Source organism: Carya illinoinensis, chromosome 12, assembly GCF_018687715.1.
Source record: "Carya illinoinensis cultivar Pawnee chromosome 12, C.illinoinensisPawnee_v1, whole genome shotgun sequence".
Taxonomy (NCBI): Eukaryota; Viridiplantae; Streptophyta; class Magnoliopsida; order Fagales; family Juglandaceae; genus Carya; species Carya illinoinensis.
This window is the reverse complement of record NC_056763.1, coordinates 16,339,530-16,411,618: the sequence shown is the minus strand read 5'-3', so window position 1 is coordinate 16,411,618 and position 72,089 is coordinate 16,339,530. Positions and strand designations below refer to the sequence as shown.

The following is a 72,089-nucleotide window of genomic DNA, read 5'->3' as shown; positions in this document are numbered from 1 at the left end:
TTGAGTTAATATGGTGAATTTGTTTACCAAAACATTATCAACTGCATCATTTAAAGAGTTGGTACACAATATTGAGATGCATCAACACAAAAACCTTTCACTATAAAGTCTTGAAACACTTTTATATGGACAAAAGTCATCCCCTGAGTATTCCAATGGTTGCTCGATCATTTGATCAGCAAAAATATCTATTTCATCCTTGTGAAGACGATAAAAAAAATTTTGGTCCTGAAGTACCTTATCTCAGTGTAATTGAAGTCTTGAATATGTGAATATTTTATCAACATAGATCAAGTTTACAATTAGTTGAATATACAGATGCAGATTATCTTTCAGATCCATACAAGCAGATCATTGTAATTCATGAGAAGAAATATGAAATTAATGTCAAGCAGATACGGTCAAGTAATAATTTGGCAAATTTATTCACTAAAGCATTATCAACTGCAACATTTAAAAAGATTATGCAGAACATTGGAATGCAGATACTTGAAGACCTATTATCATGCACTTTTCAGGGGGAGTAATGTAACAGCTCGCTAGAAATTCAATTGTGAAATTTCTATTAACTTTAGGAACCTCGTGAAAATCCCATAAGTTTTCACGAATCCATTAATCGTATAGGTTTTTGTCTAACTACATAGTTAGTGTTATTATTTACTATAGTATCAGAAGTGTGTTTTTGATTATTGGAGATAGTTAGAAGTGTCAAAATGTATTATGGTTTGTGCCATTAGACTCGGAAGGTTATTTAAAGTCTTATGGCGCAATAACATTTTTTCATATTTTCGGACAAAACGTCTGTTCAAAACTGTAGATATTATTGGATAAAAAGAAATATCTTGAGGTAATTTTCATGAATATTATTGGGTAAAAATATTTTGAGTTGATTTTTATAGATATTATTAGATAAAAATATCTTAAGTTGATTTTTTGTAGATACTATTGGATAGAATATTATGAGATAATCTTTTATAGATATTTTGGGTAGGAGAAAACTACACTCAACTCTCAACTCCAGCCTCATCTCTTCCATATCTCATCCATAAGTATCTCCAGCCACCTCTCCCCACGAAATTATCTTCATTTACACTTTCCATTGAAAGAATATCAAACACTCTCTCTCGGACAGCTTTTAGGAGGTCTTTTGTACACCCATTTCGAAGTTTTTGTAAGTGTTTTATCATAAAGTCTCCTTCATATAAGTTGTTCCTTTTTTAGTCTAGTTTACATGGATATCTTATTTGCCCCATTTGAAGATCATTTGGTCAGTCAAATATTGTATAAACTATAAAAAGATCATTCTGGGAGATAAACTGGAGAATATGTTATAGTTTGGAGTTTTGGACCAAGCTAATAGATAGATATTGGTCCAAAATTTTTATGGAGTATTGTTAACATGTATATGTGACTATTTTTTGAGGATTTTTGCATGATTAAAGGTTTTGATGAAAGATTTTCTTAGATTTAGAAACTTAGAAACTGGAAGAAGAAAAACAGTTTTTGTTTTGAGAAAGTTTAACTCTTTGGTGGTCTAAACCTATTCTAATGACTTTAATAATTTTATTGGAGGATCCTAAGTATCTTATATACATGTTATATTATTATTTTGAAGATATTTGATGTTAGTTTCAAAGATATGAAATTTTATGCAAAGAGATATTCAAATAAGCCAAAGTGTGGATATTCTTGGCTAAAATTTATGTTTTGGTTAATTTCTAACCATTTGATCTTGAATTAGAAGCTTATATATGTTTTAGGACATCTTTTTAAACCATGTGATGGTTTGGTTTGAAGATCATATATTTATAAGTCATAGATCAAGAGATTTATCAAAACTAGTTGAAGAAAAAGTTTATGTTTTTGGACTAAGTGTAAAACCAAAAACTCCAAATGTTATTTTGTGATTTTGGTGACTTTAGTTTGATGATTTAAAGCATGGTTGATGTTCAGATGATATTATGAATATGTTAGAAGTAAGATTTGATTTTTGAAATTCTTGGAAATGTTTTGATTTAAGGTCAAAACTTGTGATTCAAGTGTTTAGATCTTTTTACAAAAAATTTTGGTGTTAATTATTAGCTTTTTCTAAGTGGATGTTTTAAGTATGGTTTTGAACTTAGGATTGGAAGATGTTTGTTGCAAAATTTTGGTTTAAGCATGAGTTTTGAAATTGGAAGGAATTGCAACAAAAATCAAGGGAAATGGCCTATGGATGTTTTGGCCTTAGTGTGTTTTTCATTGTTGTGTTTTGTTTTAAATTTTTCTGAGTTGATATTTAAGTTTAGGACAAAATTTACATGAGGAATGTAAATTTTGGAAACTTTTGGAGTTAGTATGCAAAATCCTTAAGTTATGGGTAAAACGGTCATTTTCCCACATGTAGAGAGTAAAATGAAAATTTTACTCTTTAAGTTAGTATTTTCCATATTTCAAATTATTAGTGATTTAGTTCTAACTTTTAGAATCACTAATTACAGTTCCTCGTGGTCGCACTTGAAGTTTTATAAGAAACGCGGAGATCGAGGTAAGTTAGTTTTTAACTTACTAGCAGTCTACTGTGTATGTGTGCTAAGTAAAGGAACTACAATGTATGTATGTGTGTTATCATATATGTCATGCCATGCCAAGTTATCACATAATTGTCTATTATACAGAATTTTCTGTCGTCAATTTTTATCTGTTACATAATATATTCTGTCATGTATTACTGTACCTTACAAGTACGTCATGCTAAGTATGTCATCTATTACATGTATGTCAAGTCATGTAATATTCACTGTTGCAAGTATGTCATGTTAAATATGTTGTCTATTATATGTTATGCAATGTTACGAAATATTTCTATCTCAAGTTGGTCATGTATTTCAAGTTATATTCAAGTCACGTTTTGTTACGTTAGGGCTTCAGTCATTTCGTATTCTAGTCATGTTTCATCTTGATTACTTATGTATGGGGTCACAGTAATTGTGACACATACACTACGTGAGACACAGCAATTGTGACACGTAGAATACATGGGGCGATAACAACTGTAGAGTATGTATTTAAGCAGTTAAAGAATAAGTTTTCGTAGAATACATGGGGCCACAACAACTGTAGAGTATGTATTTTTCATATTAAGTCAAGTTTGTGTAGAATACATGGAGCCACAATAACTGTAGAGTATGTATTTACACGTAGAATACATAGAGCCACAACAACTGTGGAGTATGTATTTTTCATGTTAAGTCAAGTTTGTATAGAATACATGGGGCCACAACAACTGTGGAGTATGTATTTACACGTAGAATACATGGGGTGACAACAACTGTGGAGTATGTATTTTTCATGTTAAGTCAAGTTTCAGATCAAGTTCATGTCAAGTCAAGTTCAGTTCATGTTTCAATTTAAGTTATGTCAATTATGCTATGTTGTACGTCAAGTTATGCTTTAATTACTTATGAATTTGATTATGCATTTATGCTTTTACTGTCATGCATGCATCATTAACTTTTGTGGAAGTTTTTTTGTTAACTTACTGAGATTTGTAATCAAATCTCACTTTGGTAGTCCCAACTACCATTCCCCCCGAATGGTTGATCTTGTTACAGGACCTGAAGGAGAATCAGGAGCTGATCAACTAGACACAATTGACTAAGCGACGGTGCGACGTCAATGTTAATATAGTAGTTAACGTAAATTACTACTTGTACAATAGAGTTGCATCTTTAGTACTTTTTGGATCATAACCATTTTAGACTAGTATTGTGATCTATTCAATAGGTCTTTATGTATGAAGTATGTTTTAAGCATTTAGGATATTTTCAATTTGGTGCATAGTATTGCTAAAAAAAAAATTATCCGCTGTGAATATTGCATAATGTTAGATGCATGTTAGGAACATTACATCTTATATGTCATGAACAGGGGCAAGTAACCTTGTGTTGCATGTCTCGATGCTTCAAATGTCCGTCCGATCCCAAACGGAATTTGGGGGCGTCACAAGTAATGTGTTGAAAACTTGTGCTGATTGTACTCTTTTTCACTCGCTAAGATTTTATCTCACTGGATTTTCCTTTGTAAAGTTTTAATGAGATAATCCTAAAGCGATTGGCGGTACACATGAATACTGTACTATTTTTTCTTCACCATTGGTTTTCCCTCATAGGATTTTTCCTTGACAAGATTTTAACGAGGCATATTTTTTAAATATGATCATCTAAAGAGAAAGTATTATAAACCAACTTATATTGTATGATCACATTTAGCAGTTATAATTGACCAAACTTTAACTATCAATTAAGATTTTTATACTCCTCTTTATATATATAGGTATATTTCTAGATTCATATTATATAATAACAAGAACCTTTTTCTCATTATCTCTCTTGGTTTTTCCTTTTTTCTCTCTTTCAATTAGTTTACACACGTCCTAATTTTTTTTTTTTTATTTAACAAAATTTTAGTACAGTGTGAAATTTTAAAAATAGAGTTTTTCTGTACTGCTACGTGTATCTCTGGACCTTTGTTTAAGATTCATGAAATTTATTTGAGAAATGCTACACATCATCCCACACCACACACTTTATATATTAAAATATTATTTTTTATTTTTTTTATTTTTTATTTCATTTTATTCTTATTAAACTAATTGAATTATTCTATTTATCATCCACACACTACATATTTATTATAGAAAAAATGAAAAAAAATTAAAATAAATGTGGTGTGTGAAGTGTGAGGATGACAAGAAGAATTTTCCAATTTATAAGGGATGTATCGGATTTCAAGTTTCTCGATTCCAAATTTTCCGAATCTGCTTATAAAACACGGCCAAAACAAATCCGTCGAAGGTTGTCTATCTCCGATTCCGTCCGGATAGGAAGACCCGAGCTTGGAATAAAGTACCAACTGGGTAACACGAAAAACACGTGCTCAGTTTTTGAGGAGGTGCCCTTTTCTACTGATTATCTCGTAGCAAAGCAACTCCAGTTCCAATTTTTTATATGCTCTCTTGTTTTTGTTGCGGTGTTGCAGAAGAACAAGCGACTCTCTAATGGGTGAAACAATTAAGGATGGTTTTCTAGTGGCTGTGCATTCCACGGTTTTCAAAGAATCGGAAAATCTGGAAGGGGCTAGTGTTAAGATTGAGGGTTACGATTTCAATAAAGGAGTAGACTACTCTCAGCTTCTCAGGTCCATGGTCTCCACCGGATTTCAAGCTTCCAATTTCGGAGATGCCATCGATGTCGTTAATCAAATGGTTAGTTTCTTTTTCGAAAGGCCCCTGATATTGCGTGATTGATGAAACCTACTCATGTATGTGTATGAGTGCATATAGATTGTTTTTAAAAGAGCTTTGGAAATGGTTTGAAGCTAGATTGGAGGCTTTCTGATGGGATTGTTACGGAGGATTGCAGTGAGGAGGAGAGGGATCTGATCTACAGGAAGTCTGTGAGATGCAAAGTTTTCCTGGGTTTTACTTCAAATCTTATATCTTCTGGTGTTAGGGATGTGGTTCGCTATGTTGTTGAGCATCATATGGTGGGTAGGGCTGTAATGCTCTTTATGTTTTAAATCAAAGTTTCATTTTTCTTGGTTGTAAGGTAGGAAAGGGAAATACACAAGTATGTCTTTTATCATTTGAAGTGTTTTCTCTTCTGAATGTAGGTTGATGTAGTGGTTACGACAACTGGCGGTATAGAAGAAGATCTTATAAAATGCCTTGCACCCACCTATAAAGGTGACTTTTCTCTACCTGGAGCCTATTTGCGTTCAAAAGGTCTGAACCGCATTGGTAACTTGTTGGTACCTAATGACAACTACTGTAAATTTGAGGACTGGATAATTCCTATTCTTGACCAGATGTTGAAGGAGCAAATTGAAGAGGTATATATCTTTGACGCTGTTCTACTACGAATTGAGGATTGCATACACAAAGTCATTTGCTACTCATGACTTTCTTTTGTGATTTCTTTTACGGCCACTCAGCTTGTTTCATGTGTGCAAATTCATCATCTTTGAATCTGGACTCTTGGGTTTGCTTCAAGTTCGGTGGAGTCATATATCTGGTGGGCTTATACTCTTGCGAAACTTATTTGTGCTGATACATAAGTTTTGGTCTTCCCACCCACATTTGCTTTATACAATGCATTGGGGAACTGTGAAGAGAAAATATTATTTTTAACATGTATTTATGCATTTTCTTTTCTTTTTGTCCCGTGGATGGAAAATTCATTTCTCTCCCTCTTTCTTCTTGCTTATGCACTGCCCTTCGTGAAAGTTGTCAGGATTTCCTCATCATTTTTCTTTTTGGTTTCACAGAATGTATTATGGACACCATCTAGATTGATTTCTCGCTTGGGCAAAGAAATTAATGACCAGAGTTCATACCTCTACTGGGCATACAAGGTGAGTGCTCATAGCTTAATGTATTGGGAGTGGGCCTTCTTTTTTCCCATCTTAGCGTGTTTCTGAATGTCATGGATGCTTATTTCATTTTTTTCTTCTTTTTTTATGTTCAAACATTGTTCAATGTTCTAGCCTTTTGTTGACAGGTAAAATGATGTCCTTTAAATAGTAGCTTCAGTGTTAGTTAAGGGATCTTGTATTATTTGGTAAGATTAGCAATGGTGCCATGATTCCAACCTCGTAATTAAGAAATTTTGTTTCTTAGATTTTCTAGCTACCCTATATACCAGGAAAAATGAGGGGCTAAGTTATAGAATTTTTGTTTCTGGTTCTCTCATAACCTATCTCTCTATTGCTGGCTCAAATTTGAGTTCTCAAGCAACTTAAAACTCTTTAGCGACACAGGAGGGGAGAGAGAGAGAGAGAGAGAGTTGCAATATGAAAATCCAGAAGAGAGTTCTAGAACAAATATACCATCATTTTAATCCTTTTGACTGTTTGAATTGACTAAAACTACTTATAAAAAAAAAACGAATTGACTAAAAGAGATTAATTTAGATATTTTATCTAGATTTTTCAGATTCCTCTCTATGGATACTGAGATTCTAGCTACAACCTCCTTACAGAGCTTTGGCTAACATGTGAATGCATTTTAGAATTTTGTACATGCTTCAGACCTTGGGACTTTGTGTAACGTGCTGCTAATTCGCTGTGATCTTTTGTATGATCTGTACAAGTGACCTATCAAATTTGGCCTTGACAAATATTTTTGGACAAGTAATTATAAACACTAACATATCCTGGAATAATAGGAATGGGACTCGAGCAAAGAAAAACTTTAATTTATATGGATGGTTTTTTGGCTGTTGATTTGTGTTAGATGTTTGGGCAATAGAACTCCACTTAGTCATGGAATATAGTGCACTTGCTACTCTAAAGCGGTTGTTCAACAAACTGCTACGTAAGTGTTAATATTGATAGTCACCAAGATTTGATCTTCTTTGTTGATTATACTTCCAGAACAACATCCCAGTTTACTGTCCAGGCCTAACAGATGGCTCACTAGGGGACATGTTGTACTTCCATTCCTTCCGCAGCCCGGGTCTGATTATAGACATAGTGCAAGGTATGCATATTCGTTTTCAATACTGTTGCATGCTTGTACCTTGCAAGTTGAGAAATTTTTTATGACGAGGAACTCTAGAGACTATGCAACACAACGTCTTTAATACAGATAAACTCTGGAAAAGAATAGAACAGCATATTTGCCTTACAAGTTCAGAAATGAAACTACATGGTTAGTTTTTGAACAGATATTAGAGCCATGAATGGTGAAGCTGTCCACGCAAGCCCTAGGAAGACCGGCATGATAATTCTTGGAGGCGGCCTTCCTAAACATCACATTTGCAATGCAAATATGATGCGAAATGGTGCAGATTATGCTGTGTTTATCAATACTGCACAGGAGTTTGATGGGAGTGACTCTGGAGCTCATCCTGATGAGGCTGTCTCTTGGGGGAAAATACGAGATTCAGCTAAGACTGTTAAGGTATATATTCTGTACGTCTCATTGTCACTGTGCCCTTTGACGTTCAGCTTTCTTTTGCATTTTGTTTACAAACACAAACATGTTGTTTGCTATCTTTCCGTGCATGCATGAGCTGTTTTGCCTTCATTTCAGTCATTTGCTCATATATTATATATATAACATGTATAGTTGTATGCATGCATACCCTGTATATAAAAGTTCTGTAGAAATATGATTCTGGTTGTTCTCCTTTCGATTGAATTGACTAGGTACATTGCGATGCGACCATTGCTTTCCCTCTACTGGTTGCAGAAACATTTGCTTCTAAGGAGAAAGAATTTCTTCGAGATTAAGGCTTGATACATATTTTGACTAGGCACAGATTTATTTTATAGCTGTGCACTGATCTTAACAAAGCACTTGTCAGTCAAAAAAGTCCTAGCTGCTCCAGGTATAGCCTCCTTCTGCTTGTCACTTAGAACCCCTGTAATATGTAATACTGATGTGACGGGGTTGGGACTTAAAAGGCAAACTTGGAGACACTGATGTATGGTCAGGAATGAGCATTCAAACTTTTTTAAACTAGTCGCGTATCTGTGCAATGCCCGTCAAAATTGTTTGACTTTTTAAATCAGTTTATATTATGATTCTGGATTTTTCTGACTCTGGCATTGTTTGATTAGGAAGAACTGGGCAAAACCAGCTGTTATTACCGTTATCTCAGCTTATTTTGAATTCAATCCCACCAACAGCTCATAATAATTTATGCTGGCTGGTAGCTCAGGGGCATGATTGGTCGGGTAATTTTTATTCTGGGAGGAAACAAGAGATTGTTTCATGCAGACAAGACATTCTAAAAGTGTTTGCACGAAGGAGTCTTAAGACACCCCTTAATCTCGTGGATGGGGGGGAGATTGGATAGGTAAAGAATGAAGATATGCAGATTTTACAGTGTATTTACCATTGCTGTCCAGGGTCCAGATGATCTCATCCCGAGAATTACTAGAGCCTGCTTGATGAAGATGCATTTTCATAATTTCATGCACGCTTACCTCATCCAACAAGTCCTGGAGTTTGTCAAAAGGTTACTCTCTCTCATGTTCGACTTGAGCGGTTTAAGTTCGTGTTTTAGGGAAAAGTGTCTTCTATTTCTATTGGATCTCTTCTCCGTAACAACCCTTTCCAGAACCTGGTGTCAACTTGTTCTGATCGCAACTTGCTCGTGAAGATGCAAACCTCATTTAGCCAATAGACCCGAATTTACCCGAGTCTTTATGCAGATTGAATAAAAACTCCAAGAAGATTTTCAGCATAGTACCCAAGATTTTGCATAAATGAGATGGGAATAAAAAGGCCATGCAAAAAATAGTTTTTTATTTTCCTGGTCAGCATGATTATTTCTTTGCATTATGTCTTTTAAGAGAAATATTGTTCTTTATATTCAATTTTGCCCTATGGTCACACTAGTCAATATGTTATATTTTAAGTGATATTTTTTTTTTTTAATTTAATAATTGACTTGTGAAAACCACCTAAAATGACTTCAAAATCTTTTTCTTAAAATTGTGAAAGCAAGAAAAGTGGGATTGAGATTTTCTACAATTCGGAAAGAGATAATCACGAAAGTTGATTTCATTGTATTTAACACAATGAGATCCATGATTCCATATGCTATGTTAGTTTTTCTTTGAATTGTAGGTGTTTGGGACAAGAGATATTATTCATTGTAGGCTGAAATGAATGATATCAAGATGTTTTTGCTTTAGCACGACATCTCTAGAAGCACAGGTCTTCAAACTAAAACGAACAGGGGAATCTTCCTGAACATTATGAGTAGATAGATTTTTTAAACAAATTTGATGGCCAAAGCTCCAGATTTCTTGCCTAGAATAAAAAAGTCATCTACAAAGAGCAGATTTACACAGCTGGCTTCTTCTCTGCAGATTGCCACGCAGGAAGAGCCTGGGGGGTGAACTTCCTTCCATTTCTAGAGTAAATATAAATAGCAAAGGGGAGAGGGGGTCTGCTTGACATAACCTCAACCTGGATTAAAGAAACCTCGAGCTCTGTTCAATCTTTTGTTGTCATCAGACCTTCATTCCCACTTTCCTTTTCATGTTGGAGAGTAGTTCATTAGCACCCGCACTTTCCCTGTATTGTAATAATTCCTATTCCTGAGTTTGCATTCGATACAAAGTGGTCCATCCATCCATGTTCTGTCGGGACAGAAAAACAATAACAAAAGATGTGTCATATGTATCCTAGAAGCCACGCCATACATCTTGAATTAAATTAAATTATACAAGAGGAGATGGTAAGGTGTCCCACATAAAACTCCATTACAGTTATTGCAGTGCTTAGAGGGAGATGGGTAAACCAAAAAAGGCAATGAACCAAAAGTTCGGACACATAATTCTTTGTCGAGCCAAATAAGGGATAGCCAAAAGATGGTTTGCATTAATCTAACAAGTAGATCAAAGGTTGTGGGTAGAAAGACGCTATAATCAACTACTCTGGTGCACTTCTTATAAAAACTCAACTTCCACAACCTTCACTTTCTCATTTGGGGAGACTAAGAATATACTAGGATAACTAGAGATGAAAAACCTTGATCGTCAGCAGCACCCAAAGAGCACTAGCCACTATCTACTTCCATTGTCTCCATGTTCTTATTCGGAGAGAAAGCATGAATATAATGAGATAATTAGAGACAGAAAGTCTTGATTGTTAGTAACACCCAAGGAGTTTCGGGCACTATACTAGAGCTAGCTAGTAGGAATGGAGTGCGGTTAAACTCATTTTGAGACTTAGGTCAAGGAATCCACTAGTGCCGAGTGTGTGATCATTGGAGTCATAAAATAGTGACGCCTCGTGAGCCACACACACTGGTCAGGCAATGGTGGTTTTTGGTTCGTCTTGTAGATTGACACTTGGGGAGAGTGGTGGTGGTGTGGTACATATATGAAGTTGATAGCTGGAAAGTAATAGATAGAATATTTTTCAATCTAGTAAACAAAACAGTGGAATTAGAGAAAAACTATATAAGACAGTGGGAGAACAAAAGAAAGATGGAGAATAAGAGGAGGGAGGAAGTCTCCCTTGGCTAGTAAACGACTTTTAGAGAGGGGAAACCAGTACTAGGTTTTTGTGAAAATGTCATAATGATTGTAAACCCATTATGAAAGAGGGTTACTCTTAAAAAGGAATATGAGAAGGAGCAAAAGCAAAAGCATTTGTGCATGCCATCAATGCACAAGAAATTTCCCACATAATTGACTTATGGATTTAAGTTATTCCATCTTTCATGTACTACCCTCCACTTTTTCCCACCAAACCATACTTTATGCAAAGTAGGAATATCCTTCAAATCTGCTGTCAATTCTTACTGTCATATCTATCCAATACCATTTTAAACATGCAATGCAAAGTACTCCAATGCGAGGCTAACACTTCTTTTACACAATTTGAAAGCACTAAAGTAAAAAAAGTGAAGATGTTATGCTTCCTCCCCTCCCCTCCCTCCCTCTCTCATTGGAATTTATTCATTGAAATCCATATGAGGTTGCATGATAGCTAGCTTATATATTTTCTCTTTGGGTTTAGGGACATTATATATATATATATAGCTCATTTCTTTGAGACTAAGAAAACACTTTTGCCTTTGGTGCTTCAAAGCAAAAAGTGAAATCTAAGGAAGAAAGTGACACTCTTGTACATTAGGACAAATGGTATCCACGGATGTATGAGACTCTATCCATCCTAAGCCAAAAAAGTGGAGTAGGCCCTTTGTAAAAAAGTGAATCCCACTAAAAATAATAGCTTTTTATTGCAATTTTTTAAGGTGAGATTCCCTTTTTTTTTTTTTTTTCCTAAAAGTATGTGAGATTTGTTTATTTAGAACTTATGTAAATCATTTCTCAAATAATAATGGTTAAAATAGCATTTTGTGGGATCTGAAATATTTACTTTTCTGTGCTTTAGTTAGTATTTTTTCTGTATTCAAAAATGAAAATGAAAAACTTACAACTCAGTTTTTACCTTTTAGGAAGTGCTTTTGGCTTACACTACTACAAAATTCAAGTTTTACTCTTCTAAATTATATAAAAGTAATCATTATTCTTCAAAAAACAAAAAGTAAAATTTCTTTTGCAATTTATTTTCTGCATTAAGTTGCAACTGTTAATTAGATGATGCCTTATAATCACATACTTTTTGTCAATTTTAATTATCACATATTTGATTTACATGAATAGTTTACGACGAGTGATACAGGCATAAAGGAATTATATATAAGTAATCACGTTTCATGTGATTCCTCATATCTATTTTACAATTTGACAAATCATATCAAACCACATTAATTTGTAAGATTACTTTTATATAATCTAGATTATATAAAAGTAATCTAAATTATGACAACTATTTTATCTATAAAGAGATCTCTTTATAGATAAAATAGTTGTCATAATTTAAATTAAATATTGTCGTATCAACATGTCTTTTATTTGGTTAAACTTAAAAAAATATAAAATGATATTATGCCACTTGAGTTTATCCTCAATTTGGCAGCTCCTGTATTTTATATTTTAAGATTTTTTTACTTATTATTAAGGAAATGTCTATTAATATATTGATATATATATATATATATATATATATATATATTTAAAATATTTAAAAATGTTTAAAGAGTGTTCAAAAGAAAAAAAAAATTATATAATTTGCACCAGAGAACATGCCCAACAACCAAACCTGGACTCAACTGAAAATCTATAACCATGCAATGCGCCAATGTTACATGGATATTCTCAAAATCTAACACCCTTACTTACTACTTGAGTCAAGCCCAACTAATTTCCCTAATGAAATAAATAAAACAGTCCAATATATAATAAAATATAAGTATTATGTTATATCCTATGCTTTAATATTCACACTCTTATCATGTCTCATTATCCTTTGACCATTTGATTAACGATTTGTTTTTAAAAATAATAAAATTAAGACTCGACAAATAATATTGTATCAACATAGTGTAATAAGACCGACACCAATATTTAATATACAATGATTTAACAACAAAAATAAAATAAAATAAAATTTAAATATTGTAAGAATTTAGTTTTATAATATTGTTTTTGTTGAGAATTTAAAAAATTATAGAATTGTTTTTTATTTTTATTTAAAAGTTTAAAAAAGTTATAATAATTAATTTAAAAATTTTATATTTAAAAATAAAATAGAATAAGGTAAAATGAGATCAATCATAAATTTATGTCTAAGACCAAAACCTGTCAGCGGTGCTTTGGTTTTTGGAAAGAAAAGTCGGGATAAGGTCCTCTCATGTCTGTCCATTGTGACCTGTTCAAAGTTCACGCCCACTCATTGCAAGATCATTGAGTATTAGGCTGCTTCGGATTTGAAAAGTACCTTATCTCCTACAAAAACAGAAAAAAAAAAAAAAAAAAAAAAGGTAATGATAGAGTTATTATTACTTTATCACTATTTTATCACTACAAACGTATTTATTTTTTTATTATTTTCTTTTAAATATTTTTTTAACATTCTTAACTATTAAAAAAAAATTTTAAAAATATATAATTTTAATAATAGTCACTTGCTTAATCATTAAGTAAAAGAAAAAATTTTTAAAAATTAAAAAAAATGATAAAAGAGTGGTAAAATAATGGTAAGCCTATCATTATTCAAAAAATATATATATATGTATATAATTTTTTTCTATTCACGCAAACTCCATATATTACATTTTCTTAATTTTTTTTATTTTTATCAAATATTTAATATATAAATAATAAATAAAAAAATTTAATTAGTTTAAGAAGAATAAATTCAAAAAGAAATTTAAATAAATATTAAAAAATTAAAAAAAAATGTGATGTGTGGAGGTTGGAAAAGTTAACTAATATTATTTATTCAACTTTTTAAAATTTCAAAATAATAATATTAAAAATAATATTTTATTTAATTTTTATTTTTAAAATAAAATTATCTCATTTCATCTCATCTCATTTCTAAATCCAAACCAGGTAATATTTCCATATAGTTATTCAAGTGCTTATAAATTTTATATAAAAGTTAATTTATAGATTTAATTTTATAAAAAAAATTTTATTTACACTTTTTACTTGTATATTGTATCTGCAGCCCTTTATTAAATCAAAAAATATTGTTTTAAAAAGAATATTTTAATAATTTTAAAAATAAAATTACTTATATTAACATTATAGTCTCCAAATAGAGACAATGAAATGAAAAAGTTTCTATGTTTCTTGGGTTTGACCGCCCTAACTGACAGTTGGTTATTTTTTTATTAGTAATTAAGAAAATAATTTTAAGTATATTAATATATTCTTTTTATCTTTTAAAAATATTTAAATATATTAAAAAAATATGAAAATAAAATAAAGACAAAAAAGAATTTGGGAGCGATAAACGCGGGCGGCATGGTTGCCTCACCCATGTAAAGAGAACGACATGGTAGCCTTACCCATGTGGTTGACGTACAAATTTGTGGCCCCACGAGGTGGCGTAAATTCCGTAGCATTTACTATTAATAATTACATATCCGCACGTTTTCTTTTTACGCCGGAAAGCTGTGCATCTATCCCCAAAAATACTCTATCAAGTTTTAAATCTACGCATTCTTTTTAAAAAGAAAAATAATACTACGTCGTTTTCTTAATTTAATTATTTATATATTTTATTTATTTTTAAAATCTCTATCTAATAATAAAAAAAAGTGATTATTAATATTTTGTTTTATTTTTTAAAAATATTTAAAAAACGTTAAAAAGAAAAAGCAAACAAAAAAATATACTTTGTACCAAAGGTCATGCCTAGTAGTCAAACCTAGAGAGCATGGCAATGCTACAGCCACCATTATTAGCTATTCGTTAGTTATTTTTATATGTATTTTTATACTTTTTATATATATATAATTTTTTTAAATAATTTTTTTAAAATTCACAACATTATTAAAAAATATTTTCTTAATTAAGAAATTAAAAAAAATGCTGGTGATGGCCCCCAACTGAGAGCAGTGACACCAACATTATTCAGACGGTACAGTATCACCACTTTTATAAAAATATAATGTAGATAGTTAAAAAGTGAGTTTTTTTTTTTTTTACAGGAGTCATTAATTTATCTATTTTAAAAAAAAATGTGCAAAATTTGTATAAAAATCGTTTTTCTATAATTAATCAAAGAGAGTTTAGAATAAAGTGTCAAGTGAGAAAGAGAGTAACGTATATAGAAAACATTATAAGATTTATCATATCATTGACTCATATAATAAATGATACAAAACTCGCTCAATATATCACTCTTTCCTCTATCTGAAATTCTCAAAATTTGATAAGAATGTTAGGTAAAAAGTTTCAAATAAATAAATTTTGAAAGTGAAATTCACTAAAAAAATAATAATAATAATTTTTTATTATATTTTTTTCAAATGGGATCCACTTTTTTACAAAGGCTTACATAGAATTTGTTTATTTGAAATTTGTAGAAATTATTTCTCATCTATAAAACACATTAATATAGAATTAGAGATAAATTTCACTACTTATCGAGCATTTATTGTTGTTTGAAAAATTTATAAGAACGTGATAAATATTTTAAAAACCAATTTATGTATTCACCTATTTTTTCTAATTTAGAGAGTAGAGTTCAAATATAAATTCTCAAACAATTCAAAGACTTGCAATAATCTCTCTCAATTTAAAAGGAATTGGCAGATGAACATGATTTTTTAAAGTTCTTCTTGTCATATGTGTGGGATCTTAGTAATTGCTGTCGAATTTGATGGTTGGGATTTAGGACAAAGGATCTTTGAAAATGAGTTCTGGTACAGTCATTTTTATGTAATCTTTTACCTATTTTATTGATGTGATTGACCGTATCGTATTTTATTTATTAAATAACTGTTTTAGCCAATTACATCAATGAAGTATGTAAGAAATACATAAAAGTGACTATATGTAATAAAACTTATATAAGTTTAAATATAGTAAGATTTATTTGATAAACTTTCTCTCGTATTTTAAATCTTAAAATTCATATAAAGTATATTAAAATATATTTATAAAACTTGTTTATTAGCACGCTTGATACAAATGTAAAATCCTTCTTCATCAATTGATATACAAATCATTAATTTTTTAATTTTTTTTTTTATAACTATAACAAAATAAAATATTGAACTTAAAAGTCTAAACTCAAATGTAAGGCAAAAATAATAATTTTCTTTTACAATTTTTAATAACTCTATTTTAAATAAAATATATTTTATAATATAAGGATACTCTTAATATTTTTATTCCTATTAAACACATAAATTAGAAAACAATTATATCTTAAATAAATAATATTTATAATAACACCGCTTATTATTTTAAAATAAGTGAGTTAATATAAAATTTATATAAAAAATTAATTTTATAATAAAAAATTAATTTTTTTAAAAAAATTTATACAAACTTACATAATTTATAAAAAAAATATATATTTATACAATCATTTTAAAAATAAATAAATATAAAATTTTATATTAAAAAATTAATTTTTAAAAAATACAACTATACAACTTTATGTATTACTCGGCCACCGCTATAAAATCCGCACTTATCCGCCACACGCCTGCCGTATACTCTCTCTCTCTCTAAGCTGGCACCGAATAGTACTGTAGACTCGTCCATCCACTTGTATTCGCCTTGCCCCTCTCTCTCTCTCTCTCTCTCTGCCATTTGTTTTTCCGCCCGGTCGAGACTTGAGACTCAAACCGGTGAAGCAAGAATAAAGAAGGAAGACGAAGTGAAAAGGGTTATTCGTCGGAGATGTCTGGCGCGTGTGGTGGTGGCCAGGGTGGTGTGGGAGAGATTATGCTGTTCGGGGTGAGGGTGGTGGTGGACGCCATGAGGAAGAGCGTGAGTATGAACAATCTGTCTCAGTACGAGCTGCATCCACAGGAGGAGGGTTCCATGGTTAACAACGGTATCAACCTCAATAACAATAGCAAAGAAGATGTGGCCGCAGCAGCAACTGCTGCAGCTGCCGTTGGTTATGCCTCCGCAGACGACGCCGTTCCCAGTTCTCGCGGCAGCCGTGACCGCGAGCGCAAGCGAGGTCTGATTCAGATCAACGGTCACACACATACACACGCTTCTTAATCTCTCTCTTTTTTCTTTCATTGCCAAAATAATTGATTTCTCTGTTTTTCTGTATTTTAATTTGCTCGAATTGGAATCTAATGCTAATTTTCTGGCTCAAAAAGATCATCAAACTGTTTTTAATTGATAAATCCTACTTCATTCTTTCATTTATATGATTGTTTTACTTTTACCCCAAATCATGCAGTATATGATTTGTTCGTAGAAAAATTTTGTTTGTTTAATATCTTGGAGTGTTATTTGATGGATTTTTGGGGATAATGGATTATGACATATATATGTTATGCAGGGGTTCCGTGGACGGAGGAAGAGCACAAGCTATTCCTGCTGGGTTTGCAGAAAGTAGGGAAAGGAGATTGGAGAGGTATATCGAGAAACTTTGTCAAGACCCGCACGCCGACGCAGGTCGCCAGCCACGCTCAGAAATACTTTCTCCGCCGCAGCAACCTCAACCGCCGTCGCCGCCGAACCAGCCTCTTCGATATCACCACCGATTCGGTAAAGTTTTATTTCCACTTTTCTCATATTCATTCTCTGTCCGTGTGTTTGGTTCCGGACACAAGAATTTTCTATTTTGAATAACTTTTTAATTTCTTCTCGTAACGATTTCTTGCAGAGGTGGAGAAGTTGAACTGATTTGGGGCAAATAGTTTTCAGCATTCTATTTTTACAACAGAAAAAAATAAAATAGGATGCTAATACTTATTTTTCTATTTCTTTGACAATTGACTATGTAATTATTTATTTATTTATTTATTTTTCAATTGTTTTTTTCTTATGATTTTTTCTTCGGTTCTCTGTTTTGATACGTTTTTTTAGTTGAGAAACGCAGAGGAAAACCGAACTGAATAGAATTGTAAATTTCCAAAAACTGAACTAGATATTTTTGGTGGTCTTGGTTTCTTAGAACTTGCGGATGTTGATCCGATTCATTCAAGGGAAAGTAGTCATCAATCAGGGACATTCTTAACTTGAATTTTCTTGTGTTTTCCCCCTGGGAAAAGGTGTCTTAATTTAGCATGTTCCTACATTTTCTCAACGACCAACCAAAGAAAATTTAAAACCAAGCTTTTCATGACCGTTTTCCCAATTGCGTGTATCAATCAGGTCACGGCAACTCCAATGGAAGATCAAGTACTGGGGCATCACCAAGATACTGCCTCACAGCCACACCCATTGCCACCTCCACCATCGGTCGATACTTGCAATTTTAGTGTGCTTCCAGTTATTCCTGCTTTTCCAGTGTCTGTTGGTCCAGCAGCAGTTCCAGTCCCCGTTGCCAGCCAATTGGAAAACCCAAATCTAGGACAGGGAAATGTAGCTGCGTCATCGAAGGTCATCCGTCCGATCCCTGTCCATGTGGCTCCTCATGCTCTAACTCTCTCTGGCCTTACCTTGAAAAATATGAAGTCAGCCACCGATCCCCTACCGCTGACGCTAAAGTCATCTTTGCCATCCGGGCAAAGGGAGTCGCCATCAAGGCACTCAGCTTTTCAGGCAATGTCAAGCTTCAACAATGGTGATAGCATAATCACTGTAGCCTGATGAAATATGGAAAATGGCTCATAATTAGAGCAGATGGATTAGATAAATTTATCTCAAAAGGAAGAGATAATGGGTTAGAGAAGACAAGGTAATTAGATGACTGAGTTTGATCCTAGTTTGTTCTGTATAGACTCAAAAAAGAACTGTCGGTCCTTTTCTGCTTGTTGGTTTATGCGATTATCTTAGATTCTTGTTCTTTTGGCTGTTTTCTGTTGTAGTTGATATAATTGAAATAACAAGGACTTCATTGGCAGGTGTTTGTGGATCTACCCTCAAGTTAGTGGTTTTTATGGCTATTCTGGTTTCTTTTATGACAGGTGGAGAGGCATTTTCTTCCCCTTTTGGGTGATGGGACACAAATACATTAATATTTTGTGAAAGTTTTGTGAGTGGACAATCAATAATGGATCATGGTAGGTCTTGAGGTATTTTTAGTGCTATGATGTGGATCATACATTTTGAAGGTTTCTATTGGAAGTAATAGTTTAAAAATGGGTGGGGGGGTTTTTGTTTTCACTACTTTAAAATTAAAAGGATGGGGGAGGGGACACAAAATTCTGCGGATGGAGTTCCTTTCTTGACTTTCTTGTTGAAAGGATCGTTTGTCAATTGTAAAATATAAAAAAAGGATCTATGATAAGTGAGACTTTTTCCAATTTTGAAAATGAAAAGTGCTATGGGTAAATTTGTCTCGAGATTTGCTATTTATCATTCTATATATCACACTTATTTTTATTTTATTTATTTTAAACTAATTGAGTTTTTGTACTCATTAATTATATATCACATATTTGACAAGAAAAAATAAATAAAAAATTATGCGTAACGTGTGATATGAGAATGAGTAAAATTTTCATTTGTTTAATATTTTTAATGTTCATCAATTGTTCATATATAGTTGATTTTTTTTAGTTTTGCCTGTTAAATCTACATTTAAAATAAAAAAGCCCTCTAAATGGAAACACCCTCAGAAAATACCCCCCCATCTTAAACCACCTATGATTAATGGCCAAAGGGAGGGAAGAGCTTCTGCTCCCCCGTCCTATCCTCTCCTTGTCCATATTGCCGGTCGTTTTCTATGGTATTTTTCTAATTTTTTTCATACAATGTTCGGAAACGGCCTGATCTACTGCTTTCTAGTATTCAAACCTCTATGAGTACCATCTCTCTGGACTCATCGACCGCCGATCCTTTAGAAATACTGAGAAACGCAGCCAAACGATTAACGCGTGTGGCTTACACACTCCCAGTCAAGTTAAGAAAGTAGAGTTCTCCATCAACCAACTAAAAAAAAAGGAGATGTCACCCACTCCTTTAGTGAGAGAATATGCAGGGATGGCTTGAATGATCTCATACCCCTCTTATTTTTTAATTGTTATCTTTCTTTTCTTTTTTTGTGCTGCATCACTATGATGGGTGTTTGATGGGGAGAGCCCCCACCCATTGCTTTTGTGTCTTTTGCAATCTATGTTTAGGGAAAAACAAGTGGTTTACCTCAGATAATTATTTGGCAAGATGGTCGGTAGGATGAAGAGAATCATTAAATGCTCTTTTCATATGGTGGCCTAGTCTTCGCCTATCATTTTCGCTTCATCATACATATATTATTGTATTTTGTATTGCAAATTCTAGCATAAGCTTAAGATGAACATTATGTAAAATGTCTTTTATCTTTTGAGGACCTTTATAATAGTGTAAATGAGTTGAGCTTGGGCGATTAGGGATTGCCAAGTCCTCTTCATTTAATTTTTTTATAACACCAATCAAGTTTGAGCTATAACACTGATTTTTTTATTTTATTTTATTTTATTTACATACAACTCATTTAATATTTGAGTGATTTTGAGCTTGTCCACGAGTTATTTCATTTTTAAAAAATTGATTATTTTTATTATATTTTATAACTTTATCTATAAATTTTGAGAAACAAACTTTGAATTTTTGCTAATATACACATATATCAACGATTATATTAGGAACATATCTTTCTCTTATCTTTTTAAGCATTTAATTTTTTTTCTCATTATAAATATATGGTAGATATAGCTCCCACAAACTTCATATTCATCAATTTTTAAAACGGGGGAAGGGATCTCTTTTCTACAACCGAAAAAATGGAGTGGATTTTACACAGTACAACCTACCGATGCATCCAATACCAATAATCTTTGCCTAAAAATACGAGTTGTCGAGTTGGATTTTATACAAGTTATATCTTTTAAAAATTATTGTAAATGGTTCATTTAGTAAACGAGTCGAGTCAAATTCAAGTTTTACCAATATGATCTTATATGGCTTGTTGAATAGTTTTATTTATCTGTAGCCCTAGACTACTTTAGCATAAATTTGGCATGTTCATTATCATGAAGAGTTCATTTTGCACCGCTGACTCTAGCATAAATCTAACATAAAGAATATGCATAAGAGTCTATTTCCAATTCCATTGAGGAATCTTAACATAATCATCATAAAGTTAACATGTTCATCATGAGGAAGGGTTCATTGTGTATTACCAACTCCAGCACAAACTTTTGATGTTCATTTCATATTTTGTTGTAGACTTTAGCATAAACTTTACATGATTAATAGAGCATGCATATGGTTCAAACTATCTATTGATGACTCTAATATAAATTTGACATGTTCATCATGCGCACAAGTTGATTTTGTATTGGAGACTTCAAGACCACCTTGAGTATATTTAAGAAGAGAGAGAGCATACCCTTTTTAGGTTTTATATGGAACTTTAAAAAAAGGCTTTTTGGAATATGTTGATTGTCTTCATAAGGAGTTTGTGCGGAGAATATCCCAACAAAATACTAAACAATTGGCATATACATATGGAAAAAATAAGAGTACTGTTATATATAGTCGTAGAATGCGTAAATGCTGTGCAGTTACTTTGAAAAAGAGTAAGATTTACTATTAAATTTTTTTTAATGTTGGTCCCATATTTATTCATTTTTTTAGAAATGATTACACGCGTTTGCACATTCATAACAACAACTATCATTTCTTATATATTTATTCCTTCTAGATACGTGTTTAAAAGGAACAAAGATCTAGATAATATGTCAGATTGGAGGAGAGCATATTGTTCAAAGCTCTAAAGATAACTAGAGATTGACGAAGGATATTTAACCATGCTTGACATGAGACTACCTAAATGGAGGACCAAGGATTCTAGTAATTGAAACAATTTATTTTCCTTCTCCTCACAGGATTTTTATTATCTGAGGATCCTTCAAACAAGACTTCAGCCTCGAAGATTATAACTCAAAAAGTAGGACTCAAGTTTCATAAAAATTCTTAAGAGGCTGAAAGGTCTATCTAAACAGTTCTCAAATAACGGTACTAATAGATTACTTCAAAATGTTACTTCCTAGAACCCTCTTCCCTCAAATATGTGGTTTCTTGCATCGCTCATTTCCTTTGACATAATGTCAAATGATCGGAAGGGAATGATGTCATGTCTCGATGAGATATATCGGCCTTGGCACTAACACTAGCTCCATTGTCGATATCTATTGTACTAAGTCCTATAACTTATGCCCTCGTCCAAGACGCCATCTCCATTCAACATTTTTCACACAATTAAAAGAACAATGACATGATCCTATTAGTAAGGAACACAAAATTATATAATACATTCGGCCAGTCCGATTCAAGATAAAAATTTCCCATCCCAAAACCGGTCCAAAATACCAAATTTCCCTACTTTCTTGGTCTCGAATTGACCAATTCCTTAATCAGTTCAATCCGGACCAACCGAAATCAGTTGATTTTTTTCCGTCTTGACCGAAATTCTTACACCCCTACACATAGGGTAATTGAGGTCTATATAAAGTAGGCTAGTAACATGATAATCGGAATACATTCACAAGACATTGCTTCTTTGTTACTTGTCAAATTTAAATCTCAAGGTAGGAAGCTATAAGTCAATGGCGTTACCTCGGTAAACACAGTTCAAGCAACACTCTTCAGAGTGCTGATAATTTGTGCATTCAATTCCGGTTGCCAAATGCAAATTGGCATTTTGCATACTTACATTTGTTGGTTAGAATTCATTTATCATATGAGGACTACTAAACAAGAAAAATTAAGATCAAATATGCCATTAATTGTTTGTAGCATAATTAAAGCATGTCAGTCCAAATAATGCAACTAAATCGTTCGAGTAAACGTTGAGTTCCCCCAATCTAATAGACTGCAATTTTCAAATATGGTAAAAGCCAAAAGGATAAAACACCTAAAAACTGCCTATTTCTTCTGTGTTCTACAAAAAATGGTAAAGACGACGAGAAACCACTCGATGATCTCTATGTCGGTAGAGACAAAAGGTTGGGAAGAGACATGGGATTCTTCTTTTAAAATTGGAGAATGACAATTAAAACACAACATAAAATTAAATAAATAAAATAAATAAATAAAGAATATAATAACAGCTGATACATGGCCAAAGCAACTATTGACTAACAGAGGCCTAAGCAAAATGGCCTTTTTTCTTTTCTTTTATATATATATATATATATATATATCACTTGCTAATAAATAATATTCTACGATGATACAGGGCTCAAATGCAACTCAAGTGGTCTCAGTGCACCTTGAACAATCTCCTGAACAGTTCGGTTACGCCGGCAAACATCTGACATTTCTTCAATTGGAAGAGTCAGACTATTAATATCAAATCCAGAAGCTGCATCAGACAATGCTTTCAAAAATCTTGACCGCTCGACCTCTGTGACAGCCGTTAATGGAATCAGAGAAACACTCTCCTTGGCCCACACCACTGCCAGTGCCCCATATGCACGAGTTAATGCCAGTAGCGTGTAAGTTACCTGGGGGAAAGCAGCGGCTCTAAATTTTCAAAACTTATGAAGTGAATGAATATGGTTAATCATGTGCATGCACATATTATGTAACAGCTCAAGAATTTGATAAAGAAAACTAGGAGTACCGATTCGAATCGAGAACTCGGTAGGGCCCCTGTTAAAGAGGCAATCAAAATTCTGGTGATGCTGCCCCCACGAGGAATAACCACAGAGTTCCTGATAGGTATGTATTGCTCTCCCTTGCTAGAGTTGGTAACATCAAAGATATCCGATAAGAATGTCAATATGGAATTAGAGGCCTCTCTGCAAGTGGGAGCAAAAAGTAAGACAACAAACATGGAATCAATGTTAGTCACTGATATCATTTGGGGGAGAGAGAGAGAGAGAGAGAGGCTACACCTATGCTGTACTGTGACCCCAATCATAGAGCAGTCTACTAATGATGGAAATACTTCAGATGGCATAAATATCTGTGGACAATAACGAATGCATCTCGATGCCAACAAAAAACAATCATCTGCTATATCTGGTCTGGCAGTAAATTCCTGTAGAAATATTGAAATAGGAACAAGCATCAACAAATGTAAAGGTAGATCTCAAGAATGGAAAGTGATAAAATGCCCTGGAAGCAATACCTGAATATTTGTGAGAAGACGTGTTGTATGGAGGAAGAGTGATTCGATCAAATTTTTTAAATAGGTTGCACAAGATGAGTCCGAACCAAATATCTGCAACCACGGATGCACACTCCACTCAAATGCTAAGATTAAAAAAATAATGAATTATCTAACATTTTATGAACAGAATCTGTACCTTTATAACTTCACTGGAGAGATAAAGAAAGCAAGGCTGGTGATGCTGTTTATATAGGCCTTGAATCTCTTCTAACATAGCTCCAATTGTCATTCCCATGAACCTTCCAGAAGTTCTTACCTATGAAAATTTAAGTTCTTTATGCAATCACTAGTAGTTACGAGAAATTGCCAATCTCAGCATGTACATCATGCTAAGAATAACAGTATACTAGGCCCAACAATCAAATGACCTTAACAACGTTATCCTAAAAAATCACAAAACAATATATATAGGGGAAGAATAAAGTGAAATCAGCGAAAAAAAGAGTGAAAACTCAAAGGTGACAAAAGGATAAATTGACATAAACAAGCCTCACTCATTATCATAAAGAAACTAGAACAATATAGACTTTTTTTTTTTTTTTGGTGTGAGAAAAAGTTGCTGACACTGGGGAGAAAACCCTAAGGCTAACCCCGCCGTCACCCTTCACCTAAGGCACTGACCGGCATCACCCTTCACCTAAGACACCCCACCACTGCCACAGACAAGGCCGACAGACTCCGACTTCTCTGTTGAGGGCACTTCTGGCGTCGGTCCTCTCTTTGGTGACCTGGAATTTCTCAAATTTCTTGGAGACGTTGAGGAGATTTCTCGAAGGTGTCTTCGACCATCGTACCTGTGTCTCCCCAACAGAGACAAGACCGACGAGCTTCGGTGACTCCTCTGAGGGCACTCTGACGTCAGTCCTCCCTCCGGTGATGAGATTCAGAATCGTTAAAGAGATCTTGGACCGTCGTCAGTCGGATCTATGCCTCCACCACCACAGACAATACCGTCGAGCTTAGGCAACTCCACTGAGGGCACTCTGGTGTCAATCCTCCCTCTAGCGATCGAATTTTCTCAAGAAACCACTCCTTTGATTTCGTCGGCACAAACCTACATCAGATCTACATGTTTTGGGAGATGATGCCTGAGATGACGAAGTGAGAGGAAGCTTGATGTTTTGGGAGATGATGCTGTGATTTGGGACCAAAAGATGATGATGCGCGATGCAGTTTCGTTTCAGATGAAAGGTGAGAGGTGGTTGAAGATGCAATAAAAAATTTTCATTTTTACGAAAGAGGGAGGAAATAGCGTTCGCATCTCTGAATGTAGCAAAAGGATAGCTAAGTTCATGTGCCTATGTAGGACGGTAGCTTCTGAGGTAAGGGGATAGAGGATTGTTTAGAACTCATCTATCATGATGGATTCTTTGGGGAGTTAAGGATGGGAAATGGAGTTCTCATCATTCAACATCATATTAACGCAAGGGGCAGTTTTCTGCAACTTTCAGAATTCCGGAATGGGAGGAGGAAAGATTTTTTGGTGATCCTTGAAGGTGCAAATGGCATCAGATGGAAAAGTTTTTTGAATTCCATTCAAAGCGTCATTGGGTCCAAAGCCACTGCTTTGAAGCATGCAAACAGATGGGATTTTGTTGATGGAAAGATAGTGGAAAGGCCTTCCTTGGTCAAAGGTGCCTCGTACACCTCAGTGTTGAGGTCACCAGCGGGTAGTCTAGTTGAGAATAGCTCCGCAGCGGAAGGAAAGGGTAAGACACTTGTAGGGGACAAATGCTGTTAGGTGAAATTGGGAGAAGTGGAGGGTAAGCACCATGTGGTGCAGAGTGGAATGGCTGCCTCGGTCCAATGTTTTTGAGTGTGGGAGAAGTGGAGGGGGTCTTGTAGGTTGTTAAAGCTCAATTGACGGGAGTTATGGAGTATGTGAGAGATCTTATGATTAATGTGAAGAAAGTTCGGTTTGGCCACTTAAGAATTTTGAGTTTTAAGATGAAATATTAAAATATTATATTTTAATATCATTATTGTTTTGGGATTTGAAAAGGTTGGATTATTTATTATATTTTATATGAAAATTTGGAAAAGTTATAATGATGAGATGAGAATTTTGTATAGCCAAATCAAACCTAAGGGTAGGGGTTGGCAACAGGGCTTGCACCCCGCTACCCCATCCCCGCATGGCGGGACGGACAACCCCGCCCCGCATATAGCCTCTCCCTGCCCTCGCTTATATATATAAACATAAATATATATTTATATTTTACAAATTGTATATATAAATATATATATAATACAATTTGTTAGACTTGTTCACAAAGTAAAATGCACTAGCAAATTTAAAAAGTACATAGTATAAAAACTACAACCTTTTTTTTTATAAGAAGTATATTAATAAAAGAATAGGCAAAAGCCATGTTCAGTACAAAAAATATCATAGCTAAGTAGGAGCAATAGAAACAAGGAACTCATGAAAATCTTGGCCATTAAAATTAACGGTAATGGCCCAAGTACAAAGAGTTCTAAAAAAGAAAGCTTTTAGCTCCTCCATCAATCTCTCTGTCCTCGAACGTCCATTCATTGCTCTCCTGCCACACACACCATATGATGCAAATAGGAATCATCTTCCACATAGCCTTAATCTGGTTGTTGCCTCTTAAATCTGTCCAGCTAGCTACGACCGCCACTACTGTTTCAAGCATAACCCAATCTAAGCCTAGTCAACGAAAAACCTCGTTCCATAACCCTCGAGCTACCTCACAGTGTAGTAAGAGATGATCCACATATTCACCCCCCTTCTTACACATGCAACACCAATCTACGATGATCACCCTTCGTTTTCTCAAATTATCCGTTGTGAGGATGTTACCCAAAGTAGGGGTGGGCAGCGGGGCCCCGGAACCCGCTGCCCCGCCCCGTTCGCCCCGCCCCCGCATAGGCGGGGCGGGGTGCCCCGCACCGTTAGGGCCGGGGCGGGGGGCCCCGGCCCGTATCCCCACCCCCAGCGGAGGCGGGGGACGGATACGGACCCCCCCCCGGTCCGTGTTTCCCCCACCCCGCATCTCTATATATATATATAATATAAATATATAATATATTATATATATTATATATAAGTTATATAAGAGAAACGGCGCCGTTTTGTGGTGGACAAAACGGCGCCGTTTCTCTAAATACCCTAACCCATAACCCAACCCCCCCCCCCCCCCGGATCCCCTGATTCCCCTCCCCTCCCCTCCCCTCGGACCCCTCCCCTCCCGAGTCCCTTCACGGCTTCACCCCCTTCGGCCTAATCCATTCGGTGTTCCCTCCTCCCACCGGCAACCAGTCCGGCCGCCGCACGTATTCCATCATCCCTCTCTCTCGCACGACGCACGAGGCCGGACGCACGCCGCACGCCGCACGGTAACATGTCTCCTCCCCTTTTGATTTTCTTATTATTTTTTATTTTTTTTTTAGTTTTGATCGGAGATTGGAGGTAGGATGGGGTTGAATCGGAGATGGAGGATGGGATTGTTTGGATTGTGTGCTGTGGATGTCTTCGGATTGTGTGATTGTTTGGATTCCCGATTGAATGCTCTGTTTTTTTTTTTTTTTTATTAATTTCATTGTGATTCGGACCCCTAAATTGATTTAGGGGTTTCATGATTGAAACCCCTAAATCAATTTAGGGGTTAGGGTTTCGGATTGGGGTTCCAATCCGAAACCCTAATTTTGATTTAGGGGTTGAAACCTAAATCAATTTAGGGTTTCGGATTGGATCCGAAACCCTAATTTTGATTTAGGGGTTGAAACCCCTAAATCAAAATTAGGGTTTCGGATTGGAACCCCAATCCGAAACCCTAATTTTGAATTAGGGGTTGAAACCCCTATCAATTTAGGGTTTCGGATTGGAACCCCAATCCGAAACCCTAATTTGATTTAGGGGTTGAAACCTAAATCAATTTAGGGTTTCGGATTGGGGTTCCAATCCGAAACCCTAATTTGATTTAGGGGTTTCAACCCCTAAATCAAAATTATTGTTCTGAAATTCTATCAGAGTTGCATTTTTATCAGAGTTGAAAAGTTTTAAATGTATTTTTATCAGAGTTGCATTTTTTGAGTTGTTACTTGTTATGAATGTTGCTTTTATTTTTATATTTTTTAGACGTTGGAATAGAGATAAATGATTGGACAAAAATTAAGAGATGAAAATATTATAATATTTAAAATAAATTTTCTTATTAAAGTGAAACTAATCGGATCTAATAGGGGTCAATCTGAAATTGAAGGAAATAAGTCATTTTTGTCAAATCATCTCATTCTGCACATACATCCAATAAACAAAGTACAGCTTCTCTACACAGATTTAATATATCCATAAAAAAATATATATTTTTCTGTCATAAATTATTATTTCTTTTGTCATGTGGTAAATAAACTATTTTTTTTAACATATATCTCATTTTCATATTTTTTAAACATCTTTCAAGATTTTAAAAAATTAAAAAATATACCAATATACTAATATTAATGTCAGTAACTATTAAGAAATGAATTTTATAAAATTAAATATATGAAAAGTAAAAATGAGAGAACAAAATAATATAATGCCTATTAAAAAATGTATTTTAAAGTGGCCTATTAAAATAATGCCTATTAACATGGCCTATTAAAATAATGCCTATTAACATGGCCTATTAACTATCATCATTATATATAATAGTTATGAATGTAGTTTGAATTGTACTTTGATTGTGTTGGATTGTTTCTTGAATTTTTTTTTTTTTTTTTTTTTTGTTGGAAAATCAGGAATGTCTTCGGATTTCAGTGATAGCTCGCCTTCCCCAGCCAACACCCCTACCCCAGAAACTAACCCTACTCCTACCCCTATAACGAGTACACCTTGCCCTGCTCCGAAGCCCACACAGGGCAAGAAACCTGTATCTATAGTTTGGCAACACTTTACCAAACTAGAGGGTGGGGACCCCAACAACCCACAAGCTAAATGTAATCACTGTGGGAAAATGTATGGATGTCACTATAAGAAACATGGTACATCCCATCTGAAGGTCCATCTAGAGGAACAATGCAAGAAGAGTCCAATATTAAAATCCTTAGTAGAGAAGGGCCAATCTAGACTAGATATTAAAATGGCTGATGGGAGTAGTGGGGCCGGGGGGCCAACATTGAAGGGGTATACGAAGTATAACCCCGATGAGTGTAGAAGGAAGTTAGCTCGTATGATTATCATGGACGAGCTGCCTTTTCAATTTGTGGAGGGTAAAGGGTTCCAAGAATTTGTCCAAGAGTTGGAACCCAGATTTGTACTTCCTTCTCGTCACACCGTGGCAAAGGATATTAAGAAGATGTACCTTCGTGATAAAGATGTTTTGAGGGGCCAACTCACGGGTTTGGTAGTTTGCCTCACTACCGATACTTGGACTTCTATCCAAAATATGAATTACATGTCGTTGACTGTGCATTTTGTTGATGCTGATTGGGTTCTGCACAAAAAGATTATTAAATTTTGTCAAATAACTGATCATAGGGGTGAGACGATTGGGAAGGCATTGGAGGCCGCAATAAAGGAGTGGGGGTTGGAAAAGGTTTTGTCTGTGTCAGTTGATAATGCGTCCTCTAATGATGTCGCATTGGGATATCTAAAGAATTATCTTAAAGATGCAAATAAGACATTCTTGGGTGGTGAATACTTGCATGTTAGATGTGCTGCACATATTTTGAATTTAATTGTGACTGAGGGGTTGAAAGATGTTGATGACTCGGTTGCCCGAGTTAGAATGGCTGTGAAATGGGTGAGGTCTTCTCCTTCAAGATTGGAGAAATTCAAAGTTGCTGCAAAGGCTGCGGGCATAACATCGAAGAAGGGTCTTTGTACTGATGTTCCTACTAGATGGAACTCAACCTTCTTGATGTTGGAGGCGGCCCAGGAATATAAGGCAGCCTTTCAATTATTGGGTGATGAAGACATCCAATATGTCAAATACTTTGATGAGCACGGGGGATCACGAAAGCCTAATGATGATGATTGGGTGGTAGTTTCTACTTTCGTTGATTTTCTTGGATTATTTTATGATGTCACGTTGAATATATCTGGTTCTTTGTACCCTACATCCCATGGGTTTTGTCAACAAATATGTAGGGTAAAAGAAGAATTAGAAGATATGCGTAGGGGTTCCAATGAAAGGATGAGGGGGATGGCAAGTTCCATGATGCTAAAATATGACAAGTATTGGGGAGATTTGACTAGAATGAATATTTTCTTATATGTGGCTGTTATTCTTGATCCCCGTCTGAAAGTTTCAGGCTTGTTATATGGGTTGGGACTTGTTCACGATCAGGTATGGACTGACATTATTGGTGAATTGGCCCGAGATACCCTGAAAAAATTGTATGACGAGTTTATGGCAATTAAGGGTGGTACTACATCGAAGACACATACACCGACCCAACTCCTTCTACAGACATCGTGACCGGGCCTCCTACAAAGAAGCGCAGAATGCCGTGGACTAAGACCCTCGCACAGAATCCCACACTAGTCCATCAATCTACGGAGGTCGTTTCTGAGTTAGACAACTATTTGTCAGCGGATATGGTTCAAGATGATGATGATCATTGGGATATATTAGGATGGTGGAAGAATGCCTCAAAGAAATATCCCATCATTTCTGAGATTGCCCGCTGTATTTTGGCCATCCCTATTAGCACCGTTGCCTCAGAGTCAGCCTTTAGTACCGGAGGTCGTATATTGGATCCTTTCCGTAGTTCATTGTCTCCTACAACTGTAGAGGCATTGATATGCACACAGAGTTGGACGATAGGAAAGGATATTCATGTTCCGGATATTTTATATTTTAAGGAGACCGATGAGGGTGGTGATCAGTCTGGATCTGGACCACCTGGTAATTATTTTTTATTTTATTATTTTAATTTTTTTATATTCATTTCCATTTCATCGTTATTAATTTTAATATTAATTTTTGTAGTAACACATGAGACGTCTAGCACCTCTGCAACATAAAAATGTGTTCAAGCCCGGGCCGCCCCAACTGTCACACCTCTTGACTCAAAGACAAGCCACAGCTGACAAGCCTCTTTAGAATGATCAATTTTTAATGATTTGTAAAAATTTTGTATTCAATAATTTGTAATGTTGATACAATGTCCTTTGGACACTTTTATGTTTGTAATTTTGTAATTGTTTAGCCTTTCAATTTTGTAATAGCTTAGTTATTATTATTAATTTATTACGTATTAGACTCTTAGACATAACACTTTTTTTTTTCTTTTAAATTTCGGAAATTTTTTTTTTTTGTTTTTTACTTATAATTTTATGGGCCCAAAATGGCCCATTGCTGAGATTTCTGGCCCAAATTGGCCCAGAAATTGCTTCTGGGCCCAAAATGGCCCAGAAATTGCGTCTGGGCCATTTTCGGCCCAGAAATTGCCTCTGGGCCCAAGGCCCAGAAGGGGGGGTGCGGGGGGCCGGACGGACTGGCCCCCCACCCCGTACCCCGTCATGTGGGACGGGGTACCCCGCCCCCGCACACCGGAGGCGGGGGACGGGGTGGATTTTCCCCATCCGCCCCATGCGGGGGCGGGGGGCGGGGGGGGGGGGGCTACCCCGCACCGTATGGTGCGGGTAGCACCCCTAACCCAAAGAGGCGGTCTATACAAAAAATGATGCTTTGAGAGGCATTAAGACTACAACTTACATAAATTATGCACTAGCAAATTTAAAAACTATATAATTTTTAAATTGTAGTCATATTTACAAAATTTAAATTTACAATTTGGATCTAAAAATAAATGTAGTCATATGCACTAGCGGGGCGGGTAGCACCCCTAGATAAGGGGTTGGACCTGGTCACGGGTTTGGGTTGTGGGTTGAAATGGACGAGGGGGAGCGGGGGATAGATCCTATAGGTTTGAAGGCCTCAAGTGTGCCGGCAAAGGGCACTTTGGCGCCGTCACAGATAGGGTCATTGGATGCCGGCATCACTGTTCACGTCAGTTTGTCGTCTAATTGCCCTCAGTCACCAGTTGCAATTGGGGTTGGTACCTTTTTCTGGGGTTCAATTTCAGCTGAAGATAGGGGTCCTTCCAGGGTTTTGAGTACTTTGGAAGAAACAAACAAACTTCTTTCAGAAGATGAAAATGGGGTGCACAGAAGGTAGTGCCCCCCCTACCTATTCTATGCCTCCTGAGAGAGTCGTAGGTCTGACAAAGTGGCACAGAAATGGTCGTCAAGTGGTGGAGCACCTACAAGCAATGTTCTTGTCGATGGAACGACGGCACCTATACTGGATGTGAAGGAACCTCCAATGGTGACAGCAACAATGGACAACAACAATATAGCTATTGAGGAGGTTCGGATTTTAATACAGGAAATTGTGGGTTTATCATTGGTGCCTTGTGAGGAGGAATGTCTAGGGTCGAGAGAGCAGTTGAGAACTGTGTCTGGGGATAATGTTGTTCCCCTGGTTTCTCTTCCTCTGACAAACAACATAGCGGGTTCACCATTAGATTAGGTTTTGCATAAGGTTAATGAGATTTAGCATATTGTGGGGCTTTCATATGGAGGACGTGAAGACCAATTTAAAGCAACACTCACTGCGATAGAAGCAGGCCACTCACTTGAAACCAAATCAAATTTTAAGAAACGCAAGGAATTAAAGCGTTGTTTTTGGACAATCAACTAAGACGCTAAGGGTGGTAACTCAAGTCAAGGGAAGCCGAAAGGGAGGGCATTGTTACAACGTCCTCGTATAGGGAGTTTTGGGTGGAGTATTAGTCTTACGGGGCCTTAGGGTTGGGGAGGTGTGTTCTATTCCAATTCGGGCTTGATGTATTTTGGATAGATTTCTAATTTTCAGGGGCTTTTTGGGTAATTTGGAGCTGACTAGTATGGGCTAGTTATTTTCTTGTATACGTCCAGTGTACTTGGTTACTCCTATTAATATATATATAGTATTTTTACTTATAAAAAAAATTATAGATTTCTTTGACTTCAAAACTCATTTTTTCATCTAGGGATGTAACGACCCGATCTAGCATTCTTAGAGATGCAATATGAATAAATTTATTGGACCTAAATTAGATTTAATGTGCCAATTTTTTATTTTTATTTTTTGATAGGTTAATGTGCCAAAATATTATAGAAGCCCAATTGAAGTTATTAGGTAATTATGGATAGACCACGGGCTAGAAGTTATTTAAATGAATTTTGGAATTTTTATTGGGCCCAATAGCTGGGTTAAAGCCCAACTAATATTTATTATCTCCAATTCCATGAAACACACTAGGATTTCAATTCTAGAATCCTCCACGCTAAAATTCCTAAACACAAACCCATGAGGGGCCTGATTTGTCTATGAACTCCAAGCCATGCACATCTTCATCATCAAAATTCACTGGGATTACAATTTTACATGAGCCCTCTTCACGTTAAAACTTCTTAAATCAACAATATATATATTTTTTTTATTGGCACCAGGTGTCCAAGAACAGCGTCCCGACTAATCCCCGGGATACACAGGCTCTCTTGACAAGGAGTTTAAACCAACAGTATATATATTCCTGCTTCTCCTTTGTGAGAATATTTCAAGCAAGGAGCAAGCTGTAGTACCTAACCTTCCTCAAGTTGTCGGTATGTTCTTGCTTCCCTGCTTCAATTTTTCTTCTTCCCCACATAACCCGTCATACTATCGAGTCGAAGCCTATTGTGCGCCACCATTGCAGCTGACAAACTCCACCATATGTAAGCCTCTCTCTCTCACGTTTGTTCTCTCTAGACGTGTAAATTGGTCCAATCCAGTTCTAGTGGTGATGGACTGAAATTTTAGGTCCATTTTCCTCAGACCAAACCTAACATCCATAGGGACCGGACCAGACCGGACTAGTAGCTATCGGTCCGTTCGGTCTGGTCCAATTATTTTGGTCCTTTTTTTTTCCAAATAAATTAATAAAAAATTTATTTAAATTACTAAATTAAAATTTAATGAATTATTAATGTAGATTATGTAACTAACTCATTAAAAAAATATTTTATATGGTTAATGATAATAAATTAGATGAAAATTACATCATTAATTTATATAATTACTATATAAAAATAATATATTAAATTATTAAAAAATATATATATAGGAGTTCGGTTTGGTCAGATCCAAAATTTATAGACCTCGCGGTCTACAATTTTTGGGACCGGTCTAGAGCTCGGTCCGGTCCGAATGGGTCGGTCTGGTAAGTTTTTCCAGTCCAAACTGGCTGACTTACACCCCTAGTTCTCTCTCTACCTCTCATCCAAGCTCTCTCTGTCTCTCTCAATAGCCTTTATTTCTTTAATTGTTTTAACATCCACCATAAACCTACACTAGAAGACAATAAATTAGCTTTTTCCTTCCCAATCAAATAAATTGTCAATAAACTGTCTTCATGTTCAGCATCTAGAATTTAGGTGTATTTTACACTTCTACCCTTAGGTGCAACTCATGGCAGAATGTATATTATGGACTTGGATTGGGCTTAATTTTCATGGGAACGAGTTACGAAGCGAGAAATATTAGATAAACACTACAAGGCACGTGGCTTGATCATTAATTAGGATTAGCACATGTTACGTAGTTATAATATTATTATTAATTAAAGAACCCCAAGGGGTTGGCCCAAGTGGTGAAGGCCTTGGTCTTGAGGTTTCACTCCCTTCAAGGTCCAAGATTCAACACCTCATGAGTGCAAATAATCCTTTGGAGCCACACCCCTTGGTGAAAAGCCAACGATTTAACTAGTTCCATGTAGGGAAACTTTCGAAGGTGCAGTGCATGGGACTAGGGTTTACTCTGCAGGGGTGGGTCCAAAGGGTCCTACCTTAGAGAGGTTCCCCGACATAAAATATATATATATATATTATTATTAATTAAAGCCAGTTTTTTAGAAGCCAATGTTTATGTACCACACATATCATGATATCTACAAGCACATCATTCATCATAATTCGTGATCATATTTCATTCCCCATATTATAGTTATGTATGTATTATGCATCTCACATGCATAAGACACGTAAGTTTTTATAAGATCAATTGTAAGATAAAGATCAAATTAATCAGATGGCCATTTAGATGCATGGTACCAATGCAGTCAGGGTAGATGTGCAAGCTACAGACTCAAACACGGTCCACCATAGTATTTTATTAAATGAGCAGTTCTCCTTGTGGCCACAAGATGTGGGACCAACACAACCTTGCACACAAGGTTAAGTGTGTTGGCGAATTAGAAAAGTCAGATAATTCAAATCAGCCAGACAAGTAAGTTAATTCAGACAAATCATGCATGTTATCAGCATATTTATGAACAATCATGATTTTAAGTTCTTTTTTTTTTTATAAAATAAATTTATTAAAAAAAACATGTAATTAGGCATAACCCAAGTACATAGGAAGTATACAAGAGAAAACACGTAATTACAAACTAAAGCTGAAAAACAGCATGAAAGTCATTGGAACTAAATCCATCCATTCCAATAACACCACGTAAGACAAAGGAATCATCTTCCAAACAGCCACTAACGGGCCAAAAGATTCCCTACACTCTTAGGCATCACCCAAGAAAAGACATGCTTGACAAAGACCTCATCCCACAAAGCCCTCGACACAAGCAATGAAGAAGGTGATCCACCGATTCTCCACACCTTTTGCACATAAAGCAGCAATCCATTACAATGATTCCACGCTTTCTCGGCTTATCAATAGTAAGTATTTTCCCGTGAGCAGCCAACCACCCGAAGAATCGGACCTTGAGCGGCACTTTACATCTCCAAATATTTTTCTAAGGGAAAAAATCACTAGAAGAATGTGGTACCAAGACTTTATACAAAGATCTAACCAAAAATTTCTTATTACCAAGCTGATTCCAGATTAGTCTATCCTCCCCTCCAGATTTTAAATTTAACACATAGGGCAAGCTCTAAAAATCAGTGATAGCCCCCACCTCCCAATCTTGAGCATCTCTAATAAAACTTACTGACCACTGAATAAGACCAGCAGTGTTGCTCATGCAATCAGCTACAGAAGTGCCTTTATCCGAAGCAATTCTAAAGAGGGAAGGGAAAGCAATCTTCAAGGGCACATCTCCACACCATAAATCATGCCAAAAACTGATCTGATTACCCCTACCCACTTCAAATCTGAAATTTCTGAATAACTCCCCCCATCCATTGCAAATGAATTTCCTATAAACAAAAAAACAAAAAAAAAAAAAATCCATTGCAAATGAATTTCCACACTCCCACTCCATATGCCCCTCTAACCTCATTGGAGCACCAACCTCCCCAAGTACTCCCATATTTGGCATCAATAACAATCCTCTAGAAAGCATCCCCTTTTGATGATACCGCCACAACCATTTCCCTAAAAGTGCCTTATTGAAAGTTTTCAGCTTTCTAATCCCCAAACATCTTGAATATAAAGGAGAGCAAATCTTATCCCACTCAAACAAGTGAAATTTCTTCTCATCTCCAATCCACCCCACAAGAACTCACGGAATATCCTTTCTATTCTATTAGCCACTCCTGTAGGCAAAGGGAATAAAGATAGGAAATAGGTTGGGAAATTTGATAAAGTACTCTTGATTGGGATGTAAGGTGTCTTTTTTGCCTATGAAATATCTAGGTCTTCCCTTGGGGGCAGCTTTTAAATCTAAGGCAATTTGGGATGCAGTTTTAGAGAAAATTGAAAGTGGGTTGGTTGGCATCATTTTAAGTTCTTAGCATGAAATATTTTATGAAAAACCTTATGTTAAGCATGTTTACATTATGATGGGTTTCTTACTGAGCCATTGACTCACTTTAGTTTGTTTTATATTTTTAAACCACCCCAAATCAGAATATTTATAAAGGTGGAGTTGCAGGACATGACTTAATCCAAGGAGGCGTGATAGTGCCCTAGATCATGTACAGAGATTTTAAGTTATGATTTTTATAGCACAGACTTCGAGAAATTTTTATAAATGCTTCCACGCACTCTCTTATGATCTCAGTATTTTTAATAAAGAATGGTTTTATTTATAGAATCTTTATACTTGGCGCTTCTTTCACAATAAAAAATATTTTTGAGTCAAGGCCAGTAGTTGCACTCCGGCTCCCCAGATCTTTAAAAGAATAATTTTATTATTAATCATGGGGAGTGGGGTATTACAAAGGAAGAGGTAAATTGTAGGCTTGGGTTCTTGCATGTTTAAAAAGAGTGGATAAGTGTTGATCTTCCACACCACTATGAGGTGGCTAGGGAGTTATGGGTTTTGAATTCAGCACTTAATAGGATTGTGTGGTTCATGCCCAAACTGGTGGAGTTGGCTTATTGGCAGAGCCTGTTTGGAAGTTGTAGAAATACAAGAGTTTGAAGAATGGTTCCTTTGTGCTTAATGTGGTGTATTTGGCAGAAACATAATGCCCACATACTAGAGTTTGTGCTGCTCTGCACTTTCAATCAATAAGATCACACTATTTACAAATAAAACTACCTGCCCGATTGTAAGTGAACTACATGGTTCACGCATCAGAACAAACCTATACATGGGTGTGATATGCATATAGGAAGTGGCAGGATACCATAATAACATGGCGCAAACCACTGGGTTCTCTACACCATTATGCCTTTATTTTCTATTCTGAATTTAACCAGTATAATCTGATGTTTTCAGGATTGATTTATAGATTTCATCAAGCAATAATGGGAAATAGCATGGTTCAGAAAACTCACAGCATATTTGCAAGCTCGGCAAAGAGACTCCATTGTTCGCATGTCCCAAGCACGACTAAACCAGACTCATTAAAACATGGATTAGAAAAGGGGAAACCGGGTACATGCATGGGGGCTTACCTTGGCTAAGAAACAGTTAACACTACTTACAGATCAAAGATGGCTTTAAAGATTGGCCAAAGCCTTTGAATTGCATCTGCTACTGCTTCAGGGTGTTTTACATATCTGAAATTTGTTTCAAAACTTGCTTTCAGAAGCATGTTGACAACATAAGCAGATTAAGATAAATAAAGCAAATAACAAAAGGATTTCGCTCACACCTAAAGATGTATGCAAACCGATCAATATGAACGGTTAATTCACGAGCAGTTTTCTTGTTTAATATCTCTGGACCTTGACTTACTGCTTCCTGGTTGTTCACATTATTAAAGTGGATAGATCATCCGCAAAATAAGTTTTGAATATGAATCCAATGGAAATAAAACCAACCTGTAAAGGAGTAACAACTGGCAAGCATAATGCCTCCAGGGCCCTCTTAGCATTTTCAGGAGGAAGTTCTGTGACTACCATACTGCAAAAAGATATCAAGAAATTTCAGAATAACTGCTCAATGGAGGATCTATTTCACCAAGCAATATCTCTGAAGGAAGCAACATTTTACCTCAGGGCTTCAACTAGATGCAGTGAGTCCTCAGCAGAGACTTTAAAACTACATTCTCCAGTAACTGCCCTACGGTATATGTGGAAGAGACCATCTAAATACCCACAAAGCTTTCGCCGGCAATCTACATTTAATTGTTATTAGAGAACAAGAAACAACATTCAATGTGCAATACAGTGTGCCAAAGGAGTGCAGTGAGAGAGAACTGATTAGTGTCTTACCAAAAGCATTATCAAAGGTGTATGTTGAAAGGGGAAAGTAAAAACCATAAGAATCATATTTGACTAAAAACATTAATATCAAGCAATCACACGAGAAAAAATAAAGCCAATGGTCTTTGGACCAAATGGCATTTCCTCCTACCATTACTGATTTGTGGAAGGGAAGGTTACTAGTTTAATTCCTTGTGGTGCATAGGCTGTAAATTATGTATAAGAGGAAGGGAGAGAATGCATAATAAATAGAGGAGCCAACCAAGACCACATGGAAGATAATTTAACTTTAGAGTACTGAACTTTGCATAAAATTTTTTTTCTTGATTTCAATCAGAGTATGTCCTTGTATGACTTCCAAAAAAGTAAAAAATGAACATCAGAAGTCATGAATCTGGACAAATTTTCTTTATCTACTTCACAAGAGACTTTCAGAACCTCAAGGAGGAAGCTCAAGTGGCAAGCCAAGCTTCAATAAGAACCTTGCATAGTGTGTCAAAACTTTGAAACCCTAATCGTTCAGCAATCCCTTTGGGACCACCCATATGACGCGGCATGGTAATTGCCAGGTGCGTGTGGAACAAGGGGACTACACGTGCCCAATGATTCAATCTGGACAGATAGCTTCGGATACCCTTGTCAGAAGAAAAAAATAACATGATAATTTCAGCCCACACACTAGGCATTCCTAATTTCTGGAGTATGCGTGGGGAACAGTCCCACCAACATATCCTAGGAGCTAATATTCATTAGACTTGAAGATCCAGAAATCCATCTAAAATTTTGTAATAAGGATTCGAATGTGCTGAGTAAATGTATATAGAACAATTACATAATCATTAAGTGAAAAACAAGCCATTGTGCCACTCATTCAGATATGTGAAATTACAGAACACCGTAATTGTTGAAATCCAAGCAAACTTTTCAGAGAATGCTTGTAAAAGGGAACACAGAAATCAGGTCAAATAGACATTTCACAAGACAGATTCCTCACCATCACAGATGTGTTTGAATGCCAAAGCCGCTGCCGCTGCAGAGTCTTCAGATGTACCCATACCACTCATGAGGATATCGATCAGTGAAGCCAGCATAGATAGCCCATTTGATGCAGAATCAAGCCATTTTGAGTATGCTCCAATAGTTAAGCACACTGAGTTTATTTTCCATAAGCATAGGACAAGCATCAATTTTAAATGATGGAATATAGATATCACTTACTATGGAAAAAAAATAGAAATCTCCATTTGATATGCAATTGCCTTTGCAAGCAGCCAGGTGAAGCAAAGCTTTTGGACAAGAAAACCTTTTCTACCTTTAGTAGAGATGGTTCACCATCTCCACCCATGGTAAGACATTACTGTTGTAGGGCAAACATGGGGGGAGAGGGAGGCTAACAGCCTATGAAAGAAATATTACCGGTCTGAAGTAGTTGGGGTTGTTGAGGAAGTTTGGGAAGCAAACTCATAACCTGTATGTACCAAACACACAAAACAAAAACTTTATGGTCTTAAGAGTTTTATACCAATATATGGCCTCAGTTAATTTTTTTTTATAAGAAGAAATTTTATTAGAAACGAATGTATAGGCGAAGCCCATGTACACAAGATAATAATTAAATTTTTGTCTATGAAATACACTGCATAGGAAAATTAGTTGTGCAGGATAATACAGTTGTCTATATTTCAGTTTTGGTGAAAGCGCCCACTTAAGCACCATGCTCTGCTAGAGTTTTAAATTCTTTCTTCTTATTTCTCCACTAGAAGTTTTACCTAGCTAGTGTCAAAACCTATATTTACTATATCCCTTACCCATGCTTCACTCTCCATCCAAAACACAGGAAAGCTGTACTCTTTCCCTCTTTTTGACTCTCTGTATCTTTTTTCCTACCAAATGCTCACTTAAAAACAAAGTAGAAGATAAAGAGGAATTTGAATGGCATTATACCTGAGGCATCACTTCAGCTTCAACGATTGAAACATAATTTGATATAGCTTGAATGCAAAACAAGGCAGCCTCTGCTGGGCGCCATTCATTTTTTTCACCATTTCCACAGCAAGATACAGCCTTAAATCAAACACAGATTGTGAATATACCACATGAACAGATATCTCACAAAAAGATCTTCAAACAACAAAAAGTACAGTATTCTAAAAAGTTGGAAAGATTCTAGAAGTTCCTACAAAACACAGATCCACAGCCCACCATTTCTTAGGGAAATACTAATACTGAGGAAAAAGAAAAGACAAACAAATATATTTTTCCTTTGCCTTCTCTGCGACTGAAGGAATGGCAAATGGTCACAAAATTTTGAATTTTTTATCCTTTTTCTCTACCTTATATTGAGAATGTGTTTGCCTGAATAAGTTAGAGATAACCCTTTTATATAAGAAAAAATATTTTCTGAGACATTGGAGTAATATCGCTTTCAGCCCACAGTGCTTTTTAATAAGTAAACAATCAGCATACAGTGCAAATTATGACAACAACAATTTCATATATCCGATGAAGTTCATAAACTAAGACTTAACTTTTCAAATCAGTTAAGAAGTTTATGCAATTAAGATCTTCTGATTACTTATCATAAGATTGAAAAAAAAAAAAAAAAAAACTAACGTGCTGATATATTTCTAAAACGCTGGAGAATATCATTCCAGCAATAGATAAAAGTATACCCACCTCTACAAGCTTCTTGTAAAGGATTTGTAGAGTTGCATCACCACCTAAAACTGATGCTGCATCTATCAAGATATCCGCAACAGCTACCAACATCACAGGTTCAATTAGCATTATGCTAAAGAAACAGGTAAACAATCACTTGGCTGAAGAGAATGACATGAAGACAAACAAACCCAACTAATTGGAAGTTTCAATTCTAAAAATATGAGAACATAACATTTTCATGATAGAATTTAATTGACTGGGATTTCTTCAGGTTGCCAAAGGATAACTTCCAGGATATTCTTCTACTAAGGAAATTCATAGAAAGGAAAATATACAAATAAATCAGCAAAATAGCATTGAGGAGCTACAGATGTGTAAAATGTTTTTTTTTATAAGTAAGAGATAAATATTATTGATATGAATGAGATAGGCATAAGCCATGTACACCAGAAGTATACAGAAAAACACCTAAATACATTCTAACTGCGATGAATTAAAGACAAAAAATCATGAGCGTAGTCCCCATTTAGTACAATAGCGGAAGACCAAAGCAATAAAGTGTGGAGAAAAAAATTCTTCAGCTCCTCCCTTGTACATTCCTTATCATCAAAACAATGCACATTCCTTTCTAACCAAATACATCACATGATACATAACGGTACAGATGTGTAAAATTAACCACCATATTAGTTATTAGTTAGTATAAGGATGCAAAAGATGTGACTCCAATCAACTAGGATCTTTTGTACTTTATAATATGTTTCATCATGAGCTAAATTAAAGAGTATTAGCTCTGTGCCGATTGCCTACCATTCTCTTTCTAATAATTGTCTTAATGGTACCAACGATTTTCTTAATAGTATAAACCTCTTCATTGGTTCAGCAACCACAAGATCCTGGTTTACATTTTCTAGAAGATTCTCCCATGGAAGGCAAAAATGATAAGCTAAAAATAGCCCTTACCAAACTCTTTGCATGCTACCATAAGCAGGTCAAAAAAAGAAATCTTTTAAACTGTATGAGTGGAATATAGGGACTTTTTGAATTGGTAAAGGACAATAAACAAAAAGCAGAATACCATAAAGATGATCATTACCGTATCTAGTCTGTTTAAATTCTTTGCGGTCCTCATGTGAGAGGTTAAGATAATCTTGGGGATATTGGACTCGAAAGCTAACCTGTGGAGAGAAACTGTAGCTCTCTTAAGCTCTTATTGGAAATAAGAAAAACACTCGTAATACTTGTGTCTTCAGCACAGTTTGAGTTGAGATTTTCACAAAAACTTGCAAAGAAAAAAATGCCTCAAACTGATACTCCATTGTTCATGAGGAATCATTTCATGGCAAAAGCGAAAGTTGAATAAGCAGCAAATAGCAAAATCCAAAGAATGCATGTGCTTCTCCATGCCAAGTTGCCGGAGGCATCTCATTATGCTAAACAATAAGATTAATAATAACTTTACTCTCAAATTATTAAGACAATCCCCAGATTATGGAGTTAAAGGTTTGTATGGCGTCGATCTTTGGAAAAACATTAGGAGGGGCTGGGGGAAGTTCCCGCTTTACAAGATTTGAGGTGGGAGATGATTCTAGGATAAGGTTCTGGTCTGACATGTGGTTATGGTGTGGTGACAAGGCTCTTCAGGTAGTTTATGCAGGAGTTTTTCTTTTTGCTCATTGTGAGGAAACTTTGGTGGCAGATTATTCACATCTGTCTGAGGGTAGTTACCAGTAGGATGTTGAATTTATTTGACAGTGTAGGAGAAAGGGATTATTATTTCGTTATGTGATGTACTTTATTCTATGCATTTGAGAAGGCAGTGAGGACAGACTGTTGGGTTCTCTCCAAGTGGATAGAGTATCAAGTCAAATCATTTTATCGTGTTCTTTTCATGGCAGTATTCTCTTCCCTTGGAAACAAATTTGGAGTTAAGAATGACTTTTCTTTGGTTGGACAGTGGCTCATGGGAACAAAGTTTTGAATTTCGTTCCACTGACCGTTCCGGTTAAGGTATTGGAATGAAATATTTCGGTACCAATCCGTTTCAATGTACCGCTTCGGAATACTCATTATATAAATAAATTATATATAAAAACAATTATATATCAATACAAAAAATAAATAAATAAATAAAATCGGTTAACATATAAATATCACAAGAATGGGTCCATATGCTTAACATATAAATAAATTCGGTTATCAAAAAAAAGAATTCGTATGGGTAGCAATGAGCTTGAATATCTTCCAACATTATCAACCCATCATTCTATGGACAACATAAATGTAAGAGCTTTAAACATTTTTTTATTCATGATATTTTTAATCACTATTATATTTTATCTCTTGAGAGTTTACTCTCGCCGTACACACTGACACAGCACAGCCCCTTCCCCAAGAATTTACGTACAGCCCTGCAGCTATGCAGTCACAGAAAAAGCCAGTTGCCTCTTGTTTTTCATAAAGAATTGTCATCTCCACATTTCGGACCGGAGCACTAATTGTGCTCTTTGGAACACTATTTTTGCCTTGTTTGGACTTAGTTGGGTTATGCCATGTAGAGTTGTATATCTCTTGGCTTGTTTGTAAAGGAAAATTTGGTAGTCCTGAGAGATACTTTATGGAAGCTGATTCTGTTGTGCCTAATGTGGTGCTTATGGAGTGAAAGGAACAATCGGAACCCTGAGAATTGTGAGAGGATGGCAGAAGTCAAGGATCTCTTCTCTAGAACCCTACACCAATGGATTGCAGCTCACTCTTTCTTTCTTTTTCTTTTTTTTTTCTTTTTTTTCTAGTTTTCAAGGTTTGTTTTCTTAATATTTATGATCGGGTATTTGTCTTTATATCCCCTGTGCACATCAATAACAGTCTTTGATTATCAATAAAATCTTCACTTCACTTATTTATCCAAAAAAAGGTAAAATTAAAGTATAAACTTGTTCATCAAAACAATAACAGCAATGCAATGCAATATACGCAAAATCCTCCACCCAAATAGCCGAAATCATGCCTAAATAAAGACAATAACCAAATCCATAAAAGGAAATGAAAGATCACATTTTAGATAAAACAATACTGAGACAACACATGGTATAAATCACCATGTTCTACAAGAGTTTTCATGTCTGACTTCTTGATACAAAGACTCACCAGGGAAACAAGTGACTCATACGAGTGAATAAAAGCATCCTGCCTCCTCTTTCTCTCGGCTTCAATGGAAGCTTCATTACCAAATGGTAAATGAGAATCCCTGACATATGGCAATGGCTATATTCAATATTGTTTTAAGCACCCAGTAACATGTTATAGAACAGTACCTTTTGGTCAAGATCACCTGAAGACTGTGCCAGAAGTTAAATGACATTGAAGCGATATAATATTCTGGGTGTGAAGCAACTTCTAATAATGCATTTACTATCAACATTGACTCATCAGAACCTGGAGAAAAGAAATAATCAACCAGATAGAAGGTTTATTAGATAGAAAACAACTCATGAAATCCAGATTGCAACACTCAAAGTACTTTACACCATTAGAGGCAAAAAAAACATTTTTAAGTTTCTGAGAAAGGGTTTCAATCAATTTTGGATATGAATACCAGTGGCAATCAGTTCAACATAAGAATCGCCCATGTCAGCAAATAATCGAGCAATAGCCTTCACATCCTCTTCATCCTAAAAGCAAAAATAGAAGAAAAAAATATTAACTACCCTTTATACACCAACTTTTCAAAATTGCAATTACTTCTGATGAGAATCTGAACGTACATAATTGTTTTAAACCTTTTTACGGAAACAAAAACAGTCTTGCAACATTTATTCTGTTTTCATTTTCATTTCAGAGAGAATTTATGGATGCCTAATATCATATGCAGAAGCATCATTTTCAATATCTTCCATGATAACCATACTAACTCGTTTCATATTTAGCCAAAAACAACTTGTCTATACCAATGCACTGTTAATCATGATTCAAGTTGGGAGAGAATACAGTAGTTAAAAAATCAAGGAGTAAGTCAAACATATCAGAATCTCTCCATTAAAAAAATAAATGCTCAAATGCAGGTATGCCTATGTCGAGGTGATGTTTCAACCCAAGAATTATTACTCGGATTAAAAAGGGAAAGAAAAGATACCTTTTGACATTATAACCACAGTAGCACTGTTCTTATAAACATGCCCATTAGGCTATTATACAGGTGTAGAAAAGCAAACATTAAAACCCTCATAATGCAATACCTTTGAAGAATCTTTAAGATGTGCCTTCAAATTCATCACTTGAGGTACAATTATTTGAATCAAGGGCATCTGTAAAGCAACATCACTAGCGCTCCCTGCCGATGTGTAGTGTATTAATTCAGAAATGACTGCAAAGAAGAAAAGGTATAATTAGAGAGAGAGAGAGAGAGAGAGAGAGAGAGAGAGAGAGAGACTGATTCCAAGGGAATAACTATCTAAGATTAATATAAAAAAAAGGAACTTCTCCAATACAGTTCCCCAAGAAATATTAGCTTTTCCCAACTGTAATACCATTTACAGCTGCCTCTGAAAGAAACTCAGAATTCAAGCTTGAAAGAGCTGTAATCACCAAGGGGTGAGAAGCAAGTACAGATCCATGGATCCTGAAACAAGCACAAGAGTCACTTGACATGTTATCAACCAGCTCCGCAAAACTCAGTTTGCTGCCTAAACATGGAACATCAAGGACACTTAATTTGCCAGGTGTAGTTATACTTAGTCAAATAAGATAAATGATGCACAATCTTATGATGTACAAATGTGAACATACAGCACGTACAAATACATACAACTTTTCAACAGGACCAAAATAAACAAAGCCTTTGCCCCACCTATTTTAAAACGCTAAAAAAATATGATGTTTTAGCATCTATAATCATCTTCAGCTCATTTCCTTTTCCATTCTCCTATAGTCTACCCTTAAGGCTCACAAATCCTCACATTTTTATCTAACAAAATACTAAATTGGAGACAAGGCCATGACTTCTGAAGTCTCCATCCAATTTCCAATAAGTAAACGCTCAAAATACTCTTATGTTTTATTCTATCACATAATGATAACCCAGTTCACTTCTATAGTCCACACTTCTTTGTCAAGAAATGATTAATTCTCAGATTGCAGCAATATGGAAGATGGTCCCAATATGTCTATGGTGGTGTATTTGGAGTGAGAGAAACAAAAGAAGCTTCAAAGATCAAGAGCAGTCAATGGATGGGCTTAGGCATTTCTTTTTCAATACTTTACTCGGTTGTAATTGATTTTAATGGCCTGAACTTTCATGAATTTCTAGTTTCACTAAACTAGCATGCTTAGGCAATGCTCTTGTGTATGTTCTGTATACTTGAGCTCTTGCCTATTCTTATGATCAATAAAATTTTGTTTATTGATAAAAAAAAAAAAAGAAATGATTAAGGCCTCATTCAAAGTCAATATCAGAAGATCCATACGATAAAGAAACTTCCAATAACGTTTAAAGGGACCGGTCCCTACTTCAGAACGTATAAGTCAACAACAATGGAGCAGTGCTTGGAAGTTCTTTGAGAACAAGTCACTGCATGGCATTACAATCAATATATATTAGAAACTTTCCTCTCATCTATCACACAGCTAAATGGACTCTAGCCTAGCAAACAGAACAATTTTCCTTGAAAAAACAAGCAAACTGTGCTTTCCCAGGTGGAGGATCTGGATTTTTCAAACAACCCATAACTGCAGAAATTAAAAACGCCAACTCTATTCTCTTAAGCTTACTGTTTCCAAACACACCACTTATGATGAACAATGCGCAACAAAATAATAGTTTGTCACAAACTTTGTCTCATAAATATCAGGTGCATACCCATGCTTCAGTCGAAGCCAAGACGCAAATGCCTCAAGAACCTGACAAGTCAATTAGGTAGAAATGACCCAAAGCCACTCAGTAAACCAGCAAAAGTGTGCACAATTTATGTCCCACACATTAACATAGGCTAAATAATTAAATAGTTCATAACAAGAACAAACGATCTCACCTGCTCCTTTAGTTCATTAATACTCAAACAAGCTGTCAATATACTTAAAGCTACCTCCATTTGAGATATGAGCTCCTTTTCAAATTGACGTCGTCTTTCTGGACGGGCTGCTATATTGTAGTTATATACTTCCTGATTGCAAGAACAAAACAGGAAGTGAATCAATAGAGGCAGCAAACTTATTACCTTCTTATAATATGAATATTTTCATTTAATAAGTTAAGCTGCCCTAGTCAATAGAATGTATACATGAGATATACCTGACAAGAAAAACATAAATAAGGAAAAAATCCTGATTACCAGAAATAGGAAAACTGATATGAGCAATTATCCAATGATACAAGGTTTTAAACAAAATTACCATTTATTCCAATGTAAAAGAGAAGTATGAATTTATTATTACACTTTCATGTAATTGGGAATGGAAATATGAGAAAACATCATCCAGCAAAGACACAAAGAGTGTTGGAAAGGGCAACGATATCCTTTCATATAGACAATGCCAATATTCATACAATCTAAAGTCCAGACTACTCGGGCTTTATTTTTTTTAAAAAAAAAAGGAATTTAAACTTTTCTTTTCATGGGTGAATCTGAACTTGTAATGGAAGCAAGAAATACATGAATTATCACAATGTTCTAAGGAGATGATTACTGGTTTATGCCCAATTTAAATATCATGTTTGGCCAGAACATTCAAGCCCACTTCTCAGATATCTTCATGCTTCTAAAGTTTTCAAGATATACCTCACACTTAGTGATTTTTCCAAGAAAGATTTTGTAAAAGATGGCATCTAAAGATAAAAATTAAAAAAAGACACAGTTTTTTCTTAATGTATACCTCCAGTGATTCGAATATTGGATTAAATGCAATTTTATAGACGTGATATCTATTAAAGACTGCAGGAATTCATGCTCCATCCACAGAAGAGGACAATTCTACCAATAATACATTATCACATAAATAACTTTTGTCCACTGTCTAACAATGCACATTCTACTTGGTCAAGGGCAAGATTCTCCTCATCTAATTTTTATACAAACGACATTAATAACCTTCTGTTTTTAGATAGGAGTCTCTCTTGTATACATCTTGTACTTGGATTACACCTTTTACACTTTTTAATGAAAATTAGAAAGGATGGGAGATTTTTCTAAGACATGCATGTATTGAGGTGGGTGACAGTTCACGAGTCAATTTTGGAATGACAAATGGTGCAGTGAACAAAGCCTCAAAGAGACATTCCCTGCCATCTTCAAGCTTGTACAGACGAAGGATGCCACAGTAGTTAATCTCTTGGTCTTCTCTAGTGGCTCCCCTCAATGGAATGTAGATTTCATCAGGGTAGCACAGGATTGGGAGTTGGAGGTTATCACCAAGTTCTTTGCTTTATTGTATTCCGTAAGAGTGACCAAGGGAACCACAAACAAGATCAGCTGGAGCCCTTCCAAGAAAGGTAGACTCAAAGTCAAATCATTCTACCAAGTTCTAACTAGTCACGGCATGAACAATTCTCCATGGAGGAATATATGGAAGCCGAAAGCTCTCCTGAAAGCAGCCTTTTTTATTTGGACAGCCTCCTTAGGCAAGATTCTTACTGTAGAAAATTTGAGGAAACATCGTGTAATGGTGCTAGATTGGTGTTGCATGTGCAAGAAGAATGGGGCAATCAATAGATCACCTGCTTCTACATTGTGAGGTGGCCATGCCCATGTGGGATGATTTTTTTGCAGGATTTGGAATATCATGGGTCATGCCTTGTAGATTGGTGGATTTTCTGGCAAGCTAGAGAGGCCTCCAAGGCAATACCCAAGTGGTAGCAATCTGGAAGATGGCCCCTATATGTATATGTTGGTGCATTTGGCGGGAGAGATGATAGAATCTTCAAGGATCACGAGAGGATAATGGATGAGCTGAAAGTTTTCTCTTTTATTTTTAAAACCTTGTTCTTATGGGCAAGGGTCATTTGTTTTAATGGGCTAAATGTTCATAATTTTCTATTTTCAGTCGTAAACTCTAGTTAGGTACTTCTCATGTATACATACTATGTACTTGGGCTATGCCTTCTTTTCTTATGAATAAAATTTCTTGATTACCGATAAAAAAAAATTGAAATTACTTCTCAAAAAATGCTGAACAGACCACAAATGTAAATTCTCTTATAATATACCTCAGGAAGAACTGTAAGTAGCTCCAAGAATCCAGGTATGTATTCTGGATTAGAGTTCATGTCATCTCTAAGCCAATTCACAATACCACCATCTCCCCAATCCTCCGCAGGAACATATACAGCCAAGGCAGCCACCGCAATACTAATCTATAGAGCAAGCCAATACAGCATGCGCGCGCACACACACATTATAAGTAAAATAAAGTTCTATTACAGCAAGAACTAGTCATAGCCCAAGTAATACAGCATAAAACTCTCTTGATTTCATAATATTGCAAAATGAGTGTACATTAAAAGGAAGATTCCAATAATACCTGAGTTCTAACCTTAGGAGGCCCTTTGTGAAATTTTTTAAGTAATGTCTGCATTTAAAATTCATGCATCAAATCTTACGAATTATAGAGCATCATCTCTGCATGCATGAGAATGATTGCTTATATTCAGATAGGAAATAAGACCTTTTCTCAATAGACTAAAATGACCAGAAGCAAATAGAGGATACAAATCAGGTACTCACATTTAAGGAAACACGTAATGGGCCAAAAGCTTCAGAAGGTAGTTCTTCAAAATCCCTTTGTACCTGGATCAGACACAAAGTCAATGACAACTCACAAACGAAGCACATGCTAAACAAGGCTTTCATTGTTTAGCATTTTGCATGTGTATGTACCTGGATGTGCCTTTTGCATGTGTTTTAATGAGTTTTATTACTTATCCAAAAGGAAAGAAAAAAAGGCATAAATTAATGGTAAAATTCTCAAGTGCTTATGTTTACCTTGGTTCTAAGGGTCTGAGAACAAAAGATTAAGGTTTCAAGATTGCTAGAGGCATCATGAAGCAAATTATCAGCAACCTAAATAGGAAAACAAAATGTTAATTTATCTAAAACGCAACATATTATGACCTTTGAGGAAAAGTCATGGAACAAGATAAATAACAATATAAAAAGTGCTAACAGAGCAGAAAACTATGTAAAAAGCATATCATACAAATGGAACCACCACAAAAAGCACCAGTAAACAACTGCACAGACTGAACTTTGAATATGAAGGCTAGTAACAAGTAAATGACATGAAATCCTGCATACAATTTAGCATTAGGGGGAGAGAAACCAAAGATTTATAAAATTTCAATTGAAGTGAATGTCATGCTACCCTTCACTTGTTAAAAAAAAGATGACGACTGTCTTTACCAACTGGCCCAAACAAAAGAGATTAGCCTCTTGATTTATCGATTGATTCAATGGAAGTACGTGTGGCCTGGGTGTGCCATAAACAGCTAGTTCTGACCATTTAAGTTCTTTCTACGCATACATTTCTTTTTTTTTTTAAATCCTTACATCTTGTCCAGGAAACAGAGGAAGTGCTATCAGAAACAGGAAGCTCACAAGAGAAGTACAGAGAGTATGAGATTAAAAAAAGGTTACATGCTTGAAATATATCAAGTCCATAGCATTTTTCAACTTAGCATAATGGTTGCAGCAGAAGAATGAGTTTCAGCTTTCAATAGACTTCAAGGGAATTTGATTCTAATAACCCACAATTTATATGATATTTTAGGAAGTAGTAAACCTTTTATGTTCAGTTAATAATGAAACCATATGAAGTACCCAAAAATGAGCCAAGCCTATCCCTAGCCCCAGCACAAGGCATTGATTGTGAGCATGAGCCCTCAATCTAAAGCCCAATTGAAGCAGGCAAAGCTAGGCTCTTTTGCTGTGCAGTTCTACACCAACATTTATAAACAAACAAATCAATTGAAATTTAATGCTTAAAGATGTAGAGCAGAACATACTTTTCTGTTAGTTTTAGAGTTAACTAAGAATTAAAAATCTTCTTCTCCAAGAAAGTAACACCCAGCGTACAAGAATAGAACTTACAGGCCTGAACCCTAATCCCGATTACCACAACTGACAACTTACGACAGATGAATGACCACAAACACTTTGCAAGTTGGCGCACGAAATTAAAAAAAAGAAAAATGCAATGTTAAATTATGCTGTCTATTTCCCTCATCCGTTCTAGGCTCAGAAGATGGAAATCCGAAGATTTCCTCTAGAAGATTTCCTCCAGTTGGGACTAAAAATGGGATTTCAAACATGTACATTATCTTTCTTTTTTTCCTCTCAGCAAACACACACCATACGCCTGAATTCCAGTGTGCAAATGACCTTTGCGCACTTCCCAACATGATTATCATTCAAACTTGTCGACTTCTTTTCGTCTTCTCAGCAACCAAACAGAACAAACGTTGCTTCCCTTACCCGACATAAATCAACATGTATATACGCATACACACCCACACGGCGACACATAGTGAACCGCTACTCAGTTAAAACACGCCAATCATGTCACTAAAACCTCCCATATCTCACGCAGATAAATAAATAAAAAAACAAAAAAAAAAAACTTGACACAAATCGAATCCGCAAGTTTCCAATCCCAACGGAAATATTCGAATCGGAGAAGCAAACGGTGGGATATCTAAGTACCTGCCAGGCGTCGAGGGTATGCTGAAAATCTTGGAGCCAGCGATCGGCTTGCTTACGAACCGTATCGTCGGGGTGATGGTACAGTGCATTTAGGGCTTCTTTCACAGTGTTCTGGAGCTCCATGAACTAGAATTCTGAATATTGAGTAGCTTCCTCTTCTAAATATAAATTCAATCTTCTCTCTCTCTCTGTATTGGAAGCTGGTTTAAATGGGGTTTTGATTCTTGAAGACGACGATCGGGCCAGTGCTTAATTATTAGATAGTGTTCAAATGCGCTGGTGTAAAGATTATTTTTACTTTTGAATTATCTTTCAACAGTAATGGATTAGTTTGCTCTCTAAAATTTAAATTTTAAAATTTATCTATGATAAATAAATTATGTGTAGTGTAAAAAATTTTAAATTAAATTATTCTTTTTGTTATCAAGAGTCAAAGACAAGCTTTATAATTTTTTTTAAGATTGTTTTTGTATTTTAATTTAGGCCTTGTTTGTTTTCGCAGATGAGATCAGATAAAAATTAAAAATTTAATAAAATATTATTATAACATATTTTTTTCATATTAATTTTTTTTTATATTTGAAAAAGTTAATTTGTTTTTTTTTTTTTGTATGAAAATTTGATAAAATTGTAACTATTAGACTAGATGAGAAGAGTTATGAAAACAAACGAGGTCTTAGTTTTTAAAATTTTCATGTTTTTGGTAGTCACTTTGTTTTCTTTAAAAAGTAGGAGAGTGAAGATAGGCACTTTTCTTTAATAGAAGAAGAGTGGTAAATTAGGATTTTAGACACAAAAATGGATGGATTAGAGGAGCGTTGGCAAATGTTGTGTCTCAAAGAAAAGGAAAATTACATAATCGAGATTGATGATGAGGTAATTGTTGAGGTACAAAGTAAATGGGAGACATGCTTGGTGGGAAAGGTGTGTACTAAGCGGGCTATCAGCAAAGAGGTAATCGTAACAACCATGGTTAAGGTATGGAGAGTAAGCAAATCGTCAATTTTTAAATATTTGGGAAATAATGTTTTTATCATCACGTTTGAAATACATGCTGATAAACAAAAAGTTGAGGGTGGACATCCTGGGCTATTTGACATTGTTTATTTTGCATCCTTTGATGGTATTATCCAACCAAGCCAAATGCGATTTGATCAGGAACAGTTATGGGTCTAGGTTCATAATTTGCCCCTAGCTTGTATGTCCAGAGAGATGGGTATGCAAATTGGGAACTTTGTTGCTCTGGTCATGGAAGTGGATGTGCAAGAAGATGGGGCTGGATGGGAAAATTCTCTACAGGTGAAAGTTGTAGTTGATTTGAACAAACCCGTTACTAGAGGCAAAAAAAATTAATGTCCTCGATAATGAAGTGTGGGTTTCGTTAAAGTATGAGAAATTACCAAGATTGTGTTTCTTTTGTAGATATATTGTTCACATACCTAGGGGAATTAGTTTTTGGAAAGAGATCAAAATCAAATAAAAATTTTGGAGGGGGATGAATTAAGGGAGAATCGAGCGGATATCACAGAAGGAAAGATAGAAGGTATTCAAAATTCATCAATTAGTGATTTTATCTCGATATGTAGCGCTATGCAAATTTCTGAGAATTTCGACTCAATCCTAATTTCATTCCAATTCCAACTCGGAGTTTTCAAAATTCGAAGTCAGAGTCGGAGCCACTTAGAAAATGACGTCGGCCTCAGAGTCAGAGTCCGGACTCCGAACTTCGACTTCGATGTTTTTTAAAAATAACACAGAAGAAAAACGACGTCGTTTTACATCTGTGTTTTTTTACATTCATAAGTTAAACGGTGGCATTCCTTTTAAATAGGAATGACATCGTATGGTTGGGTATAGAAACCGTCGAGGCTGTTTCTTCTTTGTTTCTTCTTCCATTCGCAAATAACACAAGTTTTTCATTTTTAATTTCTCACTCTCAGTCTCTTAGTCTCACTGTCTCGTTTCATTTCTTCAACGCCGTTTATCATCCCCATTTCATTTCTTGATAGTGTCGTCGTCGTAGCTCTACCGCACGATCCAACATTTGCAATTTTGCATTACCAGCCGTCAACACAGTGCCGTATGCACCACCATTTTAATTGGTAAGTTTATTGTTTTCATTTTAAATTTGGGAATAATGAATGTTGTTGTAAGATTTTTGGAAATTGCTGGATGTATTTAGGAATCATTTACAGTATGTGATTTTATGTTGTTGAGGTGTAAATGGAAGATGAGTGCAAGGTGTTTGAATAAATGCCTCAAAGCCCAAACTGATTTATCACAAGAATCTCTTCCTCAATGACTCAGTCCATACAAATCGAGCAAAAAATTCACATAAAAAATTTTGTTATAGTAGTCTTATGTTGTCTCGATATGACGAGATGCACTCATGTGCATTAACGTGGAAATGAGAGCATTGGGCATGCAATAATATGTCAAACTAGGAACTAGATGAGTCCAACTCTATGGCGGTTAAAGTTTTCTTCTATGCATGGATGAAACTGTCTCCTTATGCTAGATTGATGCCCATTGATGGTCACAAACATGAACTCATTTGAAGTTGCTTTAAGGAATTTCTTTTGGTACAAAGGTCAATCTAGTTGTCTGTTATTCATATTATTATAAATTTGTGCTCATAGGCTGGAAGTAGACCTTTCTTTTCAAGCTCAAGATCAGCTACTTATAATATATGTAGCATACTTATTATGAAGCTTGATTTTCTTCTAAAGTTTTGTGGTTTATGCGTAATTCAATCAGGTTTAACTAACTCTATCACCTTATCCCCTTTTATCTATTTATTCAAGTTGGTGGATATATCAATATTGCACATCATGATCAATTACATTAAAATATGAGAGGTCACACTTTTTTCTTTCCAAGAAAAAAACCTTATATACGATGTTGTATGTAATTACAAAAAATTAGATAGAAAAGTCCATAGATGTTAAGTTTAGAGTTGAGAACGGTTTAGTTGCTGGTTTATTACTCTCAGATTTCAGACCAAATATCAGCTGGCTACAAAGTTGTGTTTAGCAAGTTGCATATTAGTTTTGCCCTACTTTTTTTTTATAAGTTAGTTTTGCCCTTCTTTCATATTAGTTTTCTATATATGACATTTAGGCTTAATCTTCAAGGTGCTCGCTTACAAATGGTTACTTCTGGAGGGCACTTTAGTTCTGTGATTCTTTACTTCTGGAGGGCACTTTAGTTCTGTGATTCTTTGTCATTCTATTGAATGAAAGTATCTGGCATATGAATGCTCTCGGTATTTGTTTATACCTCCAAATCAAGCATGAATTCCTTGGTCCCTTCCAACTCCTAACTCCTAACATTCTCTTGCCAGCATGCCTTGTGATAGCATCTCAAGCTAACCAAGTCATTGACAGCTCAATGCCTGCCAAGGAACATCTTTCATATAAAAAAAAAAAAAATTATCTAAAATATTTAAAAATCTTCAAGTTTTTTGATCATTGATTGATACTTAAAATTGTTATATTAGGTTTCGGCTTTAATTAGCCCTAAGGAAGATTAGTCTTGTTTTATAAATAAACTAATTTTGTTTTTTTTTTTTAAATTTCTTTTTAAGTGTAAAGGCATGTGTCATACATTTATACAAAGCATGAGCCATGATAATGAACATTTGAATGCGATTTAACTGTTTCCAAGTCAGTAGTCAAAGAGAGTTTCTAAGCAACTGGATTTCATAATTTCATTGGTGTACCTGTCAATACATTGGAGTAGAAACTTAAGGAAGCATGAATTAGTTTGGAGCCATTAGACCATTAGACATACAGTTTTAGAAAATAATAGTTCAAAAGTTCATGCTCTTGATGTACTAGCAGAATTTCTTTCTTTGTAAGTTTTTGCATTGAAGATCCTTTTTTGTGTGCCTTCAAGTTTTATATTTTTCTATTTATATTAATTGTTTATTTTATTTTATTTTTGATAGATATGGATGCTTCACCTAGTGGAAAGTCAGAAGGGAATCCAAGTGTCACAATTCCGTCACAGACACCGAGATCTAGACCCACTTCTAGAGCAGTTACTTTTTGTGTAAGTAGCCGATTCCCACTGCCAGTATACATAGAAGATGAGGATGAGGAGATGGGTACTGGGGATCTATCACCTCCATCTGTAACTCCATCTCAGCCACGAACTACTAAAAAAAGATCTTAGACATGGGAGCATTTCACCAAGATTCCTAGTAATCGTGAGAACCCACAGGCGAGATGCCACCACTGTGGGCAACTCTGTGGATGTCATTCAAAGAAGTAAGGCACCTCTGTCTTGATAACCCATCTTAATGGTTGCCAGCGGTATAAAATAACGAAGGGAGAGGCGGCCACTAATCAGACCAAGCTCAGTTACGAAACTTCTACAGCCACTAATGGTACAAAGATTAAGAAAATGGTCATCCCTCAATACAGTGAGAAATTGGTGAGGGATATGCTTGTAGAGATGAAATTGAAGATGAGACTTCTTTTACCACAATCGATAAAAGAGGCTTCCGAAAGTTTGTCAAGACTATTGAACTACGATTTCCATTACCATCACAGTATACGGTGATGCGGGATTGTATGAAGAGGTATGCAAAAAAGAAGGCGGAGATGAAGAAGATGTTCATTACCACTAGCCAGAGAGTGTCATTTACGACTGACACATGGATTTCCATACAGAACGTTTCTTACATGTGTATCACAACACACTATATCGATAGTAAGTGGAATTTGAGAAAACGGATTATTGGGTTCAAAGAAATTGTTGATCATAAGGGAGCATCAATTGGGGCACTGATGGATGATTGTTTAAAGGATTGGAGAATTCAAAAGGTTCTATGTATTGCAGTTGACAATGCTAATGCCAATGACACTACAATTGAATGGTTCAAGAGGAATATGAGTGTAAAAGCTGATGTTATCCGCAACCACAAATTTATTCATGTTCAATATTTTGCTCATATCCTCAACTTGATTGTCATTGAGGAGTTAAAAGAGGTTGACGATTCCATTACCAGAGTCTACAATATTGTGCGGTATGTGAGGGCTTCCCCTCAAAGGCTGTCCAAGTTCAAGGCAATAGCAAGCTAACTTGGAATTTCATGTTCTAAGATATTGTGCTTGGATGTTCCGACCCGATGGAACTCGACACACCCTATGTTGGTTGTGGCACAAAAGTACCAAAGAGCATTCGAGCGGATGGAGGTCGAGGATGGTGGCCTTAAGTACGCTTTGCTGGAGCCTGCAGGAAAGCATAGTGAATTGGTAATAGGTTAGTTAATTGATATCATACATTAGTTAATTACAATTTACAATAATATTTGTAATTGCTTTATATTTACTTACAAATTAGTAGTTAACAAAAAATTTATCTAATAGTTTTAACTAGATCATAGATGTAGATGTTAGTAATTAGTTAATGGTGAATTGGTAATAGGTTAATTGATAATATACTTTAGTTAACTAATAGAATATTAATTTGTAATTACATATTTAAAATTTTATATTGTTAATGGTGATATGTTAGATGAAAATTACATAATTAATTATACAATTATTATATAAAATATATTGAAAAATTAAAAATATGTTATAAACTTATTGTATGACCATACATAGCCATTAATTAAGACCATTAAAGCCATCAATGAAGACCAATTTTTAGCCATTAATTAAGACCATTGAAGCCATCAATGAAGACCAATCTTTAGCCATTAATTAAGACTATTAAGCTATACCTACTCATTTATACTCCTATATATATGGGTATCATTTACTTGTATATCATCAAGTTTTGTATTTGAATAACAACTCTCTTTTTTGTAATATTCTTTCTCTTGTAATATCATTTCTCTTTTAGTTTCATAACACGTTATCAGAACGAAGGTTCTGACGATTTTGAAACTAGTAGTCTTATACTTCAAGTAAATTTTTCAATATATTACTTGCAATCTCCAAAGTGAGTATTAAAGATTATATTCATTATTATTACTTGATAAAATTCTATATTTATTTATATAATTTACATCTCAGTTATATCTGTGGTAAATTTTTATTCACGTAATTTATATACAAGTTCTATTTACTTTTTATACTTGCTATGAATTATTGATGATAAGATTAATCTTGGAATAGAAATTAAGCATCCCTGAAGGATCGTGTGCCAAAAGCTCATTATGATTAATGCACCTGAAGTTGCATAATTGAAATTGTGTAGAGAAAAGTCTCTAAAGAATATATATTTAAATGAACGTCTCGAATGTGCTCTTGAAGTAACAATATCGAGTATGCTACTGAAATAACAATATCAAGTACAAAAGTTCACAATATGTTCTAAATTTATATATGATTTTCTAGTGATTGGACAAAATAATGAGTTTTTGTTAAGGAATCATTAGTCACGTCCTAATAATTCCACATCATTCCCTGAAGTGAATGATATTAGATTTATATCATTTTATTGCCTGAAGTGAAAAGAATGATGTATTTTAATTCAAAGAAACCAAGAGATTGGACGTGATATGATTTCGGGCTAGAAGCTCATATTAGAAAAACTATAAGTTTTCTCTTTGAGATGATATTATATAATTATTGAATCAAATATTATGATGCATCAAAGTGATATGATTTAAAATAGTTGTATCTTTTTATGATTATCTTGATCATCCAAAATTAATTACGATAAGTCAAATGATTTTTATATGGATGTCCATAAAAAAACTAGAAGATTCTTTTACTATAAATACCACCAGAAGTGGAAAAAAAAAATTTGCTAGAAGCAAATAAAATGAAATAATTCGACATTATCTTGATTATCATAAATGAATTGGAAGTTCAGATGATAATTAAATTATGGATGCAATAAGATAAAAATGTCTCATATTCTAGCTGCTAAAATCTCAGCGATGATTGAAGTCCCTGTAGGACAATTAAGAAATTTAGCAGTCTAATGAATATAAGACATGTACAAAAGCATGTGAGACCTATTGATACAAAAGATAAAGCATATCGAAAGAGAAAGACACAAATAATTTGGTGCTCCTGAAGAGACCATACCCACAAAACAAGTAATAAAGTCCATCCAAATTTTCTATATAAAATTCTCCCATATAAATTCTTGAAGAGTATAAATCTCCTGAAAAGTGCCTCTTGAAGAGGTTTTTCATGAAAATGTCTTCCCTTGAAGAGGGACAGGTACCTAAAAATAACGAAATCTCGATACATTTCATGAATATTGGAGAAATTATGGATAGAAATAAAATCGTTGTCGACAATGTATTTCCATATAAGATGGCAATTGACATTACCAGAAGTAATGGAGAAAGTGAATCAAGAACCGTCGAAGAATACCGACGTAAAATATTGGCCAAATTTGAAAGAAATAATTCTTGCAGAATTGATATTACTAGTGAAATATGATGTATTGGGACTTATAATCCAAACACCTAAAGAGGTGATGCTTGTTGAATGTTAATGGGTATTTATATAAAGCAAATGAAAATGTGATATATAAATTACGAGTCAGTTTCTCGCAAACAATTCATGTAGAATTGATAATCACTAGTAAAATGTGATCCATATGGACTCGAAGTCTAAACACCTAAAGATGTGATGTTTGTTAAATATCAATGGATATTTATATACATGATATAAAATGTCTGAAGCTTTTAATCTAAAAATGTAATATAGAAATCACAAGTTAGTTTATCGAATAAACAATATTGATATGCTTTTAAAGTGGTTGAAATTATATTGAGATTTTTATTAGTTTGAATATTACGGATAGTTTGGATATGCATGATTAACTGCATATTTATATGGATATTAGATTATGACATATATATGAAAATTCCTGAATGATAGAAAATGTCTGAACCTTCTAATCTGAATACAACTAGAAATATGTATTCTATCAAGTTTCAAAAATCCTTATATGATTTAAAACAATCCAAACACAAATGGAAACAAGCTATTATTGCAGTTTATATATATGATTTAAATGTCATTGAGGCTCCAAAAGAGCTCATGAAAATTGCACATATTTGAAATATAAATCTGAAACCCTTGCGGTTTCAAGGGGGAGATGAATGATATTATTAGTTCTGAAATACCATCTCTTCAATGCAATTAGTATTTCAGATTCATATTATAGTTTTTGTAAGAAGTGTGCATTATTAAAGGAGAAATAAAATAGAACACGCAGAATATCTATCATAAGATAGAAACACAAAAATGAATATTTGTGAAATATTATTTTATTATATCGAAGAAAAATTACAGAGATTGCAGAGTAAGAATGCAGAAAGAGATTGTAGAGTAAGAATGCAGTATAATTACAGAAAAGTGAAGAAAATGAGATGAAAATGAATATGAGCTGAATATCTCTTTTATAGAGAAAATTATGACCAAGCACCTCTATTGCTTCACAGCATCTCTCGTGAAGCATCTCTCTACAAGAGACAAGAGACGTAACATCATAGCTCTGCAACGCCTGACAGTTACAGAAGAGCTAAAAAATCTTGAGGTGCTTGTCTGATCTAAAAAGCTTGCCACCGTTTTTGTTGAAAAAGGAGGTTAGCGGTTTAATTTTGATGAATTATCCACTAACCGTGTTATTTACAAGAACTCCAAAAGAGCACAACTCCAGAGTAGTAGTGAATTTAATGTTAAAATGATCTTAAATTAATATGGTGAATTTTACTGTAAAGTCTTGAAGTACTTTTATATGAACAAAACTCATCCCTTTAGTATTCCAATGGTTGCTTGATTATTTGATGAGCAGAAAGATCCATTTCGTCCTTATGAAGATGATGAAGAAATTCTTGGTCCTGAAATACCTTATCTCAGTGCAATTGGAGCCCTGATGTATCTTGCAAATTGCACTCGACCTGATATTGCATTTTCAGTTAATTTACTTGCAAGATATAGTTTTGCACCAACTCGAAGACATTGGAATGGCATTAAACATGTCCTTCAATATCTCCGAGGTACGGTTGATATGTGATTATTTTATCAACATAGTTCAAGTCCACAATTAGTTGGATATGCAGATGCAGGTTATCTTTCAGATCCACATAGAGATAGATCTCAAACTGGATATGTATTTACTTATGAAAATTCTACTATATCATGGAGATCTGTCAAGCAAACGCTATCTGCTACTTCTTCAAATCACTCAGAGATCATTGCAATCCATGAGGCAAGTCGAGAATGCATTTGGCTAAGATCAGTGATTCAACATATTCAAGAAAAATGTGGTCTTCCAATGATTAATGATAGTCCAACAATTTTATATGAAAATAATGCTACTTGTGTTACTCAAAGTAGAGGAGGATATATCAAAGGTGATAGAACCAAACATATTTCACCTAAATTCTTTTATACCCATGAACTTCAGGAGAAATGGGAAATTAATGTCAAGCAAATACGATCAAGTGATAATCTGGCAGATTTATTCACAAAAGCATTACCAACTACAATATTTAAGAAGATTGTGCAGAACATTGGAATGCAAAGACTTGAAGACCTATTATCATACACTTTTCAGGGGGAGTAATGTCTTGAAGACTTGTGCTGATTGTACTCTTTTTCCTTCGTTAAGGTTTTATCCCACTGGATTTTCCTTTGCAAGGTTTTAATGAGGCAATCTTAAAACACTTGGCGATATACATGAATATTGTACTCTTTTTCCTTCGTTAATGTTTTATCCCACTGGGTTTTCCTTTGCAAGGTTTTAATGAAGCAATCTTAAAACACTTGGCGATATACATGAATATTGTACTCTTTTTCCTTTGCCATTAGTTTTTTCCCATTGGGTTTTTCCTTGACAAGATTTTAACGAGGCATATTCTTTATGTATGGTCATCCAAAGGGGGAGTGTTATAAACTTATTGTATGACCATACATAGCCATTAATTAAGACTATTGAAGCCATCAATGAAGACCAATCTTTAGCCATTAATTAAGACCATTGAAGCTATCAATGAAGACCAATCTTTAGCCATTAATTAAGACCATTGAGCTATACCTACTTATTTGCACTCCTATATATATGGGTATCATTCACTTGTATATCATCAAGTTTTGCATTTGAATAACAACTCTCTCTCTTGCAATATCATTTCTCTTTTAGTTTCATAACAAAATATATATTTTCCTATTCAATCGGCCCGGTTAGGGAAAACCTCACCCCAGGACTGGACCAAAAACCGAAAATTTGAAATTTCTTAGATTGAGATTGATCGATCGCAACTTTAATCCAGTCCAGTCAGTTTCTCCGGTCTAGACGGTTATAGCCCTACTTACGAAGGGATAGACATCTTACAAATAACCTAGTAAAAGTAGAGCAATATGAGTGAATCACGAGGAAATTAGAAGAGGAGGGCAAGAGATTCAAGGAATATTCCCACTCAATCTAGGAGTAATTTTGATAAGAAATGATGTTATTTGAAGAGGATGAAGGAGATTACCAGTTGACCAATCATAAGAAGGTCAAATGGGATAAAAGTTGTAATTTTGAGCTATCTTTGACATAATTGGCAGAGTCTGCCCAATAGCCTTGCCAATTACAATGAAAACACTAAGTTGGATCTGTCAGGATTTGGAAACTTTTGAATAGTTCAAGACCTTTGCTCGACAGTGAAGGAGAAGTGTCCAAGTTTTTATTTATTTTTTATTTTTTATTTTTATGGAAACCACAATGAAGGTTGTAAAGACAGTTTATTTGAAGAAGGTTGTAAAGACAATTTATTTGAAGAAAAAGCTAAGAATGGAGGGATATTTTGTGATAGATGCAATGGGTAGAAATGAAGGATTAATATTGTTGTAGAAAAATGATATGAATATGGAAAAATTAATTATTCCTAGAGACATGTTAATGCTTGGGTTAAGGATGATATGAATAATTTGAGTTGGCTTTACATAGGCTTTATGGCCATCAAGATTCCAGTTAAAGAGATGAGGTGTGAGACTTATCGAGTTTCTTCAAATCTGATAAAAATATAGGGTGGTGTGTGACAGGAGATTTTAATGAGATAGTCGAACAATGAGAAAAACAAAGGGATAATTTTAATGAGTTCCTTCAAATCTGTGAGCCACATATGGATAATTTTATAAGGACGTTAGAGAACAATAACTTATTTCATTTAGGGTAAAGTGGGGATAAATACACTTGAAGTAATATGCAATATGATGAAACATTTACAAAGGAAAGATTGGATAGAAGACTAACCCAATCTGGTATGAGATGTATAGAGAAGTTAAAGTGGAGGTGTTGGCAGCTAGATGTTTGGATCACAAACATCTACTCTTTCATTTTTGTAGGGGTGTGAAGAACAAAATGAGAAATAAGAAGAACTTTAATTATGAAATGAGTTGGGCTTCTAAACAAGATTGTAGGTAGATGATAGATGAAAAGTGAGGGAAGGAAACTCAAATTAAAGAACATTTGACCAAGGTACATGAAAGATTGGACTGTTGTCGAGCTGCTTTAGAAAATGGAGTAATCTGAATTATAGAAGAATAAACAAGGAAATTGATACGTTAACTGCTCAATTACTGAAGTTACAAGAGGAAGAGGGACAAAAACGATAACAGAAATAAAAAAGATTCAAGATGAGTTAAGTAAGTTGTTGGATCAAGAAGAAGTTAAATGGAGACAAAAAATAAAGACACATTCATATAAGTTAGGAGATTGAATACAAAGTATTTTCATGCATGTGCAACTCAAATAAGAAGAAAGAATCTTATCACTCAAATAATGGGATAATAAAGATAGAATAATAATAGAAATGGGTGAGATTGAATAGGCTTTTAAGAGTCATTTTGAGGAAATTTATACGTCTAGCTTACCTTCCCAAGAAGTGATAAATCAGTGTTTACAATCAATAGAGGCTAGACTTGTTGATGAGATGAATGAAGAACTTGTTAAAGAAGTCACAAAAGAAGAAGTTGAGGAAGCACTACATCAAGTGTCACTTGGTTCAAATGGCTTTGGAGCTAGATTTTACCAAAGCTAGATTTTACCAACAATATTGGAGCATATTGGGCGAGGACATCTATGCAGCAGTTCTGGCATTTCTAAATTGTGAGGGAATGTTTCCTTCCTTTAATTATACTAATATTGCTTTGATCCCTAAAGTCAATAACCCAATCATTGTTAATGACTTTAGATCGATAAGTTTCGTAATATACAACCTAGTTTCCAAGGTAGTGGCTAACCGATTAAAAATGATTATGCTTGCTATTATATCAAGCACCCAAAGTGCTTTTATTTCTAGGAGATTAATTTCATGATTGCACACAAAGTTTTTCCTATTATGTAAATCAGTGAGAAGGGAGGAAAGGGGTCTATAGCTATGAAACTGAATATGTCTAAGGCATACGACATAATAGAATGGATTGGAAGCCATAATGAGAAAACTTGGTTTTCATGAGAAATGGGTGATGTGTTAGATCAGCTTCTTTTCCAATTTTAGTTAATGGAATACTTGGAGGATCCTTCAGTCCAACAAGAGGTTTAAGGCAAGGGAATTTCTCTCACCATATCTATTTATAATTTGTGTTGAAGGGTTTAGTAGTTTGATCCAACAAGCTAAGAGAAAAAAATGAAATTCATGGGGTTGTAGTAGCAAGGGGAGGTCTAAGAATTAGCCTTCTATTATTTGCTGATGATTGTATTTTGTTTTACCAAGTCCAATTAGGTGAATGTGAGAAAATGCTGGAGTTATTAAGTGTGTATGAGATGGCTTCTAGTCAGGCATTAAATATACAAAAAATACCAGTATTATTAAGTAAAAACACAAGCTCTAGTAGTAGGACTTCAATCAGTAGGGAGGTAGAAGTGGTTGCCAGTGGGAAATATGAAAAATACTTTAGTTTACCAGCATTAATTGGGAGATATCAGTATAATACATTCCGATATATATAGCAGAGAATTTAAAAGAAAATTCATAGTTGGAAAAATAACTTTCTAGCCAAGGCTGTGAAAGAAGTATTAACAAAATATGTACTACAAGCTATTCCAACTTATACAATGAGTGTATTCAAGTTGCTTAGGAAGTTGTGTAATGAAATTTCAAATATGATAGCCAGGTTCTTGTGGGACAAACAGATGAATGGGTCTAGGATTCACTGGTAGAGTTGGAGCAAGATGGGGGAAGCAAAACAGTGAGGAGGGTTGGGATTTCGAGATATTGAAAATTTTAATCTAGCTATATTGGCTAAGCAAAACTGAAGGTCTTTACAAGAACCTAATTCTCTAGTTGCTAGAGTGTTCAAAAAGAAGTATTTCAATAACTCTCAAATATTGCAGACAAAATTAGACTTCTCTTCCTGAGCAATATGGAGGAGTTAGTCAGCATTAGAGGTGCTCAAGGAAGACTTATTTGGATAGTTGAGACAAGGAAGGAGATAAGAATTTGGGGTAGTAAATGGTTGCCAGCTCTAACAACATACAAAATTCAATCCCTTAGAAAGAGTATTGATGCCACGGGTAGTGACTTAATAGATGAAGAAAACAAAGAATGGAAGGAACCACTGGTGAAACAAGGTTTTAACAAGAAGGAGGCACCATAGATCTATAGCATACCGATAAATAAGATGGAAATAAATGGCAAACTTATTTGGAACTTTAGCAAGGAAGGTTTATTTTTTTTGAATAGTGCTTATCATAAAAAAAATAATAATAATAAAAGGTAGAGAAGGTATGTGGAACTAGTTGTAGAGTCTTTGTACTCCAGGAACAGTTAAGCATTTTATATGGAGAGCTAGGATTAATTTATTTTCAACTAGAGATAATCTCCTATATGTTAGATATGCTTGCAAGAAGAAGGATTAGTAATGCATATTCTGTGGAGCTGTTCTGCTATTTCTGATGTGTGGACAGAAAAAGAAAGTCCAATGCATAAATGGTTAAGTAATGAAGCTGATGTTATAAGAATGTGGAAAAATATGACTCGGGTTTCTAAGAATGATCAATGAAAAATTATATTAATCATGCATAGTAGATGGTATAGAGGGAATAGAGTTGTTTTTAAAGATAAGTTTATGTGACCTAAACTGGTGATGAGTACTATTGTTACAAATCTAAAGGAGTTTAAAAAGCTCAATGGATATAAGATGAAAGCTCCAACAAAATGATCACTGATAGAGCTATACAAAAGTAGAGGAGCCCAAATGTTAACTGCATCAAGGCAAATTTTGATGATGTTATAGAACCAGAGAACAAAATCATGGGTATTGGGATTATAGTTAGAGATTGGCAAGGAGAAATACTAGTTGCTCTACAAGAATAGAGGAAAGGAAACTCTGGTCTGAGTCTAGTAGATAGTTTAGCATTAAGGAGGGTTGTGGTGTTGTGTCAAGAATTGAGATTCAAAATAGCTTCTCTAGAAAGCAATGTTGAAATGATCAACAAAGTAGTACAGACGTATAAAGAAAACTGAGAATGGAATGGACAAGTTATTGAGGATATCGAGCAAGTGTTAAAGCATGCAAAGGATCGGCATATTGCATTTACTCACAGAGAAGAGATTCATATAGCACATACCTTAGCAAAGATGATGCTAAGATCAGAGGTATCTACATGCTGGATAGAGGAAGGCCCCGATGCTATTTCCAATTTGTTATTGGTTGAGAAATTATTTAATCTTGATTCTGTTGTGTAACTCTGTTTATTTAGCAATAAAAACTCATTGCATTTGTCAAGAAAAAAGGTTTTAAAATTGCATATGATAGATAGACTTTATTCAAAACTTATCATACCACAATTAAACTATTTTTTAACAAAGTTACTCAAGGGGCAAATCTCAATTAAGATAAAACACAGAGAGCTACTAACTAAATTTTCATTATTTGAAATGAATGGTCATTGTTATTGTTGCTAGTTTTCATCAATGAGAATTTTTTTTTTTTTTAACAAATGAAAATGATATTGATGAAAAATAGGCATGAATCAAGTATTTGGGACATATACAATAGCACCAAGGCATAATTGACTAGGGAAACAAGGATATCATTGATATTCAATCCATTGAATATTATAATGAGTCTTGTTAGAGATACAAAGAGATTCCACAAACTGTCGTGGCACAATGCCACATTAGTTTTTTTTATTATTTTTTTATAAATTTCATTTTTTACCCCTGATCATTCCTTCCCCTCTTCCTCAGTGTGCCCCGAAACTTAGCTTTTGAGTTTTTGGTGTTTTCCACTTCATCGTCCTTGTCGTCGGCTGGTAAGGTACTGGTACTTTTTCTTTTTCTTTTTCTCCACTTTTCCATTCCTAAATAATGCGATGTTGGTGTTTTTGTCAACGATCAATGAGAAGACATTCACAAATTATTCCAACATTTATGTTGGTTTAAGAATCACTAACTATGGAAAACACTAATGAACATATTTAATTACCAATACAGAAACAATGGCAAAACTTGTGTATAGAAACAACAAAAATTTGACATAAAATCACAAGACAACATTCAAATCGAAAGTGTACAGCCTGTGTATATCCTTCAGATTGAAATAATAGCTATTGGTGACATCATTGATGGTTATCGGTGATGTTGCCTAGGTTGTTGGTAAGGGTGTAACTAATTCGATTTTGGACAAATTTCGGAACCGAATTGTTATACATTGGTTTTGAAAATATAAGAACCGATATATATTAATTCATTACCAAAATCAAAACTTTCAATTTTTTCAGTTTCGGTTTGGTTCAATTCGATTTTTCTAATTTACCGTGTACACTTGTGGCATTACATAAATTTAGTATTATAATTTTTTAATGCTAAATTTAAATGTTAGTTTAGTATTTATTATTAACCATTACTAATTCATTAATGTCTAATTATACTAGTATAGTATAAGTAGTATCCAACTTATTAGTGAGATTAAGGGATTGTTTGGGAATAAAGATGGTCTCATATCATCTCGAAATTTATCATAATTTCATTTCCAAACATCACTAAAATATAAATACTTTTTAATTTCAAATATTTAATTTTTTCATCTAATCATTACCTAATCATTATAATTTTTCCAAACTTCCAGACAAAACATAAAAAAAATCAACTTTTGTCAAATTCAATAACAAAAATAATATTATAAATTTATATTATAACAATATTTTAACTTTATATTTTTATTCAATTTTTCTATCTTTTCCAAAAACTTAATAAAATATCAGAACTCATACCATTTCATAGGACTATTGATGATTAGACGGGATTGGGCTTAGAGACACTTGATAGGGCACAGGGGAATTGGCTATTGAGACTTTGGGAAAGGAAAGGGGGAGTGGGACTGAGGTGGGGGAAGTGAAAGAAAAGATAAAACTTAACTGATTTGGCACAGTGTCACGTTAGTTTGTGGGATCTCTTTGTGTCTCTAGTATTTATAATCAACCATCAAAGTAAAGTGTTGACAAAGAAAACTCTAAACTTATCTATTGAGAGCTTGCAATTTTCGAAACTTCTTTCGTCTATCTATCTCTCTCTGAAAGCACCTTCATAACATAAATGAGGATTATCTTATTGATGCAATTTGTAAATTATCACACAGGCCTCTCCAATTGGCTAGAGAATCAACTATCATCGGCATCATTCAAGTTAATCCCATTCTAGCAAAAAATTGATTTCACATGATTAAAACATCTTCACAATAAAGAAGTAAATGGTGCACAATCTCCACACCCTTCTTGCATATGCAACAACAACACCAATCCTTTAGGATAATTTGACATCTTCATTGTTTATCCAAGGTAAAAATACTTTCCATTGAAGCCCTCCATATAAAGAAAATTATTTTTTTAGGAATATTTAGGGAATGTTTGGACACTTTGAGTATCTTAGAATTTTGTAAATAGTATTGAAATAGTTTTAGTAAAAATGATTTATTAGGTTTTAGGAAATAAGAGAAAAAAAGTTGAATAAAAATATTATAAATTTAAAAAGTTGTATGAATATTATTTTTTAATATTATTTTTGTTTTAAAGTTTGTAAAAGTTGTATTGATTTGTGTTTTAGTAATGATTAGATGAAAATATTGAAATTAAAAGATATTTTGTGTTTGAGTGATGTTTGAAAATGAAATTATGAGAAATTTTGAGAATTCTCATGGTGTCCAAATATGCCCTTAATCTTCTAAATACTCATCCATAAAAATAAATTGGTATTGTTTGTAACGAGAGACTAATAAAAAAGTGGAAAAATCTCATTTCTTGCATGGACTCGAAATGATCTATTTGCTTTTCTCACTCTCACTCTAGTAGAATTGACAAAATTGAGATGCCCCAACTTCCCAATCTTGTGTGTCTCTTATGAAATTGACGTTCCGTTTAGTAAAATTATTGGACAACTCTAGAAGATGCGTACCTAAATCATCCTACAACCTTGCGATTTCATAAATTCCTAGGTAAGTTTTCTAGAGGGTCTTATCACTACACACTATAGTCATGCTAGATTTTTGTTCTAGACCCATTGCCCAAGTCGAACCGAGCATATTTAAAAAAGAGAAATGATTTAGCCACGAAGAGATCCCATAAAAGTAAATCCATAAACTAACATGGCTTGATATGATACACCGCCTTGTAAAATTACTTTTATTATAAAATAGATATAATGTATCATATAAAACTATTTCAATTTGTGAATATACTTTTATGAAATCTCTTTATAATTGTTGCATTTCTCTTTAAAGAAAGTTCTTTGTAATTTTCTTGTATGCTTCCAAAGCCCCATCCGTATGATTGGCTCATCTCATTTCTCTACCATCCACCCCTAGTCCTACCAAACCACTTTTTTAAATATATATTCTACATGTCTGTTGAAAAACTCTACATTTATGCAGTGAAGGGTTTAAAATTTATGCTTAGTTAAAAATAATCTCAAAAATGTTTAAAATTTACAATGTAGTCTAGTTCAAACAATATTTTCTATTTTTTTTTAAATGACATCGTGAAGCTAATGATTTGGTGATACGAGCATCCTCATTGGATTATGCAAATGCAAATACAATGAAAAATTTAACTAAAAGAACTTAAAATTGCTCCACACTAGATTATCCAACTTCAAAACTTTTGGTTTTTAGTTACAGTAAAATTAAAGTTTTCAACCAAATTTGGTTATTACTGTATTACAACCAAATGAATAAAAAATAATATTTTTGTACACTCTTTCTCTCTCTATTCTCCCTCCCCATTCTTATTCTTCCTCCCGCATTATTTTTCCATATTATTTAATAAAAAAATAATAATATATTTCCATAGAAGCTCTTAATTTAGAATAAAATTAATAGAAAACAATTGAAAAAAATATTATTAAATTAATAATATTTTATTATTATTTTGACTAATAAATGAATGATCCAATGTGGAAATAAGTTTTGAATGTAATAACCAAATGTAAAATCATGTCATATTATGCAAATTTTATATTTGCATTTGGATAATCTAATAAGGATGCACTTAGGTAATTTATTTATCTAAAAAAGAAGAAAAGTTTACAAATCTTGTAAGTATTTATCTAAGGCCCCTGCTTTTTCAAAAAAGTCGTCATCTAAGTTCAAAAAAGACGAATCATATCAAACACAAATGAGTTCCCATAAATCTAAAGAATTTAACATTGTACCTATAAAGCAAGTTGTCTGAAAGCCTTCTAAACCTCAGATTCAAAAATCCAAAAGATAAGAGTACACCTGGATATGAAAGCACATCAAGGATTCTAAGATCTACTAATAAATAGAAAATAAAATATGAATTATGAGATTAGATCTGGAGTAGAACTAGAACAAAAAGGCAAAAACAACTCAAAGCTACGTCTTGCTGCCCCATGGTGGTCTTGAAGGCCACCCATCGAGAATCTCATAAAGAGAAGGACTGCCAAACATGTGAGAGTCGACGGGAAGAGAACGATAATGAGAAGAAATCTAGAAAGGTGGGGATGAGGAGGAAGAGAACGAGAAGATGGATAGAAGGAGGTGGTTTCAACGGGAGCTAGGGTAGGGTTTAGACGAGAGAGTGAGAGAGAGAAGATTTTGTGCAAGAGAGAAGATTTTGATTGGCCATTGAAGAGTTTTAATCCTCAATGTCAAAACGATGCCTTTTTTACACTGTAATCTGGGTTCCGAACCGGATTGGGAAAAAAATCGGGCTTGGATGATCAGTCTTACTTTCAACACTTGTTTTTTTTTTTTTTAAAAAAAAAATCTAGTTAAAAAATAAAAAGTTTGAAGGAAATGATGCCATCCAACCGTTATCATGCGGTTGGTTAGATAGTACAAGATAAACCGTTATTTCAGCAACATGGTCTGCCTAAGAGCATTAGCATTTTTCTCGCTTTCCTAAAATAGCTTTGTAACTAAATTTTGACAAAAAACTACCCCAAATTCGATTCCTTATTTTAGGGAAAAATTTCAAGATTGCTCTATTGGCTCCCTACATTTAGGGGACTCATTTTTAATGTAAATTATTCAACACCTATAATTTTATATTTTTTTTGAAAATTTTCTCTTTTATCTTTTTTTATTCCATTGTTATCTTTCTTTTTTACTCAACATGATAGAAAATTCTAAAGAATTAATTATAAAAAAATATTTTGAAGCATATTTTACGACTTCTTTTTTTTATTTTTTTTCTAAGCAAAGAAGAAATATAAATGATAATGAATTTAGAGATTTTAGGATATAGAAGTGAAAGTAAAAATAGAGATTTAATAAAAAAGAAGGATAGGAATAACAAAAAATAATATTGAAATAGAGTAGGTAAAGATTTAGAAAATGGGATGTATGGTGTTTTTTGAAAAATGAGTTGCTAAAATAGGAAAAAGTGTGTTTATTAGCTAAAATTTGGGAAAATTTCCTTAAAATTTTAAGGAAGGGGATGTGAATCTTTTGAGAACCTCAATTTCATCAACAACTTTTTTTTTTTTTTTTTTTTTTTTTTTTTTTTTTTCTATTTGTAGTTAAATACTTAAATGAATTACACCACACA

The 72,089-nt window shown here is 34.5% G+C and overlaps 3 protein-coding genes across 16 annotated transcripts; 2 read left to right on the top strand and 1 right to left on the bottom strand.

The window, feature by feature from the left end:
* Positions 1–4,741: 4,741 nt before the first annotated feature.
* LOC122290144 (deoxyhypusine synthase-like) lies at positions 4,742–9,392 on the top strand. 8 transcript variants are annotated; one of them, XR_006236304.1, is made up of 9 exons: positions 4,745–4,932; positions 5,020–5,245; positions 5,359–5,526; positions 5,653–5,871; positions 6,307–6,393; positions 7,414–7,519; positions 7,707–7,942; positions 8,191–8,372; positions 8,896–9,392. XR_006236304.1 is itself a non-coding variant. In XM_043097702.1 (8 exons), exons 2-8 carry the CDS (start codon positions 5,039–5,041, stop codon positions 8,841–8,843), a joined length of 1,161 nt encoding a protein of 386 aa, XP_042953636.1. In that variant the 5' UTR covers positions 4,743–4,932; positions 5,020–5,038; the 3' UTR covers positions 8,844–9,392. The 8 variants fall into 8 exon arrangements, 4 of the variants coding, with proteins under 4 accessions (XP_042953639.1, XP_042953636.1, XP_042953638.1 ...); XR_006236302.1 differs by lacking the exon at positions 8,896–9,392 and adding an exon at positions 8,609–8,851; XR_006236301.1 differs by lacking the exon at positions 8,896–9,392 and adding an exon at positions 8,605–8,851.
* Positions 9,393–16,590: 7,198 nt separating this feature from the next.
* Positions 16,591–19,322, top strand: LOC122290133 (transcription factor MYB1R1-like). Of its 3 annotated transcripts, none has more exons than XR_006236300.1 (4): positions 16,591–17,068; positions 17,402–17,610; positions 18,220–18,745; positions 18,975–19,322. XR_006236300.1 is itself a non-coding variant. In XM_043097686.1 (3 exons), the coding sequence occupies exons 1-3, from the start codon at positions 16,780–16,782 to the stop codon at positions 18,655–18,657; spliced, it is 936 nt and encodes a 311-aa protein (XP_042953620.1). In that variant the 5' UTR covers positions 16,591–16,779; the 3' UTR covers positions 18,658–18,926. The 3 variants fall into 3 exon arrangements, 1 of the variants encoding a protein (XP_042953620.1); XR_006236299.1 differs by having other exon boundaries at positions 18,912–19,322; XM_043097686.1 differs by lacking the exon at positions 18,975–19,322 and having other exon boundaries at positions 18,220–18,926.
* Positions 19,323–23,044: 3,722 nt separating this feature from the next.
* Positions 23,045–52,381, bottom strand: LOC122289526 (transportin MOS14-like). Of its 5 annotated transcripts, none has more exons than XM_043096608.1 (27): positions 52,107–52,381; positions 50,391–50,468; positions 50,133–50,195; positions 49,930–49,977; positions 49,616–49,762; positions 47,445–47,576; positions 47,273–47,313; positions 45,945–46,036; positions 45,654–45,781; positions 45,014–45,089; positions 44,733–44,853; positions 44,566–44,682; positions 42,515–42,609; positions 41,434–41,516; positions 40,702–40,821; positions 40,174–40,225; positions 39,752–39,907; positions 38,546–38,669; positions 38,374–38,455; positions 38,205–38,293; positions 38,035–38,109; positions 37,885–37,939; positions 24,306–24,425; positions 24,128–24,220; positions 23,892–24,037; positions 23,618–23,795; positions 23,045–23,498 (listed from the first exon to the last, which is right to left on the bottom strand). In XM_043096608.1, exons 1-27 carry the CDS (start codon positions 52,227–52,229, stop codon positions 23,217–23,219), a joined length of 2,916 nt encoding a protein of 971 aa, XP_042952542.1. In that variant the 5' UTR covers positions 52,230–52,381; the 3' UTR covers positions 23,045–23,216. The 5 variants fall into 5 exon arrangements, with proteins under 5 accessions (XP_042952542.1, XP_042952543.1, XP_042952544.1 ...); XM_043096609.1 differs by having other exon boundaries at positions 42,515–42,596; positions 44,566–44,665; positions 52,107–52,380; XM_043096610.1 differs by lacking the exon at positions 49,616–49,762.
* Between the last annotated feature and the right edge of the window lie 19,708 nt (positions 52,382–72,089).

Bases quoted from the DNA above. Each gene is read 5' to 3' on its own strand.
- LOC122290133 (XM_043097686.1), top strand. From the start codon at position 16,780: ATGTCTGGCGCGTGTGGTGGTGGCCAGGGTGGTGTGGGAGAGATTATG. The intron at 17,069-17,401 runs GTCTGATTCAGA...TATGTTATGCAG, and splicing joins TGACCGCGAGCGCAAGCGAG to GGGTTCCGTGGACGGAGGAA. The intron at 17,611-18,219 runs GTAAAGTTTTAT...TGTATCAATCAG, and splicing joins TCGATATCACCACCGATTCG to GTCACGGCAACTCCAATGGA.
- LOC122290144 (XM_043097702.1), top strand. From the start codon at position 5,039: ATGGGTGAAACAATTAAGGATGGTTTTCTAGTGGCTGTGCATTCCACG. The intron at 7,520-7,706 runs GTATGCATATTC...GTTTTTGAACAG, and splicing joins GATTATAGACATAGTGCAAG to ATATTAGAGCCATGAATGGT. The intron at 7,943-8,705 runs GTATATATTCTG...CTGGTAGCTCAG, and splicing joins ATTCAGCTAAGACTGTTAAG to GGGCATGATTGGTCGGGTAA.
- LOC122289526 (XM_043096608.1), bottom strand. From the start codon at position 52,229: ATGGAGCTCCAGAACACTGTGAAAGAAGCCCTAAATGCACTGTACCAT. The intron at 44,854-45,013 runs GTATTCATATCC...TCTTTTCTCCAG, and splicing joins TGTTGAACTGATTGCCACTG to GTTCTGATGAGTCAATGTTG. The intron at 42,610-44,565 runs GTGAGTCTTTGT...AGAGAGCTACAG, and splicing joins ATGAGTCACTTGTTTCCCTG to TTTCTCTCCACAGGTTAGCT.